At 36.6% G+C, this 72089-nt stretch overlaps 1 non-coding gene across 1 annotated transcript; it reads right to left on the bottom strand.

Moving 5' to 3' along the window:
* Positions 1-37547: 37547 nt before the first annotated feature.
* On the bottom strand, positions 37548-37654 carry LOC133820443 (small nucleolar RNA R71). Its single transcript, XR_009886852.1, has one exon. It is a non-coding gene; the product is annotated as a small nucleolar RNA R71 (small nucleolar RNA).
* Between the last annotated feature and the right edge of the window lie 34435 nt (positions 37655-72089).

Raw genomic sequence — 72089 nt, 5'->3', positions numbered from 1 at the left:
AGACCGAACCCTAACATACAATTCAAGAACGTGTGGTCCTGGCAAACTTATGGTCATGCCTAATAACCAGATTTCGTAACTAAGTAAACCTGCACGCAGAAAATCCCAGACCAAGTGTATATATACATATGATCTTAACGCATAACCTACTTTCCATACTTAACATGCATATCATACTTATCAAATTATCATACTTAACATGCATATCATACATATCGTACTTATCATCTTATCATCTTATCATACTTAACATACATATCATACATATCGTACTTAACTTACATATCATACACATCGTACTTATCATCTTATCATATTTAACATGCATATCATACATATCGTACTTATCATACTTAACTTACATATCATACATATCGTACTTATCATCTTATCTTACTTAACTTACTCAGCACAAACATGGGTGTATACTTAATGTTGGGGGAGAGTGAGATAACACCACCTCAAAAAATAGAATCTACACAAAACTTTGATTGAGAGAGACTTAAAAAAAGATTGAGAAAGAACATGCAAACCCAAGTAGAACAATGGAGTTCTTCAACTTTGATGAAGCTTCAAAACCCTAGGCAAGACCACCACTTTGAGCAAATCCTTTGGGCAAACCAACACAAACCAAGGCTTATACACATTGCAAAACACTGTCCTAATATGCCATTTCCCATCCACCATGGATGCTTGAGGCCTTCCCTTTAGGAAATGAGAATTGAGATTGAACAAGCCTTCAACTCTCAAACTCAAGCACTTTCTTGGAGAGTTCTTAGATGAAAATGGAGATTCTTGGAGCTAGAGAGAGAGATTGGAGAGAGTGATCAAGTCTTCCAAAACACTATTTTGACCCTTATATAAAGTAGGCACCATCATTAGGTCTAACCAATAGGAATAAACTTGAAAAACACATCATTATGAGCATTTTACGTAATTCACGTAATACAGTAGGCAATGCGTCGCCTGCATGTAGGCGATGCATCACCTATTAGGGTTTCTTGAAACCCTAGGCTTCAAGTGATGTCTCGCCACTTGGGTGGCGATGTATCACCACCCTCTCTGACTTTGGACACTTCCAAAGGTCCTAAAAATTCTCTAAATGCTACCAAACTTTTTGGGAACCCTTAGATACTCTCATGTATCACTTTGGACCCAAAATTGCATTTTATAAGTGCCTACAATTGAAGCTCAAAACTCACATCTTCATCATGCAAATTCTACTAAGTGTTTATACCTTGTTTGTATATTAACACTTATCATTTGTATTTAACAATCCCCCACTTGGTTAAATACAAGCCACATTCTCTAGCTTAAACAATTTTGGTGCATAAAATAAAGTGCCTTTTGGTTTGAACTTTACCTTAGTGAAAATACCACAAAGTCTTATCGAAATCATTAGTTGCTTAAAGCTTGAACCAAGTATTCCATATGATAAAACCAGTGATACCTCACACATCTCCACCACATCTTTTGTTTTCCCACTTTTTTGCTTAGCACTATCATGGCTACGTGCCTCTTCATTGACTTTCCAGAGAGAAACTCTAACTCCTATGAGAGGCGGCACCACCTCTAAGTCCACATAGGTGAAGTTCTTACAGCATATTTGCTACCTTTATAAATGCTTGTTACACTCAACTGAACTTCATTAAAATCCCTAGGCTTAACCCTAACTCAGTAGAAACTAACACTAACCATCTCGGATGGAACTCATCACAAATTTTAGTGTTGAAACTATTCACTTATTAATGACTTGTTCTTACCTATTGAATTATTTCCCTTGATTTGTACAAGTTGATAGTTGGGTTTCCATCATTGGTGAATCTATTGTTCTAGGAGTTTCAATCCCGTCCCTTTTGTAGTAGAACTTACTAACATTCTTACAAGAGGTTTTGTAAATGGATCCGCTAAGTTCTCTCTTGTCTTAACATATGAGATCGATATGATTCCACCTTGAATCAATTGTCTAACATCTTCATGCTTATACTAATGTGTCTAGACTTTCCATTATACACACTATCTTATGCTCTAGCAAGTGTGGATTGGCTATCACAATGTATTGAAATTGTTGATACCATATCCGTGGTTAAATGAATATCCATCATGAGATTCCTAAGCCACTCGGACTCTTTGACGATTGCTGCTAAAGCTATAAACTCTGCTTCCATGGTTGAGTGTGATATATATGTTTGCTTCTTGGAACCCCATGAGATTACACCTCCTCCAAGACTAAATACCCAACCGGTGGTGGAGAGATTATCTCCAACTCCCGATATCCAATTTGCATCTGAATATCCTTCAAGTATCTTTGGAAATTTTGTATAGTGAAGACTATACTCTTTGGTACCCTTAAGATAACCAAGAATTCTCTCAATAGCTTTCCAATGCTTGATACTTGAATTGCTAGAAAACCTATTAAGTTTACTAACCGCATATGCAATATCCGCTCTTGTGCAATGAGCAGCGTACAATGGCTTCCTATTGCACTTGCATATTCCAATTGAGTCAGCGCTCTTCCTTCATTCTTTTCAAACTTCATGTTTGAATCAAATGGTGTATGTGCCTCTTTGATTTTGAGATGACTGAATTTGTCGAGCACTTTCTCAACATAGTGGGTTTGACTCAACACAAAACCCCCACTATTCCTTCTAACATTGATACTTAGAATGGTATCCACCTCTCCAAGGTCTTTCATTTTAAAGTTAGAAGATAAAAACCTCTTCGTTTCTATTATTCCTTTTATGTCATTACTCAAAATCAACATATAATCTACATATAGACACACAAGTATGATATAGTCACCACAAGTCTTAGAGTATAAGCATTTATCTGCATTGTTGTGTCTAAATCCATTAAAAACAATGACTTATCAAACTTCTCATGCAATTCTTTTGGAGCTTGTTTCAAACCATATAATGATTTGACAAGTCTACACACTTTATGGTCATTTCCTTGAAGATCAAAACCTTCTGGTTGTTCCATATAGACCTCCTCCTCGAGATCCCCATTTAGGAATGTTTTTTTGACATTCATTTGGTGAACATAAAGATTATATATAGATGATAAGGCAAACAACAACCTTATAAAAGTAGTTCTTGCTACCAGTACATATGTGTCAAAATAATTTATTCTCTCACTTTCTTTGAATCCTTTGGCTACTAGCCTAGCCTTGAAGGTTTGTATGGTTCCATCAGTATGGTATTTCTTTCTAAATACCCATTTTCACCTAATTTGTTTGGACCCCTTTGGAAGGTCAACCAATTTTCAAGTGTGGTTTGACATAATTGAATCCATTTCATCATTAATTGCCTTCTTCCAAAAGGCGGAGTCTCTTGAGGACATTGCTTCTTTGAAGGTTTTGGGATCATCTTCTATTGAAGTACTATTGGATGTTTCCAAGTAACTTCCTCATTATCACCTTCAACAAGGTATAGTGTCTCTATTGGAGAACACTTCTCACTTGATCCCAAATCTTTGAGCATTTGGCTCTTTCTAGGCAATTGAGGTTACTCACCAACTATTCTAGGAGTCTCCTCTTGAGGCTCTCTAGTTTGAGTTGGTTCTAACTTGTTGTCATCGCATGACATGTTCTCAAAGAACTCAACCTCTCTAGATTCAATTATTACATTTGTTGACCTGTGAAATTGGCCAACAGTCGTATGTACAGTATACGACACCTTTTGAACGAAATAAATAGAATAAACGACATAGTACGATTATCTTAAGTAAACACACAGAAATTTTATAGTGGTTCAACCCTGTTCTAATGAACAGTAATAACCTAATCCACTTAGCTTTTAGTATTGAATCACTTGACAATTACACTGTTGAACCAAAGTATTCACTCGTTCTAATTTGCCTAGAATTTCTCCCCAAATGTTCTTTAGATCTCCAAAATTCCAGAAAAAGCCATCCTTTGAAATGAAACCCTAGGTCCTTTATTTATAGTACACAGGGGCTGTTACATGACCAGTAATATTGGGATCGTGGTTTGGTACATGATTATCAGGTAGTGGAGACATGTGTCCACCTCCCCATGATTACGAGATCGTGGGTCTTCTCGTTGTTTCTCCAGATCGTGGTGGATAATGCACGATAGAAACCTCTGGGAAGATGTTAAGTCTCTGTTGGTATATGGGACTTAGGTGTTAGGCCCGATGACCCAAGCTTGGGTTCTATGATTGTGACCTTCTGGCTGCTAGACCTGTTTATCCTCTGGGTGCTAGGCCTGTGACCTTCTGGGCACTAGGCCTATTGATCTCAGTTTAAACGAGAGTGAGTATTTCTAAGTGAAGTGTACATGGGGGTTTAGGTCATTCACCCTATGAAGAATAGGGTGGGCCGACCACCCTAGGGGTTGGGGCCAGGCCGACCACCCTTAGGGGTCCTTGGGCATACTGGGGCCGACCACCCCTGAGGTAGGGGTCAGGCCAACCACTCCTAGGGGCTCTTGGACACACTAGGGCCAACCACCCCTGGGGTAGGGGTTAGGCCGACCACCCCTAGGGCTCTTGGGCCTGCTTAGGCCAACCACCCCTAGGGGTAGGGTTCAAGCTAACCACCCCTATGGGGTTTAGGCTTGGTCGATTTCCTATAGGTCCTGGACATATCTTTTTTGCCCGTCGGTCTTTTCTTAATACTTCGTCGTTTTTCCCTAATTTGTGATGCCACGTGTCACATTCTCAGTCGCCACGTCATCCTTATATTTTTTAGGGATAACAACATTAGACTCTAAGTCTAATAATCTATAAGCTTTGCTATTTTAGGCATAACCCACAAATGCACATCTTATAACCCTTGGACCTAACTTGGTCCTTTTAGGATCGGTGCTCTTGCAATAAGCAAGACACCCCCACACTTTAAGATAACCAATGTTTGGTTTCTTTCCTTTCCATAACTCATATGGAGATATATTATTTTTCTTCATGGGAATACGATTCAAAGTATGACAAGTGGATAGCAAGGCTTCACCCCACAAACTAAAGTTCAATTTATAGTGTAATAGCATAGCATTAATCATCTCAATAAATGTTCTATTTGTTCTTTCCGCTATACCATTTTTTTGTGGAGTATAAGGGGTTGTACATTCATGAATTATTCCATGTTCTTCACAAAACATGTTAAATTCATTTGAAAAGTATTCACTACCCCTATCACTTCTAAGCACTTTAATTTTCCTTTCAAGTTGATTTTCAACTTCCGCTTTATACACCTTAAATACATCAAATGCTTCATCTTTATTTTTAAGCAAATATACATATGTGAACCTAGAGCAATCATCAATGAAAGTAATAAAATATCTACTTCCTCCTCTAGTCAACATTCCATTAAGTTCACATAAATCATTATGTATCAAATCTAACATCTTAGAGTTCCTTTCAACACTAGGAAAAGGTTTCTTTACCATTTTATATTTGCACATAATTCACATTTTTCATGCTCAACATTATCACAATCAATTAATCCACATTGTACAACCCTTTTAATTGTGCTAAATCCTATATGTGCAAGTCTAATATGCCACAAAGTAATAGAATTTGAATCAAGCATATAACAACAAGAAGAAACTTTATTGTTCACATGATCAACGGAAGTAAAAAGTTTGAACATGCATCACAAGCATATCTATTTCCCACAAAAACATTGTCTTTAGATAAAATGAACTTGTCGAAATCTATCACAACCTTGATTCCCGGTTTGCCAAGTAAATTGCCACTCACAAGGTTTCTACTCATTTCTAGTACATACAAAACATTAGTAAGTAGAACCTTTTTGTCGAATGTGAAGAACAAATCAACGGTTCCTTTCCTTCAACCTTGGACCTTTTCTCATTGCTCATTTGGATTGGATGCCTTTCCTTTGAAGATTCAAAGGTCTTGAATAGAGTTCTATCATAAGTAACATGAATGGTGGCACAAGTATCATACCACCACCCACTCACATTTCCATGAATAGTATTAACCTCACTTAGTGTTGCCACTAGCTCCTCTTGAACCTACAATTTCTAGCGAATTAGGCATGCTTGCCACACACAAATCAAGGTCCCTTGGAACTTTTGAATTGTCCCTCATTCTTCTTGGGCCCCAAGGTTTTTTTACCATTGCCCTTGTTCTTTCCATTTCCTTTGCCCTTGTTAGGAGGGTTAACCACTACATTGACCTTAGAAGTCTCTCCATTAGACTTCTCTTCATTCATATCTCTAGAGCGAGATTACTCCTTAATTCTCAAGTGTTTGAGAATTTCTTTCAAAGAAATCTCTTCATTTCTATGGAGAATCTTCTTTCTATAGCCTCTCCAAGAAGGAGGTAACTTGGCTCTAATGGCACCCACAAGAAATTGTTCTGGCAATACAATTTTAAGAGTAGACAATTTATTCACAATAATTTGCAGCTCATGAATTTGAGGGAGAATGGATTTATCATCATAAAATTTAAATTCCATATATTGAGTAATAAGGAATTTCTTAGTACCTTCCTCTTCTGCTTTGTACTTCTTTTCCAAGGCCTCCCAAATCTCCTTGGCTGTCTTGGTGCTGGTGTAGAGATCATAGAGTCTATCTAAGAGGTCATTGAGGATGTGACCCCTACAAATCAACTCATCTTCTTCGCACTTCTTCCTTTCTTTGACAACTTCTTGTGTATCATCTTCCTTGGGCTCTTCCAAAGCCTTTAGGTCTTTATCCAAGATATAGAAAACTTTCAAATTAGTGAGCAAGAATCTAATCTTGTCTTGCCAACGAAAAAAGTTAGTCCCATCAAACCTATCCAATCTAACAAAGTCTTGACTAATTAATATCAATGTTGAAAGAGAGTTAGATTCTTCCATGATATGCTATCTCATATTATAGAGTATTAGAATGTTGTGGGAGAGTGAGATAACACCACCTCAAAAAATAGAATCTACACAAAATTTGAATTGACAAAGGCTTAAAAAAGATTGAGAAGGAACATGCAAACCCAAGAACAATGGTGTTCTTCAACTTTGATGAAGCTTCAAAACCCTAGGAAAGACCACCACTTTGAGCAAACCAAACACAAACCAAGGCTTATACATGCTGCAAAACATTTTCCTAATACTCTAATTCCCAACCACCATGGATGCTTGAGGCCTTCTCTTTAGGAAATGAGGACTGAGATTGAGCAAGCCTTCAACTCTCAAAGTCAAGCACTTTCTTGGAGAGTTCTTGGATAAAACTAGAGATTCTTGGAGCTAGAGAGAAAGAGAGATTGGAGAGAGTGATAAAGTCTTCCAAAACACTATTTTGACCATTATATAGAGTAGGCACCATCATTAGGTCTAACCAATAGGATTAGACTTGAAAAATACGTCATTATGAGAATTTTACGTAATTCACATAATACAGTAGTCGACGCGTTGCCTGCATGCAGGCAATGCATCGCCTGTTAGGGTTTCTTGAAACTCTAGGCTTCATGCGATGTATCGCCACCCTCTCTGACTTTGGACACTTCCAAAGGTCCTAAAAATGCTCTAAATGCTACCAAACTTTTTGGGAACCCTTAGATACCCTCATGTATCACTTTGGACCCAAAATTGCATTTTATAAGTGCTTACAATTGAAGCTCAAAATTCACATCTTCATTATGCGAATTCTACTAAGTGTTTATACCTTACTTGTATTTTAACACTTATCATTTGTATTTAACCAATCATAACACTTAAAATACACTAGCTACTAAGACTCCTAGGAGAATTCAACATATCTCATAATCTTAATGGATTGATTCTGGAATCATCTTACATATGTGTCACAAAGTTTAACCGTACTCTTATGTCATTGGTGTTAAACCTGAGGTCTTACTTATATGTCACCGAGTTTAACCAGACTCTTATGTCACAGGTGTTAAACCGAACGTCTTACTTACATTTCTCGGAGTTTAATCAAACTCTTATGTCGCGGGTGTTAAACCAGACGTCTTACTTTATAATGGTGGCAACCCGAGCTTACTTACAAAGTCACCGGAGGTGTCTGATGCTTGCTTACTTACTTATCTGGAGCTACCTAGTTCTTACTTACTTGATACTGGTAGCTAGCCGGATGTCATAATCATAACTGCTTACCTTACTTATGAGTATGTGAACCTCCTTAGGACAACAGTCTTAAGTAACCTTCTAGAACTAGTTTTCAACAGTGTACTTAAGTCTTAAATAAAAAAAATAGTCATGTCATGTTGTAGCCAAACATTCAGAAGTTGTCTTACTATTTTTCCTTAGCGGATAAGTGGGATTCCTGAGTCCATAAATGAGCTTTCCTATGCAAATAACACTGTAATGGAATTCATACAGTGACTCGGATTAATTATGGTGTTTGATTGATTAAGTTTATGCCTTTAATTGCGCGATTAGGGGGCGACTTAACTTAACTAATTTTCAATACTGTGAAAAAAAAATTGTTCTTAAATCTTAAAGCTTAGGCTAAACCCTTGAATGTATAGCCTTATCACATTATTCAGAAAAACATGCCTACAAATAATGGTGCTGGAAATTTGGAAATAAATTTCCAATTGTATAAAGAGACTGTTGGGTTTTATGCAAGCATGCATATAGACTTATATAAATGAGATCCTACAGAGAACACATTCTTAAACCTAAAGAAAACTTCCATTACCGCTTTCTTATTTTCCTTATAAAATAAAAGTATTAAACGCTATCTCCCGATTTATTAAAATTCTAAAGGAAAACGTTGTGAAATTAGAATTACCATGTTTGAAAAATAGGTTTTCATTTTACTAATCTTTTAAATTAAAAATGTTCATTTTTAGTAAATTAAGAAACCCATAAATTTTATTATCCAAAAATATTTTATTTTCTCAAATATCCAAATAACAAATTTTAGTCCTAAGTGATAATTATTTTTGCACTGCAACAAAATAGGCATTTAATGGCTATATGGGGGAGACATTGTAGACATTTAATGTCTCCCCCTAGGGGAGAGCCATCTTAAGTGGCCCTACGATGACTCCCATGGGGAGACTTTGTAGACATTCAACGTCTCCCCCTGGGAGTCATCATAGGGTGTACGTTTTACACCCTACGGTGACGCCCAGGGGGAGACGTTGAATGTCTTCAAAGTCTCCCCATGGGAGACGTTGTAGGTACCCTATGATGACTCCCAGGGGGAGACTTTGTAGACATTCAACGTCTCCCCCTGGGAATCATCATAGGGTACCTACAAAGTCTCCCCACGTCTCCCATGGGGAGACTTTGTAGCATTCAATGTCTCATATCACGAGTCATCATTGGTTTTTATATTTTTTTTAAATTAAAAATAATAATTATTAGTATATTAATTAATAGAATTAAATATATTAACTTTTTTTGAAATATAATTAAATATATTAATTAAAAAATATAAATTATATGCAAATTTAAATTGTGAATTTTCATTAATAAAACTGAAATGTGTATATAATATACCTTAAATTAATTTTTGGAGGTGAAAATCAGCCAAAATTAGAAGTTAAGATCGCCCAAAAATCGCCAGTTCCACCTCTAGTTCGTGTGGCTCGAGGAAGAAGAAGGTGTAATAGGGTTTTATACAGGGGAGGCCTCTAACGTCTCCCCTAGGAAGACGTGCACACTTCCAACGTCTCCCCTCGGAAGACGTTGGAAGTCTGCACATCTTCCCAGGGAAGACATTGGAAGTGTGCACGTCTTCCTAGAGGAGACGTTAGCGGCCTCCCAATGTCTGATAATTATATACCAGTTAATTATTTTATTTTGATTTTTTAATTTATTCTAAATAACGTCCCCCACTACTTTTAATGACTTACCTACTTAGTCATAAACAAGAACTTTTAATGACTTACACCCTTAGACTTAAAATATATTTGAATACTTTTAATATCTTACACCATTGGTGTAAGTTATTATAGATTGTCATTAAAAGTGAAAATTGTTGTAGTGCTGTGAAAAAAATAAAGTCATAACTCACACAATAGTACTACCTTAAGAATTTTCAATAAAATATAAAACTTCATTATATTTTAAGCCACTTAAAACTTAACCCTTAATTCATAGAAAATTATCTTCTATTTACTTTAAGAAAAAAAAACATGATTTGACTAGTGAATTATGACATAAAGTTTAAAAACCAAATATGTCCAAAACATAACTTGATTTGACGACTTTTTTATAAAAATCAAAATTCACAATCTATGTGGTATTTCTTTGTCAACTCTTGCAAGACTTTTAATTAATATAAAAAGAGTTTAAATAAATAAAACCAGCTAAAAATGTTGATTTTAAACTTGGCAAAACGTTGTTCAAACATGCATTCTTCAAGCTGTCAGCTTTTCACTCCAGCTTGTACATCAATCACAAAAAGCATATAACTTGACCTAGACATAATGTTTTTAGGTGTTTCAAAATGCTAAAATCAAGTACTCTTCCTAAATAATGTAATGTTAAATGTCTACTTTGAAAATTTGATCAATAACCTAGTGTTTGGCCAATTGGAAGCCACTATAACAACATTATCTTGGGAGCAAACAATTTTGAGTATCTAAGTTAGAAAATTCATAACTCCCAAACTATAGTGAATTTTTAAAAAAAAAACGTTTCATAGATTTAATATTGAATATACTAAGAATCTCCAGTTAAAATTTCAGCCACAAATATTTAGTTAAACTCATTAAAATTGTTGCTTAAAGTCTCTGTATTAAAACGATCAGTCAACATTTCAGATTGCACATGGAAATCCCAAAATGCTCATAACTTGAGTTATACAAAATGTTTTTCAGTGGTTAAATATGCTAAAATCGTGTAATCTTCCTAAATAATGCATTAGTGAAAACCCCATTTATAAACTAGGTCATTTAGACACTATAAAACTCATTGGAAGTTACTGTAACGTTTTTGGCAGCAATCTATTTTTAACAAAGTCTATGGAAACTTTGGATTTCCACTACCAAACAACCACAACTTACATGCATGCAAACCAAACATCCATAACAAAAATAATACACATAAACTCACTTGTTTTAACACCAAACATGACCCAAAAACTCAGATTGTAGGATCACTCAAAAAGATATAAGGTAAAGAATCAATATTTTACCTTTGTATTCAAGCTTTGAGTTTGGCTTCTAGGGTTTGGCTCTAAGCTTCCCAAATGCTTTCCAATTTCTAACATCTCCCCAATACCTCTTCAAGATCAGGTTTTATTCAATAAAAAGAAGGAAAAGAGAAGAAACACTAAAATTTCAAAACCCTACAAAAACTTACCTTGTTAACGTTCAAAGCTCTGAATATGTCATAGAAGCCCTTGGATCTTGCATGCAACACTCCTGGATTCTATATCAAAGATCAAAGATTGTTTTAAGAGTGGAAACTCAGAAAAAAAAAATAGGGAGAAAGAGAGCCCTAGTTTAGGCATAAGGGGGACAAAAAGAAAATTTCATGAACCTTACCTCTTTTGTGACTTTTTTCTTCAAGATAAGCCTAGAAGCTTCAATAGAGAGAGAGGGAGCACAAAATTTTGAGAGGAAATGGAGAGAAAAAGGGTATGCCTTTTGTAATTGGAATGAAAGAGAGAGAGAGAGAGAGAGGGAGAGAGAGAGAGAGAGAGAGAGAGGTAGAAGAAGAAGAAGATAAATGAGTAGAAGAGAGAGGCTTTTGAGTTCTCTAGTTTGACTTTGGGGTTAAGAAAATGTGTGTAATGATTACACAATTAAATATGTAAAAAAAATAATACAATAGACTCTTCAATTCCCTTGTGGCTGCCCCCTATAGAAAGACCAAAATGTCCTCCCATTTTTTTTCTTTCCAAGGCAAGCTTTTAAATAAAGCTACTTATTCACCAAGGCTAGAATGGTACTTTTGTAAAAATGTAATTTCCTATAGTTTTCAACTAAGGAACTTAGGATTTTTAATTTAATTGAATGTCATACCAAAAATATTTGATGACATTAGTCTTACTGAATACATATTACATAATTTTTCGTATGTAATTTTCTTTGGTCTTAATTCCACTTTAAGTAGGATTAATTATTTTCCCATAGCTTGCTCATATTGAATTTTCCCAGAAAATTCATTAAAATTATTTGTTTTCCCTTATTCATAATTATGTTATGCTCAACTTAATTTTCCTTTCGCCATAATTATTGGAGAATATTTTAGATCCGAGATTTTCACCCGATAAGGGATTTTGACTTGGTCCACGACCGCAGTCTTAGTTTGATTGCATAACCAAACTTAACATATAATAACTAATATTTAAACACATAACTTACGTACAAGACATGCCATATTTCTTACAAGTATCAAAACACTTGGAAAAAAAATTCGAGAATAAAATTTCCGTAAACCGGAATTCTACCCGGTGCCCAAAACGCTGGGCATTACAAGGATTTAGACTGATCTACAAATGATCATCTATTATGATAAGAATTAAATCTTTATGTCAAATGGAAAGTTTATAAAGATAATCAATTCTCATCGGTCATGTCATATATAATCTCTATTATATACAGCACATTTACTAAGATGTATATCCACATCAGTAGTATGAATCTAGATCATTTGCATCTCGTATGCTTAGTAAACCACACTAGTAACCATTCATTAAAGATACTTTACTTTAATATGTTACTAATTATTTTATTCATTATATATTGTTGACACCATTTTTCGTCAACTTAAGAAAGGAGAGCAATTAAACAATAATATACCAAAGAAAATGAATTAGAAAGGATGAAAATAGGATCTTTTTACGTGGTTCAGCAGTTAAAATATGCCTAGTCCATGAGTCTATGTTATTAGCACTTGGGAGTCTTCTGGAAACTTTCAAAGAATAATTGCTCAGAGTTTCTCTCAAGAAAACAGTTTTTCGGTTCCCTACAAATGGAGTTTCCTTCTCTATTTACTGAGAAGATTTCAAAATTCGTTTCCACATATTTCGGGAAGATATTCTATGAATCAAACAATATAATGCCCATTAATGCTTTGTTTGCTACGTTCATGATAATATCCCATAGAATGTGGGATTAATTAACTAATTACATCATATCCCTTAAACATAGGGATTTTACAACAATAAATACGTTCACATGTAACCGACTAGCTTAGATACTGGGTTCATTACGCCTTCAAGACCATTTGTCTATCGCGAGCTCATCATCTTGCTTCACTTATGCTCCCTACAAATAGCCATTGACAAAGCCATCACCTTCGAGCTTACACTTCTCGAGCTCAAACCATCTTGTATGTAGGCAAGAGAGGCATCAGGAAACTTATAAAAGTGTTGAACCTTTGCTATCGTGAGTTGCAAGTCCAACTTATAAGCTCGGTCGTCACCCACGGTGAAACTATCTCTGACTGGTGGATCAAACGATGGCTATGCTTATTTCGAGCTTACACCTAACGAGCCTAGATTTCGAGATCATAATTCCCATGCACGAAATCTGGGTGTAACATTTTGCCCCCTCAAAAGTATCAGTTTGAATCCTATGAGAAGGAAACTTTTGAACTGCCCTCCTTGGAAACTGAGCCATCTAATATACTCAAGAGTGGACACACGTCAGCCAGGGGTTGCTCAACTAGAGTACTCGAGTACTTTTGTACCATGCCCATGTCTATTTGCCTGCCAACTTTATGCCGCCATCACCACGTTTGTACCCGACCGTATGATCTAATACCGAATCTGGCCAATGGCCCAGATCAACTCGACCTTTGACATTCCCTGGGGCTTATAAATTTTCATGTGTCATCTTCTTCATCCCATTTTTGCATCTTTTAGTTTTAGAAAGAAAAAAAAGATGAAAAACCAGAGCCAAAATATCCTTTTTTTTCCTCTTTGCATGTTCTCTAAACCGAGAAAACAAAACAATCCTAGCATGTTCGACTCCATGAGCTCATTCTTGCAACCGCTCCTCCGGTCGTCGATTTCATTGTATCCGCAAGCTTCAGTGTGTAAGTCTCTATTCTTGACCCCATACATTTATATTTTTTTTTCGTGCATTTTTATGTTGCTTGTGAACATATTTACCAGTTTTGCACTAGAATATCTATAGCAATCAGTAACTCCAACCATAGTGTTTGGTTGATACTGTGTAGATTCTGGGTTCAAAAAATTTATGATAGCATGGGTTCCAAACCCAGACTTAGTGTAAAGGATGCAAATATAGGTTTTTTATTGTTCTTTTTTAATTACGAGTGATGTATCGTGTAGACCAAGAAATGGGGTACTAACTTAGGGTTTTAAATTGCACGTTTTCCAAAATTATCACCATTCTGAGTAACCGTCAAATTTTTCCCTAAAAATTCATGATTCTTAAAATGAATCCACTTTCCCTTTTTCGCGTCAAATACACGCTCGAAGCCCGAATCTTACAATGACTCGAGGGTTCCCTCGAGTCCGTCCTGTTCCTTCGAGATTTCGATCTCGATCGAGCATATTCCATGATTTCAAGCCTTCAAGCTCGAATCACCTATAATTTTATTCTTTATTTCTTGTGTGCTTGGCCCTCACCCTTTTCTTTCTTGCTAGATGTCGCAGAATCTTGAAAATTAGTGGGGGTCAGTGCTCGCAATTCCCTATTCTCCGACAACTCCAAGCCCTAAATCACCCTTCACTCGAAATCAGCGGTTAATTCGCGAGCACAAAGAGAGGTGTGAGCGAGAAGATATTCAAGCTCACTTACGCCGTCAAATCGACGAGGTTGAGGAGAGGAAAAGGAAAATCCTTCGGGTCACTATCTATCCATACCCAGACCCCGAGCTTAGACCGATCCCTCTCGACCCTACACTCAAAGTAACCGTTGCCTTCAAGCCTGGTGATCTTGTATTCTCGCTAATGGAGGATTCATCAAACTGCCCATCCACTTCACAACGAGCTGCCATCCCTACCTCAAGGGAGGAATTTTTTGAGGTCGAGCATTACTGGAGCTCGGTTTCCTCATTAGGACAAATTTCTGACATCTTGGCTCGCCACGGCCAAGGATTATCAGGCTCACTGAGGTGTTGAGCTCCTACCTCCAACGAGCGAAGCTGCTACACTACGGGTGATGGTCGTTCTGACAATAAACTTAAGCTCACGGCCTGGAGTCACGAGCATATGAAGGCAGGGGCTCTATTGCCCTTGAAGTCCTTTTATAAGGACTTTCTGGATTTTGTTGGGCTCGCACCCTTCAAATTCATACAGGGTCTTGTCAGCCCTAAGGTCACTATACCACGAACTGAAGTGGGATGGACCTTCACCAAGAGAGATCCAGTATCTCTTTTGCCTGAAAAGCAACCCCTCCTGAGCTCGGGGAGGAGATGGATTATATTACTTGTCGAGCTATCCCAAGGAGAAGAAGATCTTTGAGGACATGCCCAACCATCCCCCCAACTTCAAGCTAGCCTTCTTTTGGACAGATGGCCTGGCTCCTTCGAAGTTCTATTCGTTTCAACGAATTCGTAAGTACAAATTCTTCTTTCTTTTCGTGCTCGATTAATGTTTAGGCTCGAACTAATTGTAATATATTTGATCCTTCAGCCATTTATCATCGTCCCACCCCCACAAACACAATGAGGGAGCACAAGGAAGTCTTGCTCCGACTGCCATACGGTAGGCGTTCCCTATCCTACCTTCTCCACGAAGATAAGCTTCGAGCCTGCGGCCTTCTGCAAAAAGGATCAATCAACGGATGACGCCACCTACTGAAAATATACTATGTGGGAGCATGTACCGCTCCCCACTGACAAACTTCCTCCGAGGCAGAGGTCAATGAGCTCGAGGGTCCGATCCCCAGCCCATCGCCGCAGGAGTCCGTGCTCTGGAAATGAAGCAAATGACGAGGCTTCGAGCTCGAGTGACAGAGGTAAAGTCATCCTCAATTCAGCCTTGTGGTCTCCTTCCCTCTGATCCTATTCCTGGATTATAGGGATAATTTCCATGTATGGTCTTGGGTAGATGATAGGGTCCATAGATTTGATAGTTGGCTAGGGAAATACCAAACCATGTATATTTTGAATGAAGTTTTTGATGGGATAGTCATTCAGTATAGAAAAAACGACTATAGGGACCTTTCGAGGTTAACTTCCATGTATAGGGAAGGGACTCCCCCAGCCTCCTCTGAAGATAGGGGGATTACCTGGTCGTCGAGCATGAGCTCGGGGGAGAGTTCCAGTTAGTTTTCTTGTCACTTGTCCATTTGTTTCCATTAACTGTTTGCTTCACATTGACTTTAGCATTTTAAGCTCGTACACTAATGTCATTTGATTATGCAGGCGATATGGACTCTGACCTCAAAACCATGCTCAACAGCCGCTCAGGAGCCAAGTAAAGCAAATGCCCGAGAGCATCACAAAAAGCAGGACGGCCTGCTAAAGTCCCCAAAAGGACCAAGGTGACTCCCCCTCCTCCGGGCCCCCAAGGCCCGAGCCAAGTTGTGACCTCCGACCCCCAGGCCGGGGTTCCTATGGAAGCTGCTCCTTCCCTACCTCCTGCCACTCAAACCCTTCAGACAACCGCGCCAGCTCTGAAGAAGCCAGTTCCCACTCGGCAGCACTTACTGTCGATTTTGACTCACTCTAGTGAGTATGTTATCGACAGTACTGCGGGGACTCACGAAGCCACTCTTTGTTCGGATGTTTTATGTCGAGTGGGCCAAAGCTTCAGCAATCTTGGAGCTCCTCAGTGGCAGTTCCTTATCAATTCGCGAGACTCCAATGTTCTTTACGACAAGAGTACCGAGCTCATATCCTCGGTAATTTTTCTCTTATTATGTTATTTGTTTGAGTTTTACTTAGAACATGTTCTGACACAATTTGTTTGTGTATTAGGCCCTTGCTGCAATTTCTCAGATGAACTATAAGCTGAACAACGAGGTTCACTCGAGCATGGCTTATGCTCAGGAGTCGAAGGATCTCCAGCTCAAGCTCGTTGACGAGTTCAAAGCTGCCAAGTCGAAGCTGGAGGCCGAGCTCGAGGAGAAGAATTCCAGGGTTGAGGAGCTTGAAAACCTAAACGCCAAGCTCGAGGAGGAGAAAAAGGCCACCTTCGACATAATGGAGGGTGAAAAGGCTCGCCTCCTCGAAGAATTCAAGCAAAGGAAGGATCGAGCAGTGGACATGGCCATGTACAGGATCTGGGCCAACAATGTCGATCTCGACACGAGCTTCTTGGGTACCCTGGAGGACGAGCTCTTGGCTAAGTGGCAAGCTCATCTGGAGGCGGCGGAAGCTGAGGAGGAGGCCGAAAAGGCTAAGGAGGGGTCGAATGCCACCGAGGGGGATGTTCCTGCTTCCTAGAAGCGTGATCATGGGCTGCGTCCCATTAACATTTTTGTAATAGTTGAACGTGTTTCTTTATATATATATATATATGTCCTTAGGGAAAAAAAAATTTATAGCTCGTATAAGAGCTATTTTTTTTTTGTTTATCTAAACCTTACATTTAATTTTATGCTCGGCAGTACTTTAATATTTTTGCCTTACATTTCTTAGATCGAAATATTTTAAGCAATTTATATTAAATTTTGGCCTTTATGTTTGTTTATTCATACAAACATCTATTGGATTTCAGCTCGAGTTTCGATGCCTTCATGCACAATTTGCTCGATGTATCAGTATCCGATTTCATTTTTTGTCAAGGTCGAATCTTACTTTTACCACGCACTCGAAAGTACTTAAGTGGTATGTAAGATAGGTATTTTAGTTATATCTTGCTTTTTCTAGTCACTTTTCCTCTTCCTCGAGTAGTTCCTTGAGGTTATAATGTCGAAACTATTGTTGCAAAATACTCCAGCCTCGATCTCGACTTAGCTCGAAGTAGCTTTATCTTTTTCCCAACTTGTGTCGATTAGTTTTAGCTGGTTTGTTCAAAACCTATTTAGGTTGTGTTTGGTTTTTAATCCATACACTTATATACTTTTAATCTAGTTATGTCCAGATCATATTAGCTCGCCTATCTGGTTATATCCAGACACTTATTTTTTAATAATCTGGTTGCATCCAAATTATCTTAGCTCATTTAGGCCGTGTTTGGTTTGTAATCCATACACTTATATACTTTTAATCTAGTTATGTTCAGATCATATTAGCTCACGTATCTGGTTATATCCAGACACTTATGTTTTAATAATCTGGTTACGTCCAAATTATCTTAGCTCGAGCATACACTTATAACTTTTATGTCAGGTTAAGGGTCCAGACAATTGCTAGTTTTCGTGTGTGCCATATTTTCATGTCGGGTTAATCATCCAGACATTTTTATTTAACGTTATTTATTTTTTCAAACTTATGGTATTATTGTTATACCATGGATGCCCCCTTAATATCCTATGAGTTTGACCATACTTTATTAAATTACGAGAGTTTGCAAAAAATACAATATATAAGAGGGAGAATGACTTTTGATCAAAATCAAATGTTTTATTAATAAAAATTTTGTAAAAACAAACATGCTTGGTTACAATGAGACATCATTCCTACACTATTGATAGTAAGGTCGTAGATGCTCGCTGTTCCAAGCTCGTGGTATCTCTCCATTTAGCCTGGCTAATTTATATACTCTAGGCCAAATAATTGACTCGATTTGGTAAGGTCCTTCCCAATTAGGTCCAAGTACGCCAACATTCGGGTCCCTTGTAGCTAGGAACACACGCCTTAACACTAAGTCTCCCAATCTGAACTTTCTATCCCGAACCTTTTTATTGAAATATCGGGTAGCTCATTGCTGATATGCTGCATTTTTTAGCTGAGCTTCCTCTCTCCTTTCTTCAATAAGGTCTAGACCCTTTTCGAGTTGGGATTGGTTCAAGGCTTGATCATAAGCATGGCTACGAATTGTGGGAATTTTGACCTCATTGGTAACATGGCCTCGCACCCATATACCAGGGAGAAAGGGGTGTGCCCTGTTGAAGTGCGAGCTATGGTTCGATATGCCCACAAAACTTGGGGTAATTCCTCAGGCTATTTCCCCTTAGCCTCTTCTAATATCTTCTTCATAGATCTTTTGAGGGTTTTATTTACTGCTTCGATTTGGTCGTTTGCTTAGGGATGTGCAACGGAGGAAAAGCTTTTTATTATTCCATTTTTTCACAAAAATGGGTAAATAATTCGCTGTCGAATTGAGTACCGTTATCTAATACTATCTTCCTTGGCATTCCGTATCGGTAGATAATGTTTTTTATCACAAAGTCCAGGATTTTTTTTGAGGTAATCGTTGCCAGGGGCTCAGCCTCAGTCCATTTTGTAAAGTAATTAACTGCGACCACAGCATATCTTACTCCACATTTACCAGTCGATGACGAACCTATGAGATCGATTCCCCAACCCGCAAATGGCCATGGGGAGGTCATCAGGGTTAGCTCGGATGGTAGAGCTCGCGGAATTGTAGCGAATCGCTGGCATTTATCACATTTCTTGACATATTCGAATGCATCTACTTTGACAGTGGGCCAGAAGTATCCTTGTCTTATAATTTTCTTTGATAGACTATGCCCCCTAGTGTGGTCTCCACAAAATCCTTCATGAATTTCTTCTAGTATTTTCTTTGCCTCGGGTGGAGTCATGTAACGACCCAACTATTCTAGACTTTGGACCATTAATGACTACTATACTAATCTTAAGAAAACGTACAAATGAAATAACCATAACTTTATTTAAAAACTGTAAAGTAAAGGTTAAATACATAAATATTCATTTAGGATATGGGATCCCATTGTTTTGAAAACAAAACATAACTTAAATAAATTGGTTACAAAATTAAGTGCGGAAAAAAATAATACATAGAAATCATAACTAAAAGACTTAAAAACTTCATCCTCGAATCGAACGCGCAATCCACCGATTCCATCCTGCCTCAATACACATCCTCAAGCTGCCAAGAATCTTTCCGCCGCCATAACTATTTTCCTGCACATATAAACATAAAGGAATGAGCCTAATGCCCAGCAAGGAAAAACTACTAAACACATAAACATACACATAAAATCATATCATAACATATGCTAAAAACATATCATAACATATACTATATAAGACTATACTAATAATGGCCATTATGACATGTGATAAACCATCTACGTCCCCTGTCTAATATTTGAGGTAGGTTAGATCACATGGTAGGTTTATGATAACCCATCTACGTCCCCTGTCTAATATCTGAGGTAGGGTAAATCATAACCATGAAACATAAGAAAACATAACATACTATAGCATAACTTATCATAACATATCAACATAACATATAAGCATATAAAACTATCATATTTTCCTTACCAAAAATACCGGGATATGAGAACAGTTTTGGGACTTTGGAACACTCCTAAAAACCATAAATGGAAGGGTGAGTATACTAAAAGAAAGAGATGAAGAGGAATGAACTAAACCATCGAAAAGATACTTACCAACAAGAAATCTCAAGTTCGAAGAACTTAGATGCCTAACCAAGAATAGAGAAGATTGGGTTAGGAATTGAGTAGAGAAAAAAACTATAAGAACTAATGAAACAATACAGAAAAGGAACTAAGAATGGGAATACCTTTGAAATTGCTATGACCGAACTACACCTCGAAACCGAAATACACTCTATGAACCTTACTTCCCAAGTGTCTAATAAGCTTAGAATGACAAAGCTTATAACCCCAACCCAAGTGTTTATCACTCTATAGTCTCACTAGCATCTAGAAGGCTCTGATCAATGCTTGAAGAATGAATGAAAAGACTTGGTGGTAGGTCCTATTTATATTCCAAATTTAAATTTAAATTTAAAATAGAATCCTAAGGAATAAAAATCTTCTAACTTTCTAAATCCCGTAACTCTAAACTGACCTACAGTAAAATCAATATATCTGGAGCTGTAGGACTCCGATTTAGAATATATTTATACCGTTAGAAAGATAATTAAATTATCTACAACTTTTTAGAAATACTATTTTTCGAAATTCATAACTTAACTGGGTCAAAAATAGGTCGGAAGTTACAGTACCCTAAAGTTACGAAAAAAAAAAAAGATCTATTTAATTATCTAAATAACCTAATCCACAAATAAATAAAATATCTAAATCACAAATAAATAAAATTGTGAGTCTAAATATCTAAATATCTAAATAAATATCATGCTCCTAACAGATTCTGGTGAAGACTAAGTCTTATATTTCTCTTATTAAAATAATGACTCCTTAATAATCATGCATATGACAAGTGTCATAATCCTATTGGCTCTATCTAAACCTTAGGTTATAATAATCATCATATTAATAACCAGCAATATTAATCAAACCTTATGTTATAATTAATATTCTTAAACTATAGGTTAAACTTATAAAATCCATAAGTATTGCTAGGAGTTTCCAACTAAGTCCCGGCTTGAACCAAAATCCACAGTAATGAACATACTATAACCAATACTAGCTATTACTACTACTACTATTATCTAACTAGCTAAGTAAATTCTGGGACTCTACAAGTCACACATCGGATTAATGGCATAGAATATCCTCTCTGATATAACCTTCCCTCCATAATAGTGTATCTCAGAATCTGATACATTAATTTTCGAGCCTTGTTCTATTCTGTTGGGAGAAGGCCAATTTCGAGGTAATCAACTATTGGGGTCATCCAGGTTGGTTCAGAGTCAATCATGCATACGTCTTCTTTTTCAGGCTCGCAGATACTGGGGGTCGACAGGAACTCTATTGGTACTACATTTAGTGTGTCGGCCTCGTTGGATGTGGCGAGCCTGGCCAAGGCGTCCGCATTTGAGTTTTGTTCTCGGGGAACCTGCTCTATGGCATAGAACTCAAAATGTTCAAGTACAGCCTTAGCTTTTTCTAAATACACAGCCATCCTTATGCCACGAACTTGATATTCCCCTAGAATTTGGTTGACCACTAACTGCGAATCACTGTAGCAGTGTATTTCTTTGGCCTTGAGTTCCTTGGCTATTCGGAGTTCTACCAATAAATCTTCGTACTCAGCCTCGTTATTAGATGCTTCGAAGCTGAACCTCAAGGTGGAGTGAAATTGATTTCCTACTGGAGTGATCAATATGATTCCTGCCCCCGATCCATTTTCGTTGGAAGATCCATCGACGTAAAGTTTCCACAGCTCGCGGGCTGGGGTTATAACTTCGTCATCGAATATTCCTGTACATTCCACGATGAAGTCTGCTAGGGCCTGCCCCTTTATGGTCATTCTCGGATGGTAAGTGATCTTGAACTGTCCGAGTTCAACAGCCCATTTTAACAATCTGCCTGAGGCCTCTATTTTGGACAGGACTTGTCGCAGTGGTTGGTCAGTCAAAACATGGATGGGGTGTGCTTGGAAGTAAGGTCGGAGCTTTCGAGATGAATGGATCAGGCCGAGGACTAGCTTTTCCATTAAAGGATATCTCGATTCTGCCCCCAGTAACCTTTTGCTGACATAGTACACTGGTTTTTGTATCTTCTTGTCTTCTCGGACGAGCACAACACTAATGGCGTGCTTGGTTGTAACGAGATACAAGTATAAGACTTCTCCTGTGATAGGTTTTGACAAGATCGGTGGTTCCGTGAGGTGCTTCTTTAAAGGTTGAAGAATGGAAGACAACGGTCTGTAGATTTAGAAACAAACCTACTTAATGCCGCCATACGTCCAGTTAAACTATAGACATCTTTATGCTTTCAAGGCGAGGGCATATCAATTAATGCCTGGATCTTGTTCGGGTTAACCTCTATTCCTCGTGCGTTTACTATAAAGCCCAAAAACTTCCCCGAAGATACTCCGAAAGAGCATTTTTGGGGGTTGAGTTTCATGTTGTACTTCTGTAATATAGCAAAGCATTCTTCGAGGTCGTCCACATGGTTATGGTTATGTTTAGATTTGACTAACATGTCATCAACATAAACTTCCATGTTATTACCTATCTGCTCGGAGAACATTCTGTTCACGTGTCTTTGGTACGTTGCTCCAACATTTTTAAGCCTGAAAGGCATGACATTGTAACAATACAGCCCTTTATCAATTACAAAGCTCGTATGCTCTTGGTCCGGTGCGTGCATGGCGATCTAGTTATATCTGAAATAAGCATCCATGAATGACATAAGACCGTGCCCAGCTGTGGCATCTACGAGCTGATCGATTCGAGGTAGGGGAAAACAATCCTTGGGGCATGCCTTGTTGAGGTTGAAGTAGTCGATCCAGGTTTGCCACGTTCCGTTGGGTTTTAGAAACAATACTGGGTTGGCGATCCAATCAAGATCGAAAGCATCTCGTATGAACTTATTTGCTTTTAACTTGTCGACCTCTTCCTTTAGGGATTTCTTTCTATCATTGCCCAGGAGTCTCCATTTTTGTTGCTTCAGGGGGAAGCTCTTGTCAATATTGAGTGCATGGCTTATCACATTTGGACTTATCCCTACCATGTCTGAATGTGACCATGCGAAAACATCCTGGTTTTTCTTTAAGAAGCAAATTAATTGCTACTTCGCTTTTTCAAAAAGGTTTTTCCCCACCTTCACAGTCTTTGGGGGATCGACTTCTTCGAGCTTGACCTCTTTGAGCTCTTCCAGCAGCTCGAGGTCAGCCATTTCCTCTACTCTAGGGTCAATTTCTTCATCTATTTCAAAGATCGTCCCGTCCTCATTCTGAATTATGACAAGTGCTTTGTGCACTTGTTTGTTTCTTTCCCCTAATGGAACTGTTGTAGCATTCCCTTCCCGCCAACTGGTCCTCTTTCAAAGCCCCGATGCCACCAGAAGTCGGGAACTTGATGGCCAAGTGCCTAACAGACGAAACTGCCCCCAACCCTACTAGGGCGGGTCTCCCGAGCAGTACGTTATAGGCCGATGGAAGATCCACTACAACGAACTCCATCATCTTGGTTACAGAGACTGGGTAGTCTCCCAAGGTCACAGGGAGTTCGATGGATCCCATACAGGCAATCCCTTCTCCTGAAAAGTCGTACAACGTGGTTGCACAGGCTTTTAGGTCGCGAAGTGCAAGTCCCATCTTTTCTAAAGTGGTTTTATAGAGGATATTCACCAAGCTCCCGTTATCAATTAGGACTCAGTGTACCCTCTTGTTTGTGAGCTGAAGGGTGATGACTAGGGGGTAATTATGAGGAAACTAAACATGAGATGCGACCTCTTCAGTAAAAGTTATGGGTTGAGTTTCAACCCTTTGTTGTTTCGGAGCTCTAGGTTCGGGTTCGTAGGGAGAACCATCACCAATCTTTAACTCATTAACATATCTTTTCTGAGCATTCTTGCCCGATCCTATGATATGGGGTCCCCCCGAGATGGTTATGACATCTTCTCCATCAATCGGTGGGGATCGATCATCCTCCCGAGCTCGGGAGTTACTGTTCTGGGCAGGTGGTGCAGTTGTTGCCCTCTGGCTGGAGGAAGCCTCATTGGGGTTTCGATTTCTTACATACTGCCTGAAATATCCCCTTGAGATCAATCCTTCGATCTCATCTTTTAATTGTCTACACTCATCGGTTGTCTGTCCGATATCTCTGTGGAATCTACAGTATTTGCTAGAATCTATTTTCGCCTTTTGGTTCCTCATGGGATCGGGTTGTCTGAAAGGGACCTGGTTTTCATTAGCCAAGTAGATTTTCTCCTGAGACTCATTGAGCTCGGTATACACTTTGTATACGGAGAAGTATCTTTCCCCTTTCTTCTTCTTTCCCCCATCCGCCTCGAGGTTATTCCCTTCATTTTTCTTTCTCTTTGAAGGGTTGTCCCCGGGGGGTTTTGAAGTTGTGGGGTCCGCCGAAGTCGAGGCAGAGTTTACATTTGTTGTTGTAGTTATGGGCTGAGAGGTCATATTCAATGATGACCTCGCCTCCTCTACATTAACAAACCTCTGAGCTCTTCGATTGAACTCGGTTAAGGACCTGACAAGTTTCCTTTGCAAGTCTTCCCAGAGAGGACTTCCAGGCATTATTCCAACTCAAACGGCCATTAAATGACCACTATCATCGACATCTCGAGCTCGAGCAACTTCTAGGTTAAACCTTGTGAGGTAACCTTTTAGTGACTCGTTTGGCTACTGTCAGACATTGGTTAAGGTCGAAGCCTCGAGCCTAATGCCAACCATGGCTTTAAATTGTTTCTTGAAATCTCTCAAAAATTGATCCCAAGATGCATTCGAATGTCTTTTGAACTTCTCGAACCAGTTTTTTGCTGGTCCCGTGAGAGTGGCTGGGAACAACATACATCTAAGCTCGTAGCCCACATTGCTGGCTCAATTAATTGTGTTGAATATACTCATATGGTAGTAGGGGTCGGAATTTCCGTCAAATGGCGGGACATGAGGAATCCTAAGCCCTTGAGGGAAGGGAGTGTTAGAGATATGCGGGGCAAACAACTCGAGTTCTTCATCGAACTCTTCATCCCTTTCCCAGCTACACTCGTTTTGTAAGAGCCTGAATGCTCTCTCCAACTGTTCAATCCTCTCTTGGACTGGATCTACAGGAGGCCTGGCCTGGACCTGAGGGGGCTGGTTATCGTTGATAACAACTCCAGTTCCCTGTCTTGGTGCAAGATTGTAAATCGGCTGCTTGCGACCATTCAGATGATCTAGTAGATCTGGGTTCAGGGGATTATCACACCCCCGATTATGGTTTAAATGTTCCCGTAGATCCGGGTGATCTCCTCGATTCCCGGCATTTCTTGGCTCCATGTTATATATACTCACGAACCTAGTGTAATCCGAGCTTTCGCTGACATAGCTCGTTGCTCAATTATTACGAGATGGGTTTCCTGTCGGTCTCCTTGTCTCAAGAGTTTGAGACCGTGACATTTGGCTCCTCATAGGCTGAGGAGCCCTACGCTCTCGAGCAGCTTCTTCATTTCCATGTCTACGTCTAGCTCGCCTATCCCTATCTTGGTGGACAGGTCGTGGAACCTTCTGGACTGGAGAGGGATGCCTTATAGGTGATGGCGAGTGCCTTATTGGCAAAGGTAGCTGCCTTCCATTTTGGGGCCTAGATGGTCCCGAATTTGCCCGATCAGGTACCGGTACTTTCTACGTGGCACTAGGATTTGGGGTCCGAGCCACTGAGGGGGTTCGGTTATTCCCTATTCCTGTTTGTGCCTCTGCAGTCGGGTTGGCAGCACCTTCAGCCCGGTTACTTCTCCGGGGTCTCAGTGGAACAGGATGGGATGCTGGTGGCAGAGCTTGTTCCGCCCTCCCGGTGGCTGCGTTCTTACGAGGGCGCCCCCTAGGCCTACGAGGTGGGACCTGAGTGTCTCACGGAGGCGGGGCCTGAGTGTCTCGGGGAGCCGCCTGTGCTTCAGCAGCTAGTTTGGCTAGCTTTTTACTGTGTTTTGTAGCTTCTGCCAACTGATTGCGCAGTTGGCGATTCTCGAGTTCCATGATTGGAACATATCTCTCGGGATTGTAGTACATATCCTCGTCGACCCTGGGAGCAGGTGGTCCCTGGGAGTTAGACGAATCACTCCTCTCGTCGGGATCGGAATCCACCATAGGCTGCTTTCCAGGCCGTTCGAGGTATTCGTCTTCATCAAGAATTTCCTCCTCAGGTATATTGGGATCATTCGCAGCCATTGCTAATCCGAGAGGCTCTCTGACTAAACAGACTCACGCACTGTTTAATGGCTCTCAATAAAAGCACCAAACTGTTGACGCTGTTTTTCGTCAACTTAAGAAATGAGAGCAATTAAACAATAATATACCAAAGGAAATGAATTAGAAAGGATGAAAACAGGATCTTTTTACGTGGTTCAGCAATTAAAATATGCCTAGTCCACGAGTCTGTGTTATTAGCACTTGGGAGTCTTCTTGAAACTTTCAATAAATAATTGCCCAGAGTTTTCTCTCAAGAAATCAGTTTTTCGGTCCCCTACAAATGGAGTTTCCTTATCTATTTATAGAGAAGGTTTCATAATTCATTCCCACATATTTCGGGAAGATATTCTGTGAATCAAACAATATAATGCCCATTAATGCTTTGTTTGCTACGTTCATGATAATATCCCATAGAATGTGGGATTAATTAACTAATTACATCATATCCCTTAAACATAGGGATTTTACAACAATAAATACGTTCACATGTAATCGACTAGCTTAGATACGGGGTTCATTACGCCTTCAAGACCATTTTTCTATCACGAGCTCATCATCTTGCTTCGCTTATGCTCCCTACAAGTAGCCATTGACGAAGCCATCACCTTCGAGCTTACACTTCTCGAGCTCGAACCATCTTGTATGTGGGCAAGAGAGGCATCAGGAAACTTATACAAGTGTTGAACCCTTGCTATCATGAGTTGCGAGTCCAACTTATAAGCTTGGTTGTCACCCACGATGAAACTATCTCTGACTGTTGGATCAAATGATGGCTATGCTTATTTCGAGCTTACACCTAACGAGCTTAGATTTCGAGATCATAATTCCCATGCTCGAAATCTGGGTGTAACATATATGATCTTAATTCTCACGTAATACAATATCATATTCTCATGAATGAATAAAGAATTTTCTTGATATTATTATATAATTGATTCAAACATTAATTATAATATTCAAACATAATAAAATTGTACTTTTATTTAAATCAATAAAATGTATTTACATGCTTTTAAGGCATTAATTCTAGTAGAATTTTTAACACTAAAAAATATTTGGGCACAATTTGATAGTAGTAATAGTTCGAATGATACAAAATATCATTTATTCTAAAATTAATTAGTCTATAATACAATTTTAACTAATTACTTTTGTTTTCTTCGTAAATTTTGCCTATGAAATAATATGTACAACAGCGTAATGAGGAAGAAATAATCTATTGGGTAGTATTAGTTTGAGTAAATTGCATCTAAATATACTCAATGTCTTCAAAATGTGCACTTTTATACCCAAATTTTTTTTTTTGCGGTAAATATATTCAATATTTTTTAAAATGTTACACTTTTATACCTATTTTTTATTATTTTTATAAATAATAAAAAAATGAAAAATATAGGATTTTAATTATTTTTTAAATTTTAAATTATTTTCTCGTTCTTATTCTTTCCCAAAATAACTATTTTAAATTAAACATTGATAAATGTTTTATTAAAATTAATAAAAATGATTTAAAATATTCAAAAACTCATATATTTTCATCAATTTAAAATATAAGTTTTTTAAAAAAAAAAGTAAAAGAAAATATTAGTTTAATTATTTTGATTAGCTTTACTAATCTTAATCTTTTTTATTATTTTGACAATGAAAATAATTTAAAATTTTAAAAATAACTAAAATCTTATATTTTTCCTTCACTTTCTTATTATTTCTCAAAATAAATTTAAAAAATAGGTATAAAAGTGCATCATTTTAAAAACATTAAGTATATTTACCGCGAAGAAAAAAAAATTAGTATAAAAATATAACATTTTGAAGACATTGAGTATATTTACTACAAAAAAAAAATAAGTATAAATGTACAACATTTTAAAAATATTATGTATTTTAACCGTCGTTTACTCTATTAGTTTCAATAATATTTGTATGAACTTTTTACTAAGAAAATTGTAAACAATAGTCGTTACGCACTGTTTTGAAATTAATAAATGCAATTTTTTTTTCATTCAAACAATCTTGAGTCCTGATCAGTTTTTACCATTACATGTTTTGAAACCACTACGAAAAATAAAAAGCAATAAGTAACGACTTTCTTGATCATTTAAAAGTTTATGGGGGGATTTTTTTTTTTTTCCTTTTGAAAATTCCTAACAAAATGAAATGCCAGTCCTTAAACATTAGAGGAAATTATATGGTATGGGTTTTTTCTCCCTAGAATTGTTATTATGGAAATTTTGAATCGCTAATGTTTTATGACTTTTTTTCTTAATTTTTAAATATACGACTTTTTATTTCCCACATAAATAGTTAAGTTTATAATTAAGCTATAGTTTTTTTTTTCACATTTAAGTTGTAGTATTTCTTAATAGTATTTTGGAAAAACGGTAATAGTTATTAATTTTTAAAAGTTAAATTTATGACAATACCGTATTTTTAAATAATAATTTTTAAAATCTCATACTTTTAGAAAGATCCCTAAAAATTAACAAGAAGTGTAAAGTCTTAGTGGGCTGCCAATATTTAGCCCAAACTTCAAGCTTCCATTCGGTTGAGCAACACCATATTGGGCCATTATAGTTTTTTTGAAACAATTACATTTGGACTTGTAAAATTTATATTCTTTAGAAAAATACAAACCCAAAATTTATTTACATAAATACCAGTTTTCAGTTTTTACAACCAAAATATCATATCTTTTTCAACACTTTTTCTCCACACCATTTCTTGTCGAACCTAGATGTCGACCACAGCTCACCGGAACAGTTAGTGCGCCAATCACCATGATTTCCCGTCCACCAACAAGCTAGTTACCAAAAGTTACTGGTGGCAACATGCGCACCAGTCAAAATAACGTTTTAGTAATTTATCTAACCATCGCCCGATTAGATGATATGAAGAGGCCGGTTTTGTGTTATGATTCAAAGGTAACTTTTTAGTTACTTTTCTATTTGGTTAAAAAAAAGTTTACCTATAGTTCAAACAAAAAATCAATGAGTCATTAAAACGTGTATTTTTGTTATGAATTGTTACTTTTTCTATTTAGTTAACCAAAAGTAACTATAATTTAAATGTAAATTCCATAAGTTACTCCAAAGTGTATTTTTATTTTAAATTTAAAAATTATCATATTGTATACTAAACAACCATAAAAAAGATTATTTTAGAAACCTATAAATGAGAGGTTGTTTAAGATACTATTTGGTAACTTCTAAATAAAATAAGAAACTTTTTGGTAACTTTTAAATAGAACATAACAACTTTTTTTGGCAACTCATTATGTTGTTTGGTTGCTGAAAATTGTGTAAAAAATATTTTTTAAAATAACTAATTGGTTCCTTAAATGATTTTTAAGGGGTAGTTTTTAAAAACCCAAACTAAGGAAGAAAATAAGACGGCCTCCAAACTTCCTCCTTCATTTTGCGCATTTGGCTGGCAAATATCCACCTTTTGGGTGATTTAGCCTCTACATTTTGTGGGATATGTTATCGGAAAGAAAGCTTAACTTAACATATTGGTATAGACAAAGTTAAATTTTTAAAAGTTGGTAATTAAATTAACCTTATTTTTGTAATTATTTCCGACTAAGTATTATTGTAGATAAAACCTGCTGTAGGTGTAGTGAAGAAAAAAAATATATAGTTTTTTTTTAGATGCTTTTCTGGACCTAGTCATTCACTGTAAAATTTCATATGTATATGCATCAAAAAAATTAATTACTTTTCTAAAATATGCGAATATTTCATAAAATAATTTTAATTATGTTTTTTATAAAAAAAAAATAGTTAGTTATTCTATTAAAGTTTTATATTATATTTTTTAGTACCCATTTTTTTAATTTTTTAATTAAAAAACATTCAATCGATAAATCAAAATTATTTAATATTTCAAAAAAATATATTTAAAATTGTAAAAAGGATAATGATAAACTCATATATTTATTTTTATCTCCTACAAACAATTTGCGAAATTAATATTTGTGCAACATCATAATCAATTTTATCACAATCATATTTTTTGAGTTTCCAGGCTTCGGCATAGTTGCGCAAACAAATCTCGACTTGAACTCATCGTAACCAAACAATAAACTAGTAACATAATAGTAATTGATAAATAATAATCTTATAGCCATTGAGATACTGAAAAAATTAATAATTAGTTACTAAACTAGAAAGAAAGAAAAAACCCTCAAAATATGATAACAATTGAATAATAAACCAATAACATAATGGTAACTAATTATCAATATTTTCGATAATTTGAATATAATTAGTTACTAAACCAAGAACAACATTTCTACTGATAACCTAGAACCATTGAGGAACTATTCCATTAAAATCAACAAATAATCGCAGTTTCAGTAATCCAAAGCTACCTAGAATTTGTAAAAATAGTAAGCAAATTGCAACGAACGCCCTAGACTAATACTTACAAAACATTCGCATAACATATCAAAGTCTCAGGGGGACTTGTTTAAAACCATGCAAGTTGGCGCCATAAGTTTTAAAATAAAACATAGATTTTTATGCAAAGTTCAAAGAAACCAAAAATTAAATAACTGAGTCCCACTGATAATTTAGGAAAGTCTCTTAAAAACAAAACATAATTTAAATGGCATTCTACGTTGATCGTTTTTCCGTCCATAGGATTACCCCACGCCATACACCCCATGATGATAGAACTCCTCACGTCACCACGCGTGCCATAAAGAAATCATATTTGCTACCTGGAAAGAAAGTAAGGGGGTGAGCTAAAAGCCCAGTAAAGAAGTACAAACAAATAAACAAGTAAGAATACAACAAATACAAATACTAACGTTCATTTAAAACATCATGGCATATCAAAACATAATCGTAACATATCATCATATCATAACATAATCGTAACATATCATCATATCACAACATAATCGTAACATATCATCATATCACAAACATACAGCATACATGATGAGCATGGATCGCTAGTTGTCCATGTCACCCTATGAGGTAAACAGGAGATCACTGGTCCTTGAATAACCTCGGCGCGTCCGCCCTAGGAGTTACGTCTCAATGTCCTTAGTAACTCGTTCGATGTATCTGACATCGTAATCTGTTTGATGTATCTAACATCGTAATCTGTTTGATGTATCTAACATCGTAACTGGTTTGATGTATCTAACATCCATACACATATCACATTCAACATATCATCACGTTATGGCATTCATAACTCATAACAATTTATTCATACAACAGTCTTACCATTCATAGCATAAAATCACAGAATCTATCTAACTTCCTTACCTCAAGTTCAAGCTAAGAAATTTCACAATCTTTCAACGAGCCTATATCATAATCAAAATAATATTTCTTAGGTTCATAAAATTACTATTTTGCCCTTCCACACAACTCACGTGTGCATGGGTCATGCACACATAATAACCGTTACACATAACATGCAATTATTCTTAACTACGCATAAAGCCATGAAAATAATAATGCTCATTTTACTCATTTTGCTAGCATGATCGTTTTATAAAAACCACATAGTTGAATAATAAACATAATTTTGGACGTAAAAGTGGAGTTGCATGTAACATGCATACGTGGGAACATTGCGTAATAGAGACGTTTTCAAAAACGATAATTCTACACTTCTTACTTTTATTGTTTTAAAATCAATAGACTTATTACATGCTTTATTTTTCTTAAAATTTCTAAGTTGATTAAATTTCTCAAAACATTATTTTATTTTATAAAATTATTTTATTTTAGCTCAAAAATAAAATATGTGACAAATTTCATTCATTAATCTCAAATTACAAAGAATTAACCAAAAAGCTTGGATTTAATTAAAATGCCTATTTTTAATATGTTTCTTTAGAAAAATAAATTTTATCATTGTGTTACATAAATGAGGTGAGAAAAATATATTTTTATGTGTGGAAAATACATTTTTCTTTAAATTATTTAAGACTTAGTTTTATGTAACAAAATCTATATGTGACAATTAAATAACAATTTTTTTAACCTTTTTAAAACAAACTTTCAGCCACCATTTATTTTCTTCAAAAATCACAAATAAATAGAATCTAAATATTTTTCTCAATCAAAACAAAGGAAAAATCATAACTTATCAAAATATGCATTCATACCATTAAAAATACCATTTTTCAATATTACCATAACTTAGGAAAAATAATTTATTCCAAAAACTCATCAAATTCATTTTAGTAAAACTCACTTCATATTTTCTTACAAAAATTCCAGCAACTATTTTTATCATTAAAAATCACCATATTCAATTTAAAAGCTCATATTTTCTCAAAAATCAATAAAAATTCTGTAGATAATTATTTGAGTTAAATATCATTTTAATGGGACTTAAAATCCCATTTCAATTCCATAAAATTTACATAACATCAAGGATATTACTTATGCATGTAAATCATTTTTAAATCAAACTTTTACCCAATTATTTGCAAAAATCAGCAAGCTTAATTTCTCATGAAACTCATCTTTTATCCCAAAAATTTCACATAAAATCATACATGTCCAAAATCTCATCATACTCTTATTATATACATGATTCTAATATTACTAACATATTCACATGAAGTCTTATAAAACCAATTTTCTATTCCATTGAATCTACACATGAAATCCAACAACAATAACCATGGCAATAGCATACATAAATTCATAACACCATATCTCATGAACATGCCTTTACAAAAACTCTAACATAATTCTTATCATATTTCTAAAATCATCATTTACCATTTACATAAATCAAAGATTAAAAAGATAACCATAGCAATATAAACATAACATATCTCCTCATTATAAACCCTATCAAATCCATTCTCTCAATCATACCCATGAACCCTTTTTTAAACAAATCATATTCTCAAAATATACAAATCATAATAATCAATCCTACAATAATCAACCATTAGCATCACCATCAAAAGCCTCAAAGACAAACCCATCAAAACCAATATATAGGCTAAGAAAGACCATTACCTCTCTTGATTGTAAAATCAAGAACACAATAAGATCAACACCCAAACTTCACACCCTTGTTCAAGCCTAGGGTTTTTTTATTTGAAAACCACCATGAGGAGGAGAAAGAACCCAAACACACACAACAAATAAACAAAGTCAATAACATATAATCAATAAAAAGAGATTAGACAAACAAGAAAAACAAGAAAACATACTCTAAGATGGGTTCCTCTTCACCTTCTTCTTCTTTCTTTCTTTCTTCTTCTCCCTCTCTCTCTACACGCCACTCTCTCTCTCTCTCTCTCTCTCTCTCTCTCTCTCTCTCTAATTTCGGCAGCCACAAGAGCAAATGGCTCTTCCCCTCTTTCATTTCCCCTTTATCCTTATTCTCTCATAATGGCTTAATAAAAAGAAAAGGTAAGTTTCCTATTCTCTCCATATTTTCTCTTAATTTTTGTATAATTGTTTTTATCTTTAAATGGCAAAGAATAAAAAGATGATCACATCCTTACTAAAAATAAACATGGTCTTCTAATTTTAATTTAATTGAATCAAGAAAATAAATGGAATAAACCATTCTTTTCCCACTACACATACACGTCCACACTACATGCCATTTTCTTTATTTTTATTTTATTTTTCTTTAATTCCCTACTTATTAAAATAAACTACCCAAAAATATCATAAATGGCAATTATAAAATGTGCAGAAAATCCACACATGTGCACCTTATTACCATGTACTAGCACACACTAAAACACTAGAGTGCATCACTATCTACCATGCACCTTAGTGCATTCAATCATAACTCACATAATTACCTCAATTGTCACATTTATTTAAAATGTAACACTAATAGTAAAATAACACATGTTACACACTATTCACTTATTAAATTAATTAACCAAACAAACAATTAACAAATTTAAATTCAAAAGATTATACCAAACAATTCTAACAATTAAATAAAATAATAAACAATCAAATAAAACAAACAATCAACTAAATAAAATAACAACACTTAAATAAAACAATTCATCACACTTAACATTTAAATAAAATAAATCACAAAAATTTAAATAATTTTAAAAAAAATATTGGTGCACTACCCAAATACTAATATTTCTAACAAAAATATATAAAATCATGTGCATTATGTAAATAATAGTAGGTTCAATAACCAATTGCTAATATTACTAAAATACCCTAATGATGTTTAATAGAGCAAAAAACTATTAGCCTTACCCATAACTACTTAAGAACTAAAATCACAAGTAACCATATATTAAGATGGCATTAATAACCCATAACTACTTAAGAGCTAAAATCATAAGTAACCATATATTAAGATTGCTAACCATACTTAAAAACACGTAGTAAGTAAAAATTAAAAATTGGTTATCAAATCAAAATAAAATTTAACTAGCAATATTAGTAATTAGTGTTATGATTGGTTAAATATAAGGTTAAGTGTTCTACACAAAGTATTGCAAAATACTTAACCATTTCACATAATGGTGATGTGAAATTTGACTTTTTATTGTAGGCATTTAAAAATTAATTTTTTTGGTCTAAAATGGTACTCTGAGGTATTTAAGCATCCCAAAAACTTTTAGAACATTTGGAGTTATTTAAGGTTAACTTTGAGAAAGTTGATCAGGCCAAGTGGCGACGCGTTGCCTCCCCTCACGTCGTGCGCGACCTTAAAGGCCACACTGTCTACAACAAGCGACATGTTGCCTATTGATAACTTCTATATTTTAGAGTTATTAATTGAGTTTTTGGGCTTAAAAATTTAAGTGAGAGTGTTTGTGTTATTATTGTGTGGTTTTAGTCATTTTGTCTCTTAACTTTGTTTGTGTATTTTGTTTTAATTAATGATAACTCTTGTGGAAAATAATGGAATTATGTTCTAAAAAATGTGGTATCTATTTTAAAGGCATAGCGAGAGGGTGCTTGGAAAGCTTAGTGAAGCATGTGTAAGGAAATCATATTAGAGCTGAAATTCTGGCACTTGTTGCAACATCAGTCAACTTTGCTGCAGCAAAGTGTGGGCAGCCAGCACCATAAAGTCTGCACACTTGGCATGTACTTAAATGAGGTGGAGAGACTTGATTAGTGGGAGGATGAGGTGGAAAGGAGCTGCAAAATTCTGAAAAGGCAAAGGATGTGGTCCCCCACGTGTAGAGAGAGAAAGGGAGGGTTTATATCCTTTGTGAGCCCAAAAAAGAGATGTGCTTCTTCTCCAAGAAAGAGAACCAACCGCCCATGCTCCATTGAAGAGTTTTTCTGCATTTTTGAGCTGAAATCATCAAGAAGAGAATGGGAAAAACATAGGAGAAGGAAGCTAGAAGAAGAAGAAGAAGAGTTAGAAGACAAAGAATAGAATATCTCTATCAATTTGGCTTGTCTTTCTAAACTCTACTCTCTTATAATTTTATTCCCCTTTTGTTTCTTTCCTTCTTGAACTCTTAAGACAATGTTGAGTATTTATTGTAATGATTTAGGTAATTTGACTATGAACTAAATTGTTGTGTTAGGGATATTGATGAACCCTAATTTGTAATCAACCCCAAAGTGTTGAATGTTTTATGAAAATTTTCTCTTGTTCAATTGAGCTATTTTTATTGTGCAAATTTCTTGCTTGAGAATGATCAACTTAGGTGAGAGACAAGCTAGTTTTAATTCCAGAAGGGTTAAAATTAGTGGAAATGCTTGATTGATGCATGTTGATAATTTTGTTATTGATTAGTGAATAACTTAGGGATATTTTATTCACCTTGCAAACTTGAAGGATTGATGCTTGGAATTATGTTCTTGAAATCAAAATTAGCATAGGAATATGTGAATTTAATTGATGGAACTTTAACATGAGCATTTGGAAAAATGACATGTGCATTAAATTGGAAATCCTAATTACAAGAGAACTTTGCTATGAACTTTGTTGCAACATCAGGGGCAAAATTGCAAATTAGGGGGATTTGATATGCCTAACTTTTATCACAATATTAATCACAATTTGTCATTTTCTAGCTTTATTGTCAAAGACCTATTTTAATTCTCTTGTTTAGTTCTTTTTGTTCTTTAGTTCAATTGATTAAATTATAAAAAATATATATTTAATTGTACCCCCAATTGTTTGATGTTGATTTTCACAATAATTTTTTGGAAATCCTTGAGGAGATGATAAAAATTACTTTCATTATACTACTTGTTTAATGATTGTGTACACTTGCACACACTTAGGAAAATCCGCAACAAGTTTTTGGCGACGTTGCCGGGGATTGCTTAAAGTCAATTATTGCAAAGTTAATTATCTTGCAATTTGGTTTAAATTTTTTTCTTTTGTGCTAACTTGGGTGATTCTCGTGCAATTTCATGTTTATACAGTGTATGAACGAGAATCAAGACCCTGAACTACTTCCCATTGATCTAGAAATTGAGCATACCTTTAGAAGAAGGTGAAGAATACAAAAGTCAAAAAGGGAAGTAGTAGTGATGGATGCTGAGCAAGGGGCTCAACAGGGAGCTGCCCAGAGGGCAGCAAATCTATCAGGAGTCGCTCATGATCCACCAGTAAATCTAGCAGGAGTTGCTCAAGATCGAGTAGCTCAAGGGGGAGTAGCTGCCAATAATGGGCAAAATGCAGTTATTGTGGCTAATGACAAAGATCGTGCTATCAGGCAATATGCTCTCCCCCTCTTCAATGAGCTCAATTCGGGCATCATTAGACCAGAAATTCAGGCAACACAGTTTGATTTGAAGCCAGTCATGTTCTAGATGCTTTAAACTGTGGGCCAGTTTAGCGGGATGCCAACAGAGGATCCTCGCCTTTACCTTCGCTTGTTCATTGAAGTGAGTGACTCTTTCAAGCTGCCCGGAGTGACAGAGGATGCACTGAGACTAAAGTTATTCCCATACTCCTTGAGAGACAGAGCTAGAGCTTGGTTAAACTCTTTGCCATCTGATTCTGTGAGTATATGGCAAGAGTTGGCTGAGCGGTTTCTGATGAAGTATTTTCCTCCCACGAAAAATGACAAGCTCTACAATGAGATTACTTCATTTCAACAACTTGATGAAGAATCTTTATATGAGGCATGGGAGAGGTTTAAGGAGTTGTTGCGCAAATGCCCTCACCATGGTATTCCACATTGCATCCAGATGGAGACCTTCTATAACGGTCTCAATGCTCATACTAGAATGGTGGTTGATGCTTCAGGGAACGAGGCTCTTCTTGCTAAGTCCTATAATGAGGCATATGAAATCCTTGAGAGAATATCCAACAACAACTATCAGTGGCCCACTTCTAGATTGTCTACAGGTAGAAAGGTGGCCGGTATTCATGATGTAGATGCCATCACTTCTTTGGCAGCCCAAGTGTCCTCTATTTCTAATATGCTCAAGACAATGAATATGGGGATGAATCAATCAATGGGGCAGCCCATGGGGACATAAATGGGGCAAATGGAGAGCATTTCTTGTGTGTAATGTGGTGAGGGTCATACTTTTGACAACTGTCCTTCCAATCCAGCAACTGTGTGTTACATGGGGAACCAAAATAGGAATGGCCCTTATTCTAATTCCTACAACACATCATGGAGGCAACATCCCAATTTTTCATGGAGTAATCAAGGAGCTGGCCCTAGAAATCCTTCTACGCCTTCGAGACCACATTTCCCACCAGATTACCCCCCCCACAAGCACCACAACAAAGGCCACAAAAACAAACAACGCAATCTAGCTCTCTTGAGAACATGTTGAAGGAGTATATAGTGAAGAATGAAGCCATGATTCAAAGTCAAGCAGCTTCATTGAGGAACTTAGAAAACCAAGTTGGGCAACTAACTAATGAGCTTAGAAATAGACCCCGCGGTACACTGCCAAGTGATACCGAGAATCCAAGGAATGTGGGGAAGGAACATTGTAAAGCGGTCACTTTGAGGAGTGGAAAGGAGTTGGAGAAGGATAAGATCGATTCTGGGCATGAGGGTAAGCCCTCTTCAATCCAAATAAATGAGGAATTTCAAAAAGATGCTGAACTTCCTAGAGCACAAAAATCTGCCTCTGCCCAAAATGATGCAGGGATGCCGCAGCATTGCCAACCAACAAGCTCAATTTCAAAGAAGCCACCTCCATTTCCTCAACGTTTTCAAAAGCAAAAGTTGGATTCTTAATTTAAGAAGTTTCTAGATCTGTTGAAGCAGTTGCATATCAACATCCCACTTGTAGAGGCACTTGAACAAATGCCTAACTATGTGAAATTCATGAAAGATATTCTTACAAGGAAGAGAAGGTTAGGATAATTTGAGACAATGGCTCTTACCAAGTAATGTTGCTCATTCTTGCAAACACAAGCTGCCACCAAAGATGAAAGTTCCTAGGAGTTTCCCCATTCCATGCACCATTGGTAATTCTTATTGTGGAATGGCATTATGTGACTTGGGTGTTAGTATAAATTTGATGCCTATGTCTATGTATAGACAATTGGGGATTGGTGAAGTCCGACCTACCACAGTGACTCTACAGCTTGCAGATAAATCTCTTGCTTATCCAGATGGGAAGATTGAGGATGTCTTGGTAAAAGTTTATAAGTTCATTTTTCCAGTTGATTTCATTGTGTTGGATTATGAGGCAGGCAGGGAGGAACCAATCATTTTATGGAGGCCTTTTCTAGCTACTGGTAGAGCTTTGATTAATGTGCAAAAGGGTGAACTTACTATGAGGGTTCAAGATGAGCAGGTGACTTTCAATGTTTTCAAGGCTATGAGATTTCTAGATGAGGTCGAAGAGTGTTCTGTGGTTTCAGTGGTTGGCTTCAAAGGAGTTAGAAAACAATTTTGATGATCCTCTATAGAGACTCTTGATGTTTGATTCACATGTAGAGGATGAGGATGAATACTTGGCTTGGTTAGAAGCTAGTTCACAAGGATTGCATACAAGAAAGCATTTTGAATCTTTGGAGCTTTCTTCGAGGTCTTTCACATCCCCTAAACCATCAGTGGAGGAGTCTCTGGGGTTGGAACTAAAATCTTTACCCTCACACTTAAGGTATGCCTATTTGGGTAAGTCTTCTACCTTACCTGTGATTGTTTCAGCTGAGTTAAGTATGGAACAAGAAGAAAAGTTGCTTGATGTATTGAGGAAGTTCAAGAAGGTCATTGGGTGGACCATTGCAGACATAAAGGGTATTAGTCCTTCTCTATGCATGCACAAGATTATGATAGAAAACAATGAAAAAGGGACTATTGAAGGGCAAAGGAGGCTAAATCCTATCATGAAAGAAGTGGTGAAAAAGGAGATTATCTAGTGGCTTGATGTAGGTATTATTTATCCCATCTCTGACAGCTCATGGGTCAGTCCTGTCCAGTGTGTGCCAAAGAAAGGTGGGATTACAGTGGTGGAAAATGAAGGCAATGAGCTGATACCCACTAGAACCGTGACAGGATGGAGAATTTGCATGGACTACAGAAAACTGAACAAGGCAACTTGAAAGGATCACTTCCCTCTTCCCTTCATTGATCAGATGTTAGACAAACTTGCAGGGAGAGAGTACTATTGTTTTCTAGATGGATACTCTGGTTACAATCAGATTGCAATCGCTCCAGAGGATCAGCACAATACCACTTTCACTTGTCCCTATGGTACTTTCGCATTCCGAAGGATGCCTTTTGGTCTATGTAACGCTCCTGCCACATTTCAGAGATGTGTGATGGCTATTTTCACTGACATGGTGGAGCAGTTTCTAGAGGTATTCATGGATGACTTCTCTGTTTTCGGTGATTCATACGATGATTGCTTAAGCAACTTGGCCAAGGTTTTGCAAAGATGTGAAGAAACAAACCTTGTTCTTAATTGGGAAAAATGTCATTTTATGGTTAAGGAATGTATTGTTTGGGCCACAAGATATCAAGGCAATGAATTGAAGTTGACAAGGCTAAGATTGAAGTTATTGAGAAGCTCCCTCCTCCTACTTCGGTGAAGCATATTAGAAGTTTTCTTGGGCATGCCGGGTTCTATAGGCGATTCATAAAAGATTTCTCCAAAGTCTCTAAACCTCTTTGCAACTTATTGGAGAAAGAGGTGCCATTCTACTTTGATGAAGCATGTTTGAAAACCTTTGAAGAGTTGAAAGAGAGATTGATTTCAGCACCAATTATTGTAGCTCCAGACTGGGACTTGCCTTTTGAATTAATGTGCGACGCTAGTGACTATGCAGTGGGAGTTGTTATGGGGCAGCAAAGAAACAAGATATTTCACTCCATTCATTATGCTAGCCACACTTTGACAGGTGCTCAACTTAATTATACAGTGACGGAAAATGAACTCTTGGTTATTGTCTTTGCCTTTGACAAGTTTCATGCGTATTTGGTGGGCACCAAGGTGATAGTATACACAGATCACTCTGCTATAAAGTACTTGATTGAGAAAAAGGATGCCAAGCCTCGTTTAATTAGATGGGTACTTTTGCTTCAAGAGTTTAATGTGGAAATTCAAGATAGGAAGGGAGTCGAGAATCAAGTAGCGGATCATTTGTCAAGAGTGGAAGGTGAAAAAGGATCAAATGTTCTAGTGCCCATCAAGGAGACATTTCCGGATGAGCAATTATTTGAGGTCAACCAATCTAATGTTGTTCCTTGGTTTGCAGATTTTGCTAATTACTTGGTTAGTGGACATTTCCGGATGAGCAATTGTTTGAGGTCAACCAATCTCATGTTGTTCCTTAGTTTGCAGATTTTGCTAATTACTTGGTTAGTGGATTGTTGCCTCCAGATCTGACAAGCCAACAAAAGAAGAAGTTTTTGCATGGCGTGAGGCACTATTTTTGGGAGAAGCCTTATTTGTTCAAGCAAGGTGCCGATCAAATGATTAGAAGGTGTGTTCCGGAGCAAGAAATGGAGGACATTTTACGCCATTTCCACTCTTCACCTTATGGAGGGCACTTTGGTGGAAATCGTACCGCATCCAAGGTACTTCAATGTGGTTTATTTTGGCCTTCATTATTTAAGGATGCTCATGCTTTTGTGACGAAGTGTGATAGATGTCAAAGGGTGGGAAATATTCCTAGAAAGAATGAGATGCCTTTGACTAATATTCTTGAGGTTGAACTCTTTGATGTGTGGGAAATAGATTTTATGGGCCCATTTCCTCCATTTTATGGAAACATGTACATCTTAGTAGCTGTGGACTATTTTCAAAATGGGTGGAAGCAGCTGCCTATCCCACCAATGACTCTAAAGTGGTCATGCGATTCTTACATAAGCATGTATTCACTCGTTTTGGCACTCCAAGGGCAATCATTAGTGATGAGGATACCCATTTTGTGAAAAAAGTGTTGGCTAGCTTATTGTCAAAATATGATGTGAGGCACAAAGTAGCTACTGCGTACCATCCCCAAACTAATGGGCAAGATGAGTTGTCCAATAGAGAGATAAAAGGTGTCCTTGAGAAAGTGGTGAATCCCAATCGCAAGGATTGGTCCAAAAGGTTAGATGATGCATTGTGGGCCTATAGAACAGCTTTCAAGACACCATTGGGGATGTCACCATATCATTTGGTGTTTGGTAAAGCTTGCCATTTATCGGTCGAACTTGAGCACCATGCTTATTGGGCTATTCAAACACTAATTATGGATTTGCAACTTGCAGGAGAAAAGAGAATGTTGCAGTTAAATGAATTAGAAGAGATGTGCTTATTCTCTTATGAAAATGCCAAACTTTACAAGGAGAAAGCAAAAAGGTGGCATGACAAGCATATTTAGCCAAGGGTGTTCGAAGAAGGCCAGTGAGTTTTGCTCTTTAACTTACGTTTGAAACTATTCCCTGGGAAGCTCAAATCAAGATGGTCGGGCCCATTCTTGGTGGTTAAGGTGTATCCTTATGGAGCGGTGGAATTGCATGAGGAAGGCTCCGGGAGGGAATTCAAGGTTAATGGCCAAAGGATCAAGCATTATTGGGGAGGTAAGATTGAGCGAAACAAGTGCTCAATCTCTTTGGAGGATCCTTGAAGAATATGTAAAACTTGGGTTGCTATGGAACTTTGAGATTTAATTGTAAAGCAACCCAAGTTTATATATATATATGAAAAATATATATATAAAGAGAAGAAAATAAATATATGGAAAAAAAAAAGAAAAATATATATATATATATAATACATTTCTTTGAGATTTTGATTTTTAATGGTTAAATGTGTTTATGGTTGAAGAGAAAAAAATGAAATCAAAAAGAGGTTACAAAGTTTGGGTGAGACAACATCAAAATTAGCATGCTCTCTGACTTGACTTTGTTGCAGCAAAGTTCCATGATGTTACAACATCAAAATTAGCATGCTCTCTGACTTGACTTTGCTGCAGCAAAGTTCCATGATGTTATAACATCAAAATTAGCATGCTCTCTGACTTAACTTTGCTGCAGCTAAGTTCTATGTTGTTGCAACAAAGTTGTTAAAAGACAGAGTAAAATTTTCCATAATCCATTTTTGAAACCCTAAGCCCATCATCTTCATCATCACCTTTTCTCTGTAAACACCCAGCCGCCACCCACACCTCCTAGCCCTCTCAGTCAACCCTAGCCACCACGATCCCATCCCATCTCCCAAACCTCACGGCCGAAACCCCTCACATTTCTTAGCCATCACGCACCCCGTCAGCCGCACCTCCCAGCCAACTCAGTCTCGCCTACCCGTCGCAACCCAAAAACCCACAGATCCGAGCCCACGACCCTGTCGCCACCTCCAAGAAACTCACGGCCGAAACCCCTCTCGATTCTCAGCCCAAACCCAAATTCCTAGTCACACCTCCCATATCGATCTCACCACCCACGGCCCCCACCAGCTCCAAACACGCACCCCCGACCCGCGGCCACGAACTCACGTCCCACCTCCCACTCTCGCCAACCCAGCTGACCCCGTCCAGAACCCACACCCCCAACCCGCTCTCACCACCCACCAAGTCGACCCACCAACCCGCAGATCCTAACCCAGCCGACCCCGTCCAGAACCCACACCCTCGACCCGCTCTCACCACCCACCAACCCGACCCACCAACCCAATCTCACGGCTTACAGCCTAACCCGACCCACGACCACCTCTGGCCCCACACCAACACCCATTCACCGCCCTCTCACTGTGTTTCAGCCCTCACTTGCCTAATCCTGAACAAGATTTGGGCAGCTCATTGTATTCACTTCATTGGGGTGTCACGAAAATTTCACAACAACACAATGCCTTCACAAGGGTGCCCTGCTCCTCTAAAATACTATATCACTCTTGTTTCCGCACTTTGGGCATCACACTTAGCTGTGGTTGTTGGACTGTGTGTTATTGAGCATCATGCCTTGAAGCAAGAAAGTAGCAAATAGAAAGAAAAAGCCCGCAATAGATGAACCACTTGTTGTGGCAAAGTTTATATCCCCGAGGGCTGCCGAAAAATTCAGAAAACTTATCGGGCGCGATATTTGGTTTGAGAGAGCATTCCCCACTGATGGAAATCCAGATTATGTGACCAATGTGATTAGCAATCGAGGGTGGCTTAATTTTTGTACAGCCCCTCGCGAGGCGGTTGTTCCTTGGATCAAAGAATTCTATGCCAACTTTGTCTCACAGAAATTGAGACAAGTCACAGCTTGGGGCAAGCAAGTTAGTTATGCCCCTCAGGACATCAATGTTGTTTTTGGGTTGCCCAATATTGAGACGGCTGAGTATGGGGACGTTGCCCCTCAACAAAGTGAGGCAGAACTTGCCAATATGTTGGCCAAAGTTACTTTTTCGGGCACCCAATGGAATGTTTCGCCGAAGTTTGGAGCTCACACTATACCCCGCACTTCCTTGATGACTTCTACTCGTGTGTGGAATCATTTTATCAAGACCAACATGTTACCCACCACTCATGACACCTCGGTCAGCAAAGATCGCGCCGTCCTACTTTACAGCATTTTGACTGGCCTCTCAATTGATGTGGGGGAGCTCATTTCCGAGGAGCTCGTTGCCTTGGGTGTTATCAAGACCAAGGGACCGTTATTTTTTCCCATGTTGATCACTGTCTTATGTTGCAACGCGGGTGTGCCCCTAGCTCCTGATGATGAACAACGTTACTCTCCTAATTACATTGATGCGCATACAATTAGGAAGGTGACCAAAGTTGTTTCCATTCCGAGAGAGAAAGCACCGCCCTCTGCCCCACCGCCATCGTCTAGCCATGGCTCTACTACGCCTTCGAACCCCACTGTCGCGGAGCTTTACACCACTCAGCAGAGTATGATGAGTATGATGCATCATATGGAGGCCCAGCAGCACAACTATTGGGGCTATGTACGCCAGTGTGACGATGTATAGCGTCAATCTTTCTGGGCCCTGAGCTTTTTCCACTGTTTCCTAAGGCCATCATGGAGCGGTGGCGTGCACCTGAACCATCTGCTGCACCTGCCTCTTATGACGAGGAGGAGGATGGCGAGTAGAGGGAGTTTCCTTATTTTCCACAATCATTTTCATTTCCTGTTCTGTTTATGTTATCTTTTTTATCTGTTCTTTTTGTTTTGTTGATTTTGTGCACTGAGGACAGTGCTCTCCCTTAAGTTTAGGGGGGGGGGGGGGGGGGTGTTGTTTATAACTGTTGTCTTGTTTTAATTTCATTTATGTTTCTTATGTTTTAGGTATTGTTAGGCGTGTTTTGTTTGAAGTCTTGAGTCTTGAGTCTAGTTATAATGGAATCAATTCTTGTATTGGTTGTGTTTAAATGTGGAATGGCTCGATGATAACATGTCAGAAAGCAAAATTGCATCATTTTTTAACTCTTGTGTATGAGTGAGCCTTTAGTACTTAAATTTTTTTATGCTAATTCAACCATAATGAGAATGTGTCCCAATTTTGTGTGCATAGCTCGACCAATAATTTCTTAAACCCATAAAGTTAGCTAGATTTTTGGGAGAGCTTAAGTTTCTAGAATTGTTTAGTGGTTCCCTTGAGGCGAAATCCTAGACAACACTAAACCAAGGACATGATTTAGGCCATCTTTGGACCGTTTAAGCCTTTCTAGCCAACCATTATATACTCTTTTACCCTTAGTCACCCTATTGAGCTTATTAGACTCCCTTTCTTTCTTCACCACATGCTAGCCCAGCTATATACATATCCATTCACCATACCTTTTGAGCACCTTGATTTTTCTTGAATATATGTTGAGTGTTGCATCATGAGGGAGGGTGAGAGGAGTGTGCCTTTGCGAATGGTATTTTAGTGTGGATCTCATGTTGTGTCACTACCATTGTTTTATTTAAATTTAGATATTTATATATAAAAAAATAATTAAAAAAAAAAGAGAGAGAAGAAAAAAAAAAAGGAGGTGTATTTGCAAAGAAAGAGTCCACCCCCTATATAAAAAAAATCATCAAAGAGTTGCAAATTATATCCATATAGTTAAAAGCAAGTTTGGGGGTGTAGCATCTTATAAAAAAAAAATAGTATTATGTCTCATTTCCTTTCTTCCTTTCTTGTTTCTGTCTATGTTAGCAATAAAGAAGAATGGCAAGCGTGCCTTTGATTTTGGGGCGTAATCTTTTGGGGAAGTGATTGTGAACTCTTACTTGGTCTTAGGAAAATGAAGGTGCTTTTAAAGGGAATTGAGCCTAAAATGACTTATTTTAACCACCTGCACCTAAGCCTTACACTACAAGCTTGTTAAAGACATTTTGATCCTTGGTTAGTGTTTGTCTACATTAGTGGAGAGGGAATCATTAAGTCAACTTATGGAGACAATAATTAGGCTTTAGGATCAAGATCTAATTTACTTTAGGGAGAATTGAGAATGTTTGGGAAGAGTTATGTATACACTTTAAGGGTAAACACTTAATTCTTGGTTTGATAACATCTTAATACTTAAGGAACTTGGCTTGCATATACACTTGAGTTATCTTTTTAATCACTGATTTGAGAGTTCTATTCCCACTTTGATATGATCATTTCCAAATTGATTCCTAGTTCTGTTTTATTTTGAGTCTTTGTGTTGTGGGTTGTGTCTGTTATAGTTGTGTGGTGTGTTATGTCGTCTAAAGTTGTTATTTTGCGTGTGTGTCTTGTGTTGAGTTGGATTTCTTTGTTTCTTTTCTTTTCTTGTCTTTTTTTTTTTAGAATCGTCACTCGGGGCGAGCAATGGATTAAGTTTGGGGGTGTGATAACTTCTATATTTTAGAGTTATTAATTGAGATTTTGGACTTAAAAATTTAAGTGAAATAGAGTGTTTGTGTTATTATTGTGTGGTTTTAGTCATTTTGTCTCCAACTTTGTTTGTGTATTTTGTTTTAATTAATGATAACTCTTGTGGAAAATAATGGAATTATGTTCTAAAAAATGTGGTATCTATTTTGAAGGCATAGCGAGAGGGTGCTTGGAAAGCTTAGTGAAGCATGTGTAAGGAAATCATATTGGAGTTGAAATTCTGGCACTTGTTGCAACATCAGTCAACTTTGCTGCAGCAAAGTGTGGGCAGCCAGTAACATAAAGTCTGCACACTTGGCATGTACTTAAATGAGGTGGAGAGACTTGATTAGTGGGAGGATGAGGTGGAAAGGAGCTGCAAAATTCTGAAAAGGCAAAGGATGTGGTCCCCCACGTGTAGAGAGAGAAAGGGAGGGTTTATACCCTTTGTGAGCCCAAAAAAGAGATGAGCTTCTTCTCCAAGAAAGAGAACCAGCCGCCCATGCTCCATTGAAGAGTTTTTCTGCATTTTTGAGCTGAAATCATCAAGAAGAGAAGGGGAAAAACCTAGGAGAAGGAAGCTAGAAGAAGAAGAAGAAGAGTTAGAAGACAAATAATAGAATATCTCTATCAATTTGACTTGTCTTTCTAAACTATACTCTCTTATAATTTTATTCCCCTTTTGTTTCTTTCCTTCTTGAACTCTTGAGACAATGTTGAGTATTTATTGTAGTGATTTAGGTATTTTGACTATGAACTAAATTGTTGTGTTAGGGATATTGACGAACCCTAATTTGTAATCTACCCCAAAGTGTTGAATGTTTTATGAAAATTTTCTCTTGTTCAATTGAGCTATTTTTATTGTGCAAATTTCTTGCTTGAGAATGATCAACTTAGGTGAGAGACAAGCTAGTTTTAATTCCGGAAGGGTTAAAATTAGTGGAAATGCTTGATTGATGCATGTTGATAATTTTGTTATTGATTAGTGAATAACTTAGGGATATTTTATTCACCTTGCAAACTTGAAGGATTGATGCTTGGAATTATGTTCTTGAAATCAAAATTAGCATAGGAATATGTGAATTTAATTGATGGAACTTTAACATGAGCATTTGGAAAAATGGCACGTGCATTAAATTGGAAATCCTAGTTACAAGAGAACTTTGCTATGAACTTTATTGCAACATCAGGGGCAAAATTACAAATTAGGGGGATTTGATATGTCTAACTTTTATCACAATATTAATCACAATTTGTCATTTTCTAGCTTTATTGTCAAAGACCTAATTTAATTCTCTTGTTTAGTTCTTTTTGTTCTTTAGTTCAATTGATTAAATTATAAAATATATATTTATTTAATTGTACCCCCAATTGTTTGATGTTGATTTTTACAATAATTGTTTGGCAATCCTTGAGGAGACGATAAAAATTACTTTCATTATACTACTTGTTCAACGATTGTGTACACTTGCACACACTTAGGAAAATCCGCAACACCTATCTAGCGATTCATCGCCACTTAATGTATGAAATATTATGTTTTTTTTATCCAAAATATGTTTTTAAAAATGTTTAATTCTATTGGTTAAAATTAATGATGGTATCCAACCTATTTAAATTTTTTTTTCTTTTTTTAGAGTTTTTGGGACTTGATCACTCCTACTAACTTTCTCTAGCTCTCAAAAAATCTCATTTTTCTTCATCATGTTTGCTTGACTTGTTGAATTTCTAAGGTTTGTTGTATCATACTCCTTATTCTATCTTTGTAGAAACCTTAAGGAGCTCTTAGTAAGGTTGTGCAAAAGTTTTTGTAAACCGTCCAACACGAATAAACTGCTTAAACTAAACTGAAAAAATCGACAAAAAATACAACCTGAATAACCCGACAAAAATTCAAACCGCCCAATTATTATATTGGGCGGTTTGGGAATTACACCAACCCGCCCAATATAACCCGAATAAACTGATTAAGGTTTTTTTTCATCTATACATACATATATTACGTATATTATTACATATATTATATGTAATATTAAATATTATTTTAAAATTTTTAACAATGAATTTAGTATAATGTTTTAAAGTTTTTAGAATAATATGTCTAAGTTTGGAAGATGTATATTATACTTTTAGTTTGTTGAATCTAATTATTTGAACATTTTAAAAAAAAAACTTAAGATTTGTTTGGGCGGGTTAACTCGACCAAACCGCCTAAAACATCGAACGGGTTAAACTTTTTTTTTTCATAATTGGACCGGTTAGAGTTTGATTTTCGCAACCCGATTTTTATATAGGGTTGATTAAAATATGTTATAACCCGACCAAACCAACTGATGAACACCCCTAACTCTTAGTGGTTTGGAATAAAGGTTTTGGATAAAGATTCTCATATTCTGCAAGCCTCTGTGATTTGTTATGTATTTGAAGATATGAAACGTAGGTTCAGTAACATTAATAAAAGAAAAATTACACATAGCACCCTAAATTTTTTAAAAAATTGAAAAATATGGAAGTTTACAAAAATATGAATAACAGTTTGTAACAATTTTGTTACTACTTATTACAATTTTCTATTTAGTTTGTAAATGTTGTTTACAAAATTGTAATATTTGGTTACGAACTTGCAAACTTTGGTTAGAAAAAATTGTATTATTACAAATTTGTATTTACAAAAAAAAAATTATTGCAAAAAAAATACTCCGCATTTACAATTATGTCACTCTATATTTTTCTAATTTTTTCTAGATTTCATATTTTAAAAATTTAGGCATTTTTGTAAACTTCCCATTAATAAATAGGCTTCAAAGCATTATTAAGATATAAAAAATGATAATACATAGCAAAAAACTTTAAAATACTCATAGATTATAATGGTTGAAAAAAAATACTATTTTATAATGTAAAAATAGGAGAGAATGAAATAAATATAAGAATAAGAAAAGGTAGAAGAACAGCAATGGTTGATAAAACCAAAAAATAAAAGTACCACGATAATTTCTTATTAAATTGAAAAATAAAATTTGTTTAAAAAAACTTATTATCCAGTTTCTAAAATATAATAAACTGAAGAAAATGAGGAAGAACTTATAAAAAGCATGAGAAGAAATATCATGGGCAAGAATTGAAGTTTGGCTGGCAAGAAGAAGAAGATAAAAAAACGAAATAACAAATATATAACTTAAAATTAAAAAAAAAACTAATAAAAGATATATAATTACATAATTATCAATAATAATAAATATGGCTAAAAAAATAAAATTTATAGCAAACCTATAATTTTTATTTGTTAAATAATCCCATACAAAATTTATGATTTCAATATTCTTATGTAAGCCAAAACTTGGAAAGAAAAAAAATCATATTGAAGTACATTTGTTGTGATCTAGTTAATTAGAGAAGAGGAAATTACATTTTATATGAGATTTTTAATAGAGTGTGCAAAAATATGATTTTTTTTCAAAAAAAAAAAAAAGTTAATCTATGGCTTTTTTTTAAGAATTTTCACTTTTATAGATTTATTTTCCCATATTTTTGTATAAAAGTTGGTTTATGCCATTGTTTTACTCTTAATCAAATTTGGAAGGGTATGTTTGTAATTTGATTATTATTTTTTTAGGTTATTTGTTTTTTATATTGTTTTTATATTACTAATTTTATATTAAAGTTTTCTTTTGGTTGTTTTGCAAAAAATTTTTTGTAATATGAATTGTTTTTAAAATTATTATTTATTTATTATAAACATGTTTTTTTAAAATTGTACGTTTTTTTTTTTCAAATCCTGGGTAGGGTAACCAGTTACTTGATTGATCTTAAAAAAAATCCTAGAGTTAAATAACATGCACCAGGAGGGGTAACCAGTTATCCTGAGATGAGTAACTTTCTGCCATAAGAGGGGTAACCAGTTACTTAAGAGGGGTGACGAGTTATTCATATTAAATATGAAAAGAAACATCAAATTTGAAGAAAAAAATGGGAGAACATTTCATTAAAAAAGGAAGAATAAGTAACTATGATTTTAGTAACATAAGTAACTAGTTACCATAAAGAAACCATAAATATACACACACCAGAACGTGAAAGTAACCAGTTACTCTCAGAAATATACACACAAAGAATGTGAAGGTAACTAGTTACCCATTCACGTTTTCATATTTGTATTAGTTTTCTTTCCAAATTTTGGTATTCCTATAAGTGTTACAGTAAAAAGAAAATGCTGAAAAAATTGATTTGAATTTTTTTTACATATAGTGGAAAAAACTATAAAAAAATTACAATAATAAAAGATAATAAATAAAAAAATAGTAGAATAATTATGTAATGTTAAAATATATGTGTGAGAAAAGAAATAGAATGAGAAAAGAATAAGTACAAAAATGAAAAAAAAAACAAAAGAAATGATGAATGAAAAAAATAGATGAATAAATAAGAATGAAAAGAAGAAGAAGAAAAATAATGGAAAAATGAAAAGAAAAAAAAATAATGAATGAAAAAATTGGTAGAAAAAAAAGAAAAAAAAAACTCATATGTGTGAAAAAAAGAAAAAAAATGGAAGGAGAAAATAATAAATACAAAAATGAAGAAAAATAGAATGAAAAAAAAACTAAAAAAATATGAAAAAAAAAACAATACAAATGAAAGAAAAAAAATAGATAAATGAATAAAAATGAAAAGAAGAAGAAGAATAATGAAAAAATTGAAAGAAAAAAAGATGAAGGAAAAAATTGGTAGAAAAATAAAAGAAAAATGAGAAAATGGAAGAAAAAACAAGTAAGGAAAAAAAAAAGAAAAAATGATGGAAAAAAAAAATTACCTTAAAAAAAAAAAATAACTATGATAAAAAAAAAAGTGACATTTCCATATTTTAGTTAGCTACTAATTGTGTTTCACATACTTTAATTTTTTCTTTAATAAATCTCCCATACAAATTAAGAAAAGTATAACTCCCATATTTTTGCACATTGATGGTATAAAAAGCCATATTTTTTAAAAATTCTCATTAGAGAAATGGACTACACTAAAAGTATTTGGGCTTGGGAAAGTTTTCAATAATGGCATTATTAAAAAGTAGATGAAGTTTAATGAATCTCTTTTAATTTTAGTGTTATCATTTTGATTTTTTTTTTGTAGGTAACCATTTAGTACTTTATGTTTTTGTAAAGTATCATTTTGGTACCCTATGTTTACAATAAAGCTTATTTGATACCTTGTATTTTAAAATCGTACATATTTAGACCCTATATTTTGAAATGGTACATATTTGACACCCTAAAACTCAAATTTAATTAATAAAATTGTACCAGATTAATCAAATTGCTCCTAATTATATGAATTCTAAATTCAAATTTAAGTATTTAATTACATATAACTTATGACAATTTGATCATATTGATAAAATTTTATTTATCAAATCTCAGTCTATGGTACCAAATATGTATGGTTTTAAAATACAGGGTACCATATAAGCATTATTGAAAAAAGAAGTACCAAAACTATACTTTGCAAAAGCATAGGTTACCAAATAAGTAAATTCTTTTTTTTTCCTTTCAATTATGAGTAAGCTGAAAATTGATATACATTTTATAATCTTCGGTTACTAAGTTGCAAACTAATGAAGAATTGTAATAAAATTATGAATTTGGGTTGCTAACAAGTAAATTGATAAAAATTAGTTATCAAAGGCATAGATTTTAGTTACTAATATGTAAAATAATATAAAATAGTAACTAAAGCTGTAGCAAATTCACATATCTGTTTTCAAAAGATTTTTTTATACCTAAAATAAGATATAATTACAAAAATACAGTACCTAAACAAATTACAAAAAAACAATATAGTCATATCTAAAATAGTTACATAAATATCTACATTTGTAAAAATAATTACAAAATATTGATGTTACTTTTTGGTTGCTTTTAAAACTATCTAAACTACGTATTGGTTACCTTTTAAAACATGACTTCGAATGACAAAATAATTACAAAAATATCTAGTTTCATTTTGGTTGCCTTAAAAACTATTGAAGATAGTTAATGGTTACATTTTAAGCTATATTTTAGAAACTTATTTAATTATGTGATGTTAAAGATATTTTTTGGTTACCCTAAAAGCTCTTTTTTAAAAACCTATTGAAGTAATTTTTTTAAAAGAGCCTTGTATAGGATATTATTTGGTAACTTTTAATTAGAAAATAACAAAATACATTTTTGTAACTCATTAGGTTGTTTACTTTAAAATTATGCCCGCATTTGAATTTTAGTATAAAAGTGACTGAAAACTGGCTTATTTTAGGATATTATATAGTATTTTTTAAATGTAAAATAAAAAGCACACTTTTGGATAACTAATTAAGTTTGTTGCTTTTAATTTTTAATTTTTAATTTTTTTTTTGTGAGGGAGGTTGAATTTATGTTTGAATTGTGGATGTAGTAAATTTAGTAACTTTTCAAGCATTATAGTTTTACCATAAATTCAACCTCTTTGGATCTTCTTTTCCGTGATGACGAGAAACCTACGCTTGCAAAATACCAAAATGACCTCCTAGAGTAGGTCGCATTAGTACCACACTTGAGTCTAAACTTGTCAGAGAACGGTGACGATGCAGGGGGGGTGAATGGCTAGGTTTTGTTCCTTTCGAAGTGCTCGTTCCAATGGTACCACCATCTGACCTTAGAATGGTCGAAGATTGCTTAAAAATGCATCCAAACTCTTAGAGGCGTCACCTTTAACTATTGTGTATGGCAGCGTCTAGTGTCGTGTGTTGGCGAGCTTTGGTTTGTGAGGTCATTGGCAAACATTCATTCACGGTGAGAGGTGCATTTAATGGTTGGAGGTCCGGTGGTCAACACTCGGCATCTACTAGTTATAATTTGTTGTTGTTGTTATTATTATTAATAATAATTTTTTATTCTTCTTCTTCTTCTTCTTCTTCTTATTATTATTATTATTTAAAAAGGGAGAGAGAAAAAAATGAGGGGAAGAACTTAAAAAGTTGGCATACACAATTCCCATATTTCTATGAGGTAAAATTCATTTAGTACCTTGTGTTTTATCAAAATACAAGTTTGGTACTTTATGTTTTCAATATGCTCTTATGTACCCTATAATTTGAAATCATACATATTTTGGTACCTTGAACTTAAATTTAATCAATATGACCAAGCTGCCCCAAATTATATGGGTTTCATATTTACATTTAATTACTTAATCATGTATAACTGATGACAGATTGGTCATATTGACTAGGGTACCAAAGTATATATGATTTCAAATTACAATGTACTAGATGAGTATTATTGAAAACATAGGGTACAAATTGGTCATATTTAATTACAATGTACTAGGGTACAAAGGGTACTAGGTCATATTCAAATTGGTCCTATGTACAAATTGGTACATAGGGTACAAATTGATTTCAAATTACATTTAATTACTTAATCATGTATAACTGATGACAGATTGGTCATATTGACTAGGGTACCAAAGTATATATGATTTCAAATTACAATGTACTAGATGAGTATTATTGAAAACATAGGGTACAAAGTATGAATTTTGATGAAACACAAGGTACCAAATGGATATATACCCTTCTATGAATAAAATTTGTAATATTATTTTTGTAAATAAAATCTAGAAAAAGAATCCCACGTGTATATATTCCTTTAAAAAATATATTATTATTAGTTATATTTGTTGTAATCACCCAATGAATTATATTACCCTCAATGAAATCTATTTCTTATTATTTTATTTTTTTTAAAAAATAATAATTTTTCCCTGTAAAATTATCTCACTTAAATACTATTTCATATTTTTTTAATCAAAAAGAGTAAATTTGTCGATTTAAGTATTTCGATTACATTTCCTGATTATGTAAACAAAATGAAATGATTATTATTTTTTATAATTCAATTTTAGTAAACAACATAATACAAATAATAATTTTATTTTTCTATATTTTATTCTCATTCATTTTTTCATTGATTATTCTGATTCGGATTTCAATTACAATTTAGTTTTGTATCATTACTTACAAATGATATTGATAACCCTACTAATTAGATGATTTTTTGAAAAGAAAACGCAACCTATTTCTTAAGTTTTAATGGTTCTTGTACACTTTAAAATCTTGTTTTGAAAAATACGCACATGCTTTATAAGTTTCTGCAAATTGATCCAAAGTGCCATATTTTAGTTAGTCTATGTACCCTTTTCAATGTATTTTTTTTATTCCATTTTTTTATGGTATATGATGCTTTGGTTTTATGACAAGGGTTATGTGTTGTTTTGTGCTCTTTTATATATATATATATATATATATATATATATAAACTAGATACAAATAATGTGCAATATGTATGTTTGCTTAGTTTTATTTGTAGAATTTATTAATTATTTTTATTAAATTTATATTAATGTCGTATAAATTTCAAATAAATATCATATTTTAATTAAATAATTTATTTATTTTTGTTTAAGTTTATGTTTGTTTTAGTTTTTGAATTTGGGAGAGACAATAAGAGATCATATATTATATGTTTAATATAATATTAAATATTATGCGTGGAATTTAAATTTAAGTTTCTTGCTAGTTTTTTTTTTAAAAGCAATTTATTGCTAATTCACAGTAGATTATATTATATATTTAATATGATATTATTCTAATAAGTGAGTTTAAGTTTAATTAAATTATATTTAAGTTATAAAACATATAATCTTATTATTTTTAAATAATTATTATTATAAAATATCTCAAAAATATCGTATTTTAATTTGTTTAATTATTTATTGTTTTTAAATAATTATTATTGTATAATATCTCAAAATGTCTTATTTTAATTTTTTAATTATTTATTTTATTTTATTTAAGTTTAAATATTTACAAACTACCGTTAAATATAAGAATATTCTGTTAAATATAAGAATATTCCGTTAAAGTTAACCTTAACAAAAATAAAAAACCGTTAAAACCAAGAATTTCTGTTATCTATACACTTATTATATAAAAGAGATATATATATATATATATGTTGGTTGTTGTTATATTAAATTTATATATCATCATTTTTTAAATTTATTTTTTATATATGATTTGATGTGTATTAAGATTATAAATATATATATATATACTAATATGTTTTGTGCTTAATATATGTGTGTTGGCCATGGGATCCAAGGGAAGAACATTAACTAAAAAAATTGAAAAAGAAAAGATTAGTTATTATGTTGAGAGTAAAAAAAAAGAGGGTTATATGTTGAGTGTTTAAGGGTGGGAACTATATATTTTTTACCAAACTGATATTGTATATTTTCATCTGTAAGTATGAATATGAAAATGAAAATGCAAGTGCGTGCCATTAGAATAGGACCAAGCATGTACGTGGTATATATATTTGCTTTATGTAAAAAGAAAAAGTCCCATATTTATCTTAATTCCATTCTCAAATCATGACAAATCATTGCTTGGTGGAATTAATCTAAACTGATTTGGACTTCTTGTACTCTTACTTTGGATGAGTTTGAAATTACATAATATAGGCTAGGCAACAACCTCAAGAAATGTGATTTTAAACCAAACTAAGAACCGTGCAAACCCTAAACTATTCTCCATGGAGTGTTAGACTCAATCTCAAGCAAAACAAGAAGGAATATTATTAGACCCATACTCATGTAAAAAAAGGGAAGAAAAGAAAAAACGGCCAGAGTTCTTTTAAATACATGTCTGAACCAATTTTTGCTTGAAGTTCATTATTCATAATTTGTAAATGTTAAGATCTGTGTGATTACGTATCGAAAGATATATATATATATATATATATATTGTATGATTGTTCCTACCATTATTTCTATGTGAAACTCTTTTTTGTTTTAAGACTTGAAAAAAGAAAAAGAAATTTGAGCTTGAGTTCCTCATTTTATTTATTGAAATCTCTTATTTATTTGTCGTTTCATCACTCAACTATAGTTGGTCAAATCTACAGTCAACATACAGTCAACATTTTTGTGCTTTCATTGAGAGATGAACTCAGGAACAACATTCTTAATTTTGTTTAACCTAATCTAAAATGGCTTGGGGAAAGGATACCAACCATGACAAATAATGTCAATCGGGAATATCGACCAACACCACCATTTATACACAGTGATGGTCTTGGAAATGATTAAGTTGATGTTGTTATTGTTAGGATTAATGCCCTAAAAGCATGTAAATACATTTTATTGACTTAAATAAAAATAACAATTCTATTATATTTGAATGTTATAATTATCGTTTCAATTAATTATATAATAATATCAAGAAAATTCATTATTCATTAACGAGAATATGATATTATATTAGTACAAGAGAATTAAAATCATATATATCATATATAATGAACAAAATAGTCTGTAACATATTAAAGTATGAAATCTTTAATGAATGGTTACTAGTGCGGTTTACTAAGCATACGGAATGCAAGTAATCTAGATTCGGATTACTAATATGGATAGAAATCTTAGTAAAAGTATTGTATATAATAGAGATTATACATGACATGACTGATAAAAATTAATTATATTTATAAACTTGTCGTTTGACATAAAAATTTGATTCTTATCATAATAGATGATCATTTGTAGATCAGTCTAAATCTTGAGTATATATAAACTCCTGTTTGTGTTTATTGGATTTTTTGATTCACTCGTTAAAGTTTCTTAGTATAATTAGCGTAACGATTTTTTTTTGGAGATTAAATATCATGAATGGATAGAAACATGTTTTACAATAACAGAATTCATACTTTCATAACGGATAGAATATTGGTTCCCTTAAGGTTAATTCTAGAACTTAATAGTTATTGAGCTCAAATCTATAATTTGATTATAGAATAATTATACGCTAGTGAATTAATGGTACTTAAGAATCAAGAGTGTTTACCCTAAAAAAATATTTGCCTACTGACGTGGCACAACTGAGGGGCAGTGACTATTTAGTGATGGCAGTTTGGTCGACCAACGACCAAAATAGAAGTTGTTCGATGGATTCAAGAAAGATGATGAACAGTACGACAGAAGATGTGCTTACATATGAGACCAGGTATGATCGTAGTGACGAAACCAGAGTTCAAATACAGTTATAAGTCAGATATTTCTAAGATATTCGACCCTATTTATGTGTAAAGATTATGATTTCTCTTATTATTAAAATGCGTTTGTAACAAAGTTTAAACACGGCCCATAGGCCGATATGTGCATCATTGAGCCTATAAATAGGAAGGATGAGACTCATTTAAGGAGACGCAATAATTTGTATTCAGAGAGAACTAGTATTTTTTATACACAACTTTTGTATCATTTTTTGGAGCTTGTGAAACTCAGTGAACCCTAGTTTGACGATCACAAGTTTCAGAGTACATCAATAAAAACACTAAGTGAACGTAGGTCATTACCAATATCTGGGGTCGAACTACTATAAATCTTTGTGTTGTTTAGTTCTTGCATTCAGCTTATAAATCTTTATTGTTTTGGTGACTCAGTGTCGTTGGCTAAATCATCAGTAAACATTTTGGTGCTTTCATTGAGAGCTGAACTCAAGACCTTTGAGATAAACAATGACAAAAACCTCCAAGAAAGCGGGTCAGACAGGGCAGACATCTGAATGTATGCCAAATCAACCTCCTCCACAAGATGAAGCGGAGGACGAGCCACAGGTAGAACTGGAAGAGGAAGAGATATATACTGAAACCTTGCAAACAACTTTGATTGTATTGTAAGAGGAATTAGCTACTCTGAGAGCTAATCAAGAGAATGTGGCTAAAACGATGGTGCTGCAGCAAAAGGAGATCGACCGGCAGCGCCGAGATCTGAATGAACAGCAAGCTAACATGGATCGTCAACAGAGAGATGCCACAACAGCTTTAGAAGTGGACATCCAGTTGGCTCGAGAACAACCTACACCTACCTCCTAACCAGATCAACCACCCAGCTCTCACCCTCAACAAAATCCACAGTCAGAGCATCCCCAGTATCATCACAATCCACCACAACCAAGGAGTCCTCAAGGACCAGAACAACCTCCCGCTGCTTGACAGGAAAGACCAGCCCAAAATCCTGACAGAAACAACGAGCAGCAACCACACGCTCGATCTGGTCGAGATAACGTTCATCAGCACAAGTAGAATAGGGTCGAGCAACATCCTAGAAGCCCTAGATGCCAGACAGCTATGGAACAAAACCCTCCTAGAAGGGGACAACGTCCCTCAAGAAGTAGAAGACAAATGGACTCAGGCTCCGCAGTCCGGGATCCCCCACAACATAGTAATGTCAGAGGACCTAACGACCAACGCAGGCCTCCCCTTGTTTATCAAGACATACTAGTAGGAAGAGAGAGGAATAGTGCGTACAGCAGGCTGCACACTCATAGGTCACAATTCAAAGATGGCCATGATTAAAATGAGGCAAACTTTGGCAGGAGGAATGATGATCGGCAGCAAGAGGAGAGAGGCGGACAACAAAATCCTCCGCCAATGGAGAACCGACCGACAAGCCAAAATGTTGGGGGGTAGCCTAAACAGTCCAATGTCTTTGATCGACTAGGTGCAAGCGAGCAAAGGTGTAGGGATGAAGATCTAAGGGATGTACTCAATGATCGAAAAGAAAGACATAACGAGTACTTCCCCCCAGCTCCAGCTGCTCCAGAAATACCAGATGTTGTACAGGCACAGATAGATGCCTTAAATCAGGTCGTGCAGCAGCTAGTTGGGAATAAAATGTCCCACGTAGAGTTTGATTGAAGGATGGGCACCCCATTTGTTAATAGAATTTTTGTGTCAGAAGTTCCAAGCAAATTCAAAATGCCCATTCTACCCAACTTCACAAGAGGGGAAGATCCAGTATCTCACGTGAACAGGTTTGAGATACAAATGGATATCCAAAAGGTGTCAGAAGATGCTCGGTGCAGGATTTTTCCTGCCACTATGTCTGAATCTGCGCAAGAATGATATTTCAAGTTCCCTCCGGCAGTATAATTTCCTGGGAGATGTTCGTGAAGGAGTTTTACGGACAGTTCTATGCTGGTCGAGTACATCCAACAAAGGCTAATCAGTTGGTCGACATTCGACAGAAGAAAGGAGTAACTCTCAAAGAGTATATTCAGTGGTTCATGTGAGCGACAACTCAGGCCAAAACTGTTGGAAACGAGGGAAATATGATGGCACTCACAGTTGGATTGCGACGCCATTCTCCTCTCTAGAGCAGTCTGCGAAAGAATGGAATCAAGAGCACTCAAGAATTTTTGAATCGAGCAGACAAATATATCAAACTCAAGGAGGCCATTGCCAATGAAGAAAAGTCTCCAAAGGACGACCAGGGTAAGAAAGAAGACCCAACCAAAGCTGCCAATGGGTCTGGTAAGCCCAACGACAATGACAAATGTAAAGGTAAGAATGGGGGGGGGGGGGGAGGGCGAACAACGAACCGACGACATCTAATAGCTAGCGCCCCAAACAGAATAGATATGAACCAAGGTTCCCCAATTACACTTCCTTGGTCGATAGCCGAGCTGAATTATATCAGGCTAGTCATACCATCGTCCCCTTTAGGCGACCAGCCCCGATCAGAAAAGACATATCCAAAAGGGATACGACCAAGTTTTGTCGTTTTCACAATGACTATGGCCATGATACCAACGAGTGTAACTAGCTCAAGGACGAGATCGAGTTCCTTATTCGACAAGGACATCTGAGGATATATGTACGAGCAGGTGTAGGTTCTTAGCAGAAGGCTCACAGAGGCAACAAGCAGGTGCCTGTACGCCAGCGCTTGCCTCCTCTACAACCAGCTTCGGTCGCTGGTAAATTGTTGACCATCTGCGGAGGATCATATATAGTAGGTGGCAGTGGTAAGGCGAAGGAGATATATGCCAGAACCCCACGTCATGAACAAGACAACGAAATTCTGAATGTCGAGGAGCGAACTCCCAAAAAAGCTCAAACAGAAGAAGAATTAATAACTTTCTGCGAGCTGGATGCATAGCATGTCCGATTTCCTCACTCAAATCCTTTGGTCGTGGATGTTCAGATTGCCAACATGATGGTAAAACGAGTGTTGGTAGATGCAGGAAGCTCGGTCGACATTTTGTATAAATCTTCACTGGAAAGAATGAAATTGTCAATGCAATATTTAGAGCCATGCAACCAAACCATCTATGGTTTTTCTGGTGAAGGGCTAGCAACAACAGGGTTGATCAGACTGCCAGTCACAGCAGGAACGGCACCTGCAAATAAGATATTACTCGCTACTTTTATAGTAGTTGATTGTCCATCTGCATATAATGATGTGATCGAAAGACCCATACTCGTCGATCAGTGAGTCATAACTTCAGTCTGGCATCTAACCATGAAGTTTCTAACCGATCAAGGAGTTGGATGCGTGTTGGGAAACCAGCAAGAAGCCAGAGAATGATACAATTCCTCGATCACAAAAGTAAGAAGAGGCGAATCGGGAAGTGGAACCGAAAAAAGGTTGCTTGTAGTAAATGAAATGCAAGCCCAATCAGGTGAACAAGTCACCAAATAGGGTGTTGCCCAAAGTGAGGATAAGGACTTAGATCCTCACTTTGGGGATTTTGAAGAAAACATTGGGCCTGTGGAGGACCTCAAGGAGGTCCAACTAGAAGAGAAAGATCCGACCAGGGATGTGAAATTCGGTAAAAACTTAGAGACAGCAACAAAAAACAAATTGGTGGATTTTTTTAAGAGACACCAGGAGGCTTTTGCCTGGTCGCATAACGATATGGTTGGGATAGACCCACTGGTGATCATCCATGTCTTGAATATAGAAAAAAATCATCCACCTGAACAACAAAAAAGAAGGTTGCTCGACAAAGATAGATCTAATGCCTTAAAATAAGAAGTCGAGAAAAGCTGAAGGAAAATGGATTCATCAGGGTAGCGTTTTATCCATTTTGGGTCTCTAATCCTATAATGCCCCAAAATCCCTAATGAGGTTTAATGGTCGGATTAGTAGGCCGGGAGGGCCATAATTGATTTATTATGTCATTAAATGATTATATGCATGTTTATGTGAATTATATTATTATATGATGATAAATGCATGCATGTGGGTCCACATTTCATTATAAGGGCATTTTGGTAATTTGGCCCATTAAGGGAATAATTGTATATTTTCATGCATGTTGGTGAATTATGAATAAGGCCACATTATTATGTGGATTTGTTCGATCTTTTCAGCATGAGACGATCTTTGAATACTAGTTAGGGGTTTGGTCATAATAAGGTTCGGGGTGAGTCTCGTGGTAATTTGGTGATTAGTGCATTACCGGGAATTAAAGGGTAATGGGATATGATTTATTGGCATTTGAGAATATTGGGAATAACGGGAATTGGAGAGCGTTAATTATAATTAACGAGATAGGCGGGAAAGAACGATTTTGCCCTTGGTGGCTGTTAAGGGTTTTACTTAAGCCTAGGGGAATTTTTGTCTTTTGACCTAAGGATTATATCAGCCATAGAAAGCTGTAGAAACTTGCAAAAACAGAGCTTCTTTTTCTTCTTCTCCCGACCAAATTTCTTCTTCATTTCCTTTGAATTTTTGAACTCCATTTGAGGAATCAAGCTAGGGAAGTGAGCCTTAAGGGTCTATAGTTGTGTTCCACCATTGAAAATGGTTCCATATTGAGCTTGAGGTAAGATTTTAACCATAGAAACTCTGGTTTTATACTTTGTTTTCATTTGGTTTTCGGCTTGAATTTTAGATTGGATAGTTGAGAATTGATGGGAGTTTTTGGCAAAGATTAATTGGGTTATGATGCCTAGGACTTGTATGTTTGGTTTTTGGGTTCTCTTGTGAGTTTGGATGGAGTTTGGAATCAAGTTTTGAAGGTTGGAAGGTGGATAAATTGAAGAAGGAAAAATCGGGGCAGATCTGTCTGGTTCTAGCGCTACAGTGCCCAAGGGAGGGCGCTACAGCGCTAGCCAGGGCAAAGCTTCCCTACTTGTAGAGCCTAGGCTGTAATGCCCCAAATTTCCTAATAAGGATTAAGACCTTGATTAGGAGGCCGGGAGGGCCATAATTGATTTATTATGTTATTAAATGATAATATGCATGTTTTTGTGAATTATATTATAATATGATGTTATATGCATGCATGTGGGTTCACATTTGATTATTAGGGTGTTTTGGTAATTTGGCCCGTTGAGGGCATATTTGTATATTTGGGTGCATATTGTGATTTGTGAATGAGACCCCATTATTATGGAGATATATTCGAGCTATTCGGCATGAGACGGTCTTATATTATAGATTAGCGGTTTTGTCATAACGGGGTCTTTTCTTGGGATATTGAGTAATGGGAATGTTTATTTGATGATAAATTGGGAGTTATTGAGATCATGAGGAAATTCTGGGAGTTTTGACTATAATATCCCCGGGGGTGTTTTTGGGACCCCGAGCACTAGGTTTTATTTGAGGTTACTTAAGCTTGAAGTAGCTTGTCAGATAGAAACGTACGTTAGAAAACCTCTTGTTCTCTTTCCGTTAGTTCGTTTTACCGTTTGAAGCATTTTCGAAGAAATCTTGAGTTCTAGGAGTCGGAATCAAGCGGGGATCGAGGCATAGCGATCCTAGGGAAGATTAGAAGCTTATTAGCTGAAGGATTTAGTTGGAAACAACTCAACTGAAGGTAATCTAAGTTTTAAGTTTATAAAGTTTTTAAGCTTAGAATTGGACTTTGTGAATCGTTGAGTTTTTGGTTCGTTTGAGCCTTGGGATTTGATGGTTTTGGATCATTGGGAAGCTTGGGAACTTTGATTTGATGATTTGGAAGTGTTTAGGTATGTTTTTGGAGGGTTTGGGATGAAGTAAAATGAGTTTGGGGATGGCTATGGATTGGGGGTCGCGGCCCTGTTCTTGGGCGCCGCGGCCCTAGCTCGAAGAAGCTGGTGGAGCAAGTTTTGTCTTGCTAGGTGCTACGGCCCTTGCTCCTAGAGGGCTGGGGGCCGCGGTCCAAGGTGTTAGGGCCGCAGCCCTTGGACAGGTTTGAGCCCGTTTGAGTGTTTTGGCCCCGGGAACTTGGTTTTAGGCCTTGGGATGGTTCCTACTACCCAGATTAGTGGGGATTGATGTCCCAGAGGCTAGATCTTGGTTTGGGAACCCTTGATGTTCATTTTATTGATGGTTTCCCATATTTGGTTATGACTAGGTGACCGCTAAAGGCTTAAAAGTTGATCGCTCTCAAGGGTCGTTCTTTTATTCGTTCTCGCTCGAATCAGAGGTAAGAAAACTGCACCCTGTATATATATATGACATGCATGGTTATTCTTGATGCATGTTGGATGGTTAAATGTGACATGCATGGTTATTATTGAGGCATGTCGAGTGATTAAATGTGATGCATGTGATGCACGAGAAACATGTGATTAGGGCATGCAATGAATATTGATTATGAGATTGATCAGAGCTTGAGTCTCTGTAATTGTGCATGATTATAATTATGCTTTTGATTACTGAGTGAGCATGCCAAATGCCTTATATTTGAATATTTGACATATGATATATGTCTGTTTGTATTACCTAAATAAGGAACTACTGACTTATTAGTCAGAGATTGGCAATGGTGTCAATATCAACTGTGAAGTTGTGACTCATTAGTCAAGTTCGGCAGTGGTAATGAGCACTGGTCACATGGGATTGACTTATAAGTCAAGTACGGACTTAGCGTGTTTAACGCAAGCTGATAAAAGATTAGATCTAATCGACATCTGCATTGAATGACTCAAATGAGCATTAATGCCGAACCGACCTCAAGTTTGATGAAAATTAAAAGCACTTGTCTAGTCTATGGGCTAGTTAATTAGAGCCAGAGCCAGAATAGCTAAGGTGACCTACATGTCACATGGCTAGGAGGGTATGGGACCTCCAGAGTGTGACTCATTAGTCACCTATACAGGGTATGACTCATTAGTCATCCACACCGAGGTTGACTTATTAGTCATCTATACCAAGTGTGACTTATTAGTCACCAATACAGAGTGTGACTCATTAGTCACCTATACAGGGTACAACTCATTAGTCATCCACATAGAGATAGACTTATTAGTCATCTATACAGAGTGTGGCTTATAAGTCACCTATACAGAGTGTGACTCATTAGTCACCTAGACAAAGATGAACTCATTAGTCATCTACACAGGGTATGACTTATTAGTCATCTATACAGAGTGTGACTCATTAGTCACCTATGCAGGGTGTGACTCATTAGTCACCCACTCTGAGATCGACTTATTAGTCATCTATTCAAGAAGCAGGTCCTCAGAGAATGACTCGTTAGTCTTCTATTCAGATGCAGGACCCCATAATCATTTATTTGGACTTATTTGCATGCATGATGAAAGCTATTATTGCTTGGCATGCACATTATGATTCGATGACATGTTATTACTGTTCATTAGCATGTTGAGTTTTCTTGCTGGGCTTCGGCTCACGGGTGCTATATGGTGCAGGTAAAGGCAAAAGAAAGCTAGACCATCCTTGAGTTGGAGAGCTTAGGTGATGACATGTACATATGTGGCTGCTCGACCGCCACGGACAAGGGTTGAAAGAGGAACTAGGGTTAAACCCTATTTTGCCGCTTAGATCAGCATGTTGTAAATATTTTCTTGTAATAGACCTTTAAATTATATTTTTGGGACCCCAATGTATACAGTAAACATTCTAATGAAACGTTACATCTTAACCAAAAAATTTAATCCCTAAACCGCAAATCATACTTAGTTACACGATTTTGGCCAAATGGCTCGATTAGTGAGTTTAGCACTATTTACAAGACACACCGTAACGGTCACTAGATTTTAGGGCGTTACATAGGCGCTAGGGGGGCAGCACTACCCTATTTTTCCAAGGTCCTATTTGGGCACTTTTGAAGGTTTTTGGCTCAGGGTTTCAATTCTTAAGCCTCGGGATCGAATCTACTAGCTGTTTGGGTACGATTCGAGGTCCCAGGAGTGAGGTTTTGGTCAAGAACCTTTTATTGTTGATTTTCATTGATGGAAGTTATATTTGGTTATGACTAGGTGATCGCTAAAGAATCAAAGGATAGATCGTTCTCAAGGGTCTTTGTTGACCACGTTTTTGGCCAATGACGTGTGAACGTCAAAAACGATAAAACCTTCAAGAGAAAATAAACGACACAGATGATTTTATAGTGGTTCAGCCCCAATGTGTTGGTAATAGCCTAATCCACTTAGAGTTGTGATTATAGACTGCACTCAAGATGAGATGAACCTGAGTCAACTGAGTTTCTTTAGTATAGATTCCAAGAATACAAGAATTCTCTCAAATACAAGTACTCTCTCTCTCTCTCTCTCTCTCTCTAGAAAATTCGGATCAAAAGTTCAAAAATCCCAAAAGTCCCCTTTATGATGCCATAAGCCTTGTATTTATAGGCTTAGGATCGTACAGATGATATCCCCATAATCGGGATATTTTATTATTTTCATTATATTTAAATTACAACAATATTCAAAATGTAACAGCACACTAAATTTGTGGGATAAATGAGAGATTCCCGCGTATGCCAAGACCGATTCTTGTTGAAGCCGTTTATGGGAATCTTGACGTAGTCCTGCTCTATCTAGTTGATCCATATCACCTTCAGTCTGGTCGGCCACACCTTTACTGGGCAGTCATGCACTTGGCTGGGCAGACATGCACTTGGCTCGGCAGACATGCACTAGACTGGGCAGCCATGCACTTGGCTGGGCAGACAGGTCATGACTGGTCGGACATGGTCATGACTGGTCGAACATGGTCATGACTGGGTAGACAAGGTCATGCCTGGGCAGACAATGTCATGCCTGGGCAGACAAGGTCATGCCTGTGTAGACAATCATATGACTGGTCGGACAAGGTCATGCCCGGTCGGTCATGACACTTGACTGGCCAGTCAAAACTCTTCATTGGTCTACCGGGTCACTCCTAAGCCAGATCACTTTATCACAACTCTGAGGAGCCAATATATTTATTGACTATTAATGTGTCGTTTACGGACCATGTACTGCCACTTGTCACCTCTATTGCCACGTCATCAATCTCCAATTTTTGGGGATAACATTTGCCCCCTAAGTTTATTATACGATTTTCTCGTCTGATAAACTTTTCTTCTAGCAAAATGTTCTTGAGGTCATTCAAAAGTTCCCATCCGGCTGATAACTTTCACGTAAACTCCCACGACTGAACTTGTCTTGTTGTAGTATGTGTTTTGGATGAGAAACGGTGTTTGTGTCTTAGGGATTTAGGGTTTTGTTTTTCGGCATAGGCTTTATGGTATGTTGGGGTATGGCCGATTGGCCATTGTTCTTGGAATTGTTTGGAAATTCTAGTCCGATCGGATGGGACTTAGTCCGAGTGGTTGTGGTAGGGTCCGCTCGGACTCTTGGCTTCGGGCTAAGGCCAAGGTCTCATGCTCGGACACACACATCCGACCGGATGCACCTTCCCCTTGGCTCCTTGGACATAATGTCCGCTCGGACACACACATCTGTTCGGTCATCATGGATCATCGGATAGAAGTGTGGCAGCTGCTCGAATTCAACTCCTCCAGGCGCTCGGATGCATCTCCTCCAGCCGCTCGGATGTATCTCCAGCTGGTCGAACAGCCCACACACCGCTCGGACACCAGCTTTCGAACGCGCGCACACAACCATGGCCGCTCGGACATGGAGCTCTTCGGATGCGTGTGTACCAATAGCTCCTCGGCGTGTTTGTCGAGCCATTTGTTCATGCATCTTTGGACATGTGACACAACCACTCGGGCATATGGCATAGCTACTTAAGCATGCCTTATCCCTCCGAACACCATTAAAACACCTTGTTAGAGTTTTGAGAGATTGATTTCTCTCAATCAATCTTGGGAAAAATTGACTTCTCTTCTCAAAGAAATTTTTTCACTGTGTGGTAAATATTTTTACTTTGCATTCATTTGCTCGTGTTTGTTTGATTCACTCTAGAGACTCATCGATGTTAGTCATGCTCAACAATAGAGTTTCCTACTCGACCAGTGATACATGCTCAGCTGACCAGGGAAGTTGTATCTCTCCCGACCAGGAAAATGTTGCACTTGATCAGCTAGACTTTGTACCTTGCCAATAGTTTACTCTTTTTTGTTGTGAAGACAATTGTTGCTTAGCAGCTTTGATATTTTTCTCGTACAACCGAGCTGTTGGCATTTATACTTTACTTTTCTTTGCTAACTTAAAACATTCTAAGTCTTTTTAGACTTAAAAAGTTTTAAGTTTTTTTTGAATAGTAAAGTCACTCTGATGTATGCCTTATATTTTCGCATGAGTACTTAATTTTCTAACTTAGAAATTCTAGACATTTCATAAGTCCATACTAAGTATACTTTCTCACACTCTTATTGCTCTAACATTTTATGAGCATAATGTTTATTGTCACACGAATATCTGCTCCTAACTTGAAATTTTTTTTAAAAATTCCAAGTTACTTAAGCTTTGTCAAACAAGTTAGCTTAAATGGCCTTTTTGGACTTCGAAAATTTACAAGTCAGCCTAAAACCAGATATATTAACTCGTGCTCTTATTGCCTGTGTTAAATTATATACCAGTATACCCCATGTGCCCCCCAGATGATCGAGGGTTGAAAGATCCTTAGTCACTCGCTACTTGACCGAATCTGTTCGAGCAGTTAATTACTCGTGAAACACATAGAATATATGGAAAATATTCGAGCAGTTGAACACTGCTTGAACGTATCGACCAGTTGAACACTGTCTGATTTTACCAACCAGTTGAACACTGCTCGGATAACTAACACACATGCATATTTTGTAGCAAGAATCGACCACGCTGCGCGTAGTCTCTTTTATTACTCGTAAATTAAAAAGGAAAAAACATGTCTAATAACGAGTCTTAAACAACCAAAATTGTTTAAAAATAAAATGACTTGTTAGCAAATAACCAACTCATAAACCAAACTTAAATAACAAGTCAAACAACTCGAAATCAAGCTACCACTCTGAAAGCGGTATTTAAAAACAATATATCCTCTGATGCTCGCCACTCCAGTGGTCTCTGGTCCTAGCACTCCCACTCAACATACTTCTCCTTTGCTTCATTGCTTTCCTCAGCCAAGTGTGGACCTCCACATATAGTGTCTAAGGTAAAGTCCACAGGTCCGGGCTGCAAGGGTGGAGATCTTTGTCGCTTGAAACCAGGATTTCTGCTATCTCCTTCTCCTTGGGGTGCCTCTGCCCGATACTTCCTCAACTTACCCGATCGGAGAAGCAATTCTATCTCCTCCTTGAGGTGGTTGCATTCATTCGTGTCGTGACCATAATCTCCATGGAAACAACAAAACTTATTCATGTCTCTCTTCCTCATCTCTTTCCTGATGGGGGGAGGCTTCTTGTAGGGAACCTCCTCATGACTAGCAAGATATATTTCAGCTCGGCTGGTCGAGAGAATGGTGTAGTTAGTGAATTGAGGCTCATACTTGGTTGGCTTTTCACTTGAATTCAACTTTGCTTTCTTTTCCTCATGGTGGTCAGACCCATTATTTCCACGTTTCCTTCCACCAGAGTCAATTGATCCGCCCGGATCATTTATGCCATTCTCCTCTTTCTCTATTGCATCATCCAATTTCATATACTTATCCGCCCGGTCAAGAAATTGTTGAAGTGTTGAAATTGGATTTCTATGTATACTGTCCCACAAAGGGCTCCGATAAGTTATCCCAGCAGATATGGCAACCATCTTCCCCTCGTCTCCCACGGCAGTTGCTCTATTGGCTTCTCTCATGAATCTCTGTATATAGTTCTTTAGAGACTCATCTTTTCCTTGTTTGATATCTGCCAAGTGGTTGGCATAAACTGGTGGAGTCCGGGCAGTGTTGAATTGTCTACAAAACTCTTTCCTGAATGCTTCCCAAGAGGTAATGGAGTTTGGCTTAAACTTCCAATACCATTCCTGGGCAGTATCCGACAATGTAGTCGGGAAAAATCTACACCAATAATCCTCACTCACTCCGAGCAATTCCATCTGGTCCTCGAACTTCCCAATATGTCTGATGGGATCTGCCTTTTCTATATATACTGGCAGAATCGATGCTTTGTACTTCGCTGGTGGCTGGGCTGCTCTAATTCGGGCACAAAATGGGCTACCACTCTGGTGGTCTATCGCGTCTATCTCGGAAGGTCATTTTGACAAACCTTGCACTACAGCTGTTAGCATGTCCAGCTGGGCTTGGATGGCTGGTGCAACTGATGAGGTTCCAAGGTCTTGACCGCCTGGTCAGGCATTACCATCTGGCGCGCCATCGTCAAGTATTTCTACTTGACCGGCAAGGCGGTCCAGATTTTGCCCTTCGACCGGGACGGACCTCCTCTTGTTGGTGATAACATCCCTTAGATCCTTCCGGGAAGCATGCTCTCCTGCCCGATCAAACACCGTACTCTTCGACTTTCCAGAGGGCGTACTACGCGGGACTTGCTCTCTCCCACTACGCTTCTGGCCGGGGTACAGTGGAGGCTTTTCAGTACGTCCCGGGCAGTCTTTTCCTCCTTGTTGGTCATGGCCATCCTTTTCCTTTGACTGGTCGGTGGGATGACTATCAGCCTCATCCCGTCCATGCCCATCTTTGAACTGTGAAGTCCTCTTATCTCGAGGAGCTCTATTTTGCTCTTGCCCAGGTGGAGTCTTCTTACTACCCGATCGGTGACTTCCTGATCTTGAAGTTTCTGATTGGTGGCTCCTGGAGGGGGTTCTAGAGTGCTCCCTTTGCGTCGAGGAAGTTTTAGATCGATCCCCATCATCTTCCCGACCAGGGGGGTTACTCCTGCTTTTGCCCAGTCCACGAGAATTGGCTCTGTCAGTGGTCCTCCGACCAGCATCTGTGGTCCTTGCTCCTGGGGTGGCTGCTCCTCGTGCTGCAGCTTGGGATAACTGTGTAGCTACCTCCAGAGCGAGTGTAGCCTTGCGATGTCGCCTATCGGCCTCCTCCTGCTGTTGCTTGATCTCCTCGCTCCTGGCCTCCATCTCCTGTCTCTGCTGCTCGAACGCCACCTTCTGCCTAGCCATCTCTTCAACGAATGCCTCCTGTCTGGCATTGAATTGTGCCATCTCCTCCTGGAAGGCGCTCATGGCTTCCTGGAGCTCTTCAACCTCTGGGGCTACATCCTCGAGCACGACTCTAGGCTCAGTTTCACGATCTTGAAGGCTAGGACCTTCTGATCTAGTAGGCTCTTTAGAGGAGTCTATCTTCTTGGAGGCCGCATTGGTGTTCTTAGGCGCCATAATACTTCAGGGACCATCTATCTTTCTCTTCAGGCTCTCAATGAAAGCACCAAAATGTTGACCGCGTTTTTGGCCAACTACGTGTGAACGTCAAAAACGATAAAACCTTCAAGAAAAAATAAACGACACAGACGATTTTATAGTGGTTCAGCCCCAATGTGTTGGTAATAGCCTAATCCACTTAGAGTTGTGATTATAGACTGCACTCAAGATGAGATGAACCTGAGTCAACTGAGTTTCTTTAGTACAGATTCCAAGAATACAAGAATTCTCTCAAATACAAGTACTCTCTCTCTCTCTCTCTCTAGAAAATTCGGATCAAAAGTTCAAAAATCCCAAAAGTCCCCTTTATGATGCCATAAGCCTTGTATTTATAGGCTTATGATCGTACAGATGATATCCCCATAATCGGGATATTTTATTATTTTCATTATATTTAAATTACAACAATATTCAAAATGTAACAGCACACTAAATTTGTGGGATAAATGAGAAATTCCCGCGTATGCCAAGACCGATTCTTGTTGAAGCCCTTTATGGGAATTTTGACGTAGTCCTGCTCTATCTAGTTGATCCATATCACCTTCAGTCTGGTCGGTCACACCTTTACTGGGCAGTCATGCACTTGGTTGGGCAGACATGCACTTAGCTGGGCAGACATGCACTTGACTGGGCAAACATGCACTTGGCTGGGCAGACAGGTCATGGCTGGTCGGACATGGTCATGACTGGTCGGACAAGGTCATGCTCGGTCGGTCATGACACTTGACTGGCAAGTCAAAACTCTTCATTGGTCTACCGGGTCACTCCTAAGCCAGATCACTTTATCACAACTCTGAGGAGCCAATATATTTATTGACTATTAATGTGTCGTTTACGGACCATGTACTGCCACTTGTCACCTCTATTGCCACGTCATCGATCTCCAATTTTTGGGGATAACAGTCATTCTTTTATTATTTCTCGCTCAAACCAGAGGTAAGAAAACTGCAACCAGTATGTGACATGCATGGTTATTGATGAGGCATGTTGAGTGTTATATATGTGGACATTGATTGCATATTAAATGCTTAGCAATCTTGCT

The sequence above is a fragment of the Humulus lupulus genome, chromosome 2 (genome assembly GCF_963169125.1).
Source record: "Humulus lupulus chromosome 2, drHumLupu1.1, whole genome shotgun sequence".
NCBI lineage: Eukaryota > Viridiplantae > Streptophyta > Magnoliopsida > Rosales > Cannabaceae > Humulus > Humulus lupulus.
Note: the sequence above shows the minus strand (reverse complement) of the source record. Positions and strands in the feature narration are given on the sequence as shown.